The sequence below is a fragment of the Populus trichocarpa genome, chromosome 10 (assembly GCF_000002775.5).
Source record: "Populus trichocarpa isolate Nisqually-1 chromosome 10, P.trichocarpa_v4.1, whole genome shotgun sequence".
NCBI classification, from domain to species: domain Eukaryota; kingdom Viridiplantae; phylum Streptophyta; class Magnoliopsida; order Malpighiales; family Salicaceae; genus Populus; species Populus trichocarpa.
Window position 1 is genome coordinate 2,188,622 of NC_037294.2, and position 60,948 is coordinate 2,249,569.

Consider the following 60,948-nt stretch of genomic DNA (forward strand, 5'->3'; position numbering starts at 1 on the left):
AAAACATAACAATCCCTTCAATCACCTCCCTCTTATTAAACCCTTTTGATGTTAAAACCAGTAATTGATAAACAAGCGAAGGCAAGTCCTGTAAATCCACTCTTCTCATTCCCTTAAACACCTTCTCCAAAAACTCCCTCCCTCTCACTTTATCAATAAAACCTATGAATTCCCTAACTAGAGAAACCATTTTCACCAACAACCCCTTTGACCATTCACTCTCAATAACCCTGTCCAAAATCAAGCCTACAAATTCCCTCCCATTCTCATTAATCATCAAATTGAAACAAGCAGGAAGAATATCAAGCATCTGGGTGTCCTCAAAACTCACTAGTTTTGACAAATTAAGCACGATTGACTCGGAAACGGCCTCTAAATCTTTGATTGGGACATTATTCAAGACAGTACTGAAAAAATGGATGGTTTTGAGGGAGTTCGAATCGCGGGGGATTTGAAAGGAGAGAAAGAGATTGGTGTAATCAGCGAGGAGAGAAGAGAGAAGAGACGAGAGAGAAGGAGTGTGAGGAGAGAGGGAAATGAGAGAGAGAAGAGAGAGTGTGTATTGACAGATTGGAAGAGAAGGTGAAGGGGAGAGAGTGCGATTATGGAGGTAAGAGAGGAGTGTAGGGTGAGATGATGTGGAGAGGAGGTAGGGGTGGAGCTGGTTTTGATTTGCTAGGTCTATGATTTCGGCGTCTGTTAATTGTGGTGGCTGGTGTTTTGAGGAGGCGGTGGCGGTGGCGGTGGTGGTCATGGTGGCTGTGTTCTGTACACGGTTGTGGAGGTGAAGTTTCGTGGGAGTTTTTGATTTTGTTTCTCTGGAGATTGGGTTTTGGAGGGTTTGAATTTTGTTTTCTTTTTTTCTTTTTTTTGCTTTGCGCGGGAAAACTTTGACAGGCAATTTCCAGGTTAATTATAACCTGACTCTTCTATTTTTATAAAGTAAATAATTCAGTCCCTTTAGTTTCAAAAATAACTATTTAAATCTTTGCCTATTTTTACCATAGTTATAAAACTCGGCGCAATCCAAGACTTAGGTCACGAGTTAGATAAATCAACCTAAATCAATCTGGAACAACATCACATTGCAAGATTTAAAAAAAAAAAAGTCAAAGCAATATTGTTGTGAAAAAAAAATAAAAGATAATTAAAATAGATTCCATTTAGGTTGTGATGAGTTCCAAGTCGATCATATTTGACCGAGTTAACTTTCATTTAATTTAATGTAAAACTTGGCCTGAAATCTAGCGGCACTAAGTTGATCTGTAAATTCAATTAAGTTTAATAACATTGATTTTGACTATTAAATGAAGGGTGAAAATTTTAAAAAAAATGACATATATAGCATAAGCTATAATTTACTCTACTAAAATGATTAATCACCTGAAAATAACCTTGGCATGCATGTGCTTGTGTGTGTAGCATTATATATATTTTTGTAAAAGAACAGTGACAACTTTGAGTATTTTTCACCTTTTGTATGTGATTTTTTTATGTGGTTGAAAAATTAATTTATTATCTGAAAGAAAAAAAATAAGAAAATTATGGCATTAGACTCTATCTATTTAGTTTTTCTGTAAGTGAGTTGATGGCTACAAGAATATAAATTAATGAGTATTATACTATGTTATGATTAGGAAAAAAAAAATTGTACATTTTATTACATGTTGTTTTATTTCATATATTGAGGTATAGGCAATTTATCAAGGGTAAAATAGTAAAATAACAATGTAAAGGTATTCAAGTATATTAATAATCAAACATGTATTTAAAAGGTAAATAAATTATTTATTTTTTTATTTGAGAATAGTTTATTATTTATTTATCAAACAAAAAGTAATTTAATAAAAAATAGAAAAATAATTATTTTGTCTATGAAACAAATAATACTAAATTATGTGAAATTAACTCGGTTATTTTTATTTATTACTTGCATTAAGATGATATTATATGACTTGAATACAATCTACAAAAAAAATATATTTAATTTTAATCCAATATAATAAATATATGTCCCCTTATTAATATAATACATATTTGCATTGGGTTCTAAATATAGTAAAAGTTATATCCATGTATAACTTTTGTCACACTAATTGAAACTAATAAGCTTTTAAAAAAAAATATAATTCACAACACTATCTTTTTTGTCTATATTTTTATCTACAAAAGCCCCAAAAATATTCATTTACTCTTTAATGTAACGTGAGAAAATAATGATTCTTGTATAGCTAATCTTTTTCATGATACATTGCCGTCGAATTGACTAGTCATTTATAGCTCTTGACGTTTCTAGAGCCAACTTCAAAGATGTGAGGGATGATTAAGCTTTTAAAATGTATAATTTGAGTTTCCCTTCGATTTCAAGAGGTACATTCACAAATAAAGTTAGAATAAATTGTTACTATATAACATCTTAAGTTTTAGTCCTAACTTAGGAACTTCAATTCCTATTATTAAGAATTTCAAGCCCTGACATTAAAAAGTGTCAGCCCTACAATTAAGACGTCCAAACTCTATAATCAAGAAGTCCAAGTATGCAATTAGGAAGTTCAATCCCTTCCATCATGAACTTTCAGCCTTGTGATCATAAATTTCAAGCCCTATCACCAGGAAGTATAAACCTTGTAATTAAGAAATTCAATCCTTGTCATCCAGAAAATGTCAACCCTGCCACTAGAAAGTTGAAGCCTGCCACCAGGAAATTTGAACCCTATAATTAAAAAGCGTCAACCCTGTCATCAGGAAGTTCAATCCCTACAATTAAGACTGCTTCATTATGTTTCTTGCCATTTCCCATTACAATTGTAACCATTGATCTAGGCATGCTCTTTATTGAACTATTTTTTCCACTACTACTTTTGATGTTATGATCTGCAAATCCATTTTCCAGACTGCATGGGGATAACCAAACAATGCCTGAAATAGTGTTATTTTAATGGTTGAATAGTAACTGTAATTGTACCACCATTAATCTTGAGACAACCAATCATAACACCTGCTAAGATTATACATTGTAATGCATCTTAGATAAGTCTTTAAGCATTGGTTGACCCTTTTAGTTTATCCATCCATCTAAAAATGATGAGATGAACTTAATAGTAGCTTGACATTTAATAATTTGAATAGATGCCTCCATAACAAACTAGTAAAAATTATGTCTCTGGTAGTCATAATTGTTGCATGAAGTCCATGGAATTTGTAAATGTGATCCAATAATATCTTAGCAATTTGTTGAGCCGTAAATGGATGTGTTATTGCCAAAAATACCCATACTTATTGAATTTGTCTATTATGACCAGGATAATATTTTTCCCTTTGATTTTGGTAGCCCTTCAATAAAGTCAATCATGATATTCTTTCAAATACCTTATGAGATTGACAATGGGTGAAGTAATCCATGATAAGGACACTTTTCATTTTTACATGTTTACATATATCACATTCTTGTACATATCTTTTTACCCAAGATTTTTCCCCCTAATAAGTATCGCTAACCTGGTCAAACCATATTGGATTGATTATAGTTGTTAAACAACCAATGAAAGTTCTTTCGGTCTTATCGGTTTTATCTTCACCCTTTCTAAACAACATATTTATTGTTGTATTCTTTTTACCTTTTATGTATTGGCTCATATATCTCAATTATAGAAGTTTGGTTAAACCTTTCTTTTGAATTGAAGTGTGTATTCTTTGTTCTAGCAAGAATTTCAAACTTTCATGATTAGTTTTAATAATAAACTAATCATGTTCAATGTAGTGCCTCCATCTATCCACTGCCATTAGGATTGCCATATACTTTTTCATAAATGGACAATCCTAGATGTTTTGGACTCAAAGCTTTGCTAAAATAAGTTGAGGGTCTTCTTTTTTTACACAAAACAACTCACAATCTATGAACACGAGCATCGATTTCTAACTCAAAAGTTACATTGAAATCAATAAAAGCTAGAACTAGAGCTTCACCAAGGGTAGTCTTCAATTCTTCGAAACCCTTCTATGCATTCTCATTCCATCTGAACTTGTTTTTTCTTCAATAGCTCAATTAATGTTTTGTTAATTACTCTAAAACTTCTTATAAACTTCTTGTAATAACCAGCAACCCCAAAAACCCTTTTGATTCGTTGATTGAACTTGATGTTGGCCAACTCTTGACTGCTTTAATTTTTTTTATGATCAATTAAAACTCCATTTAAGGAAATGATGTATCCCAAATACTCAACCTTTTATTCATAAAATTAACACATTGTTCTTTTAATAAATAATTGGTTTCTCCTTGAGGCCTTCAATATTGCCCCTAAGAGTTGCAGGTGTAGGTCTAATAAAGAGTTATAAACTAGTATATCATCAAAAAATACTAGCACAAATCTCATTAGAAAAGGTTTCAACACTGTATTTATTAATGCCTGAAATGTAGCAGGGATATTTGTTAAGCCGAATGACATTACTTTAAACTCATAATAATCATGGTGTGTCTTGAAGGAAGTCTTCTCTATATCCTTAATTTCATACTTACTTGATGGTATCCTAATTTAAGGTTGAATTTTGAGAAAAACTATAAACTTTGTAATTCAACCAACAAATCATCAATTAGAGGAACAAGAAATTTATTTTTGATGATCATATTGTTAAGCTGTTTGTAATCTATATAGAATCTCCAGGTGTTATCTTTCTTGTCACACCCGGACATTGCAGCGACCTTTTAAAAATTAATTTAATCTCAATGGAAAAAGAACATATATATGGCATCTTATTATTTTAGGGGAAAATGTCTAGTTCAAGGAGTCGCCACCTAGTATTATGGTCATTAGAAACCCTAACTGGTCAACATAGATTCTTTGGTAAGAGACTAGTTACACGAAAAGGAAGATACTATCACCCCTTAAGCGTCCTACCTAAGGTAGGCTGCATTGCTGGTTTTGTCTTAAACTGCTAAAGATTTGTTTTTTGTTATGTTCTTATGGTCTTCCTATAATATTCCTGACTCTGGCGTTAGTGAATGAATGCCCATGAATATTTCCAACTCTAGCGTTGGTAAATATAGCGCAACCCAAAAAGTACGGTATTCTTGACTCTGGCGCCAGTAAATAAATCTGTAAAATTCTGTATTAAAAGAAACAAAAACTATTTATTTTATTCTTTTTTTATTTATGTAGCCCTATCTCGAAACTTAAAAAAAGGGGTCGGGTCACTGGTCCAAACCAGTGACCCGGTATGGCCACTGTTGCATGCATACTACAGTAGCAAGGTAATTAATTTGGCAAAACAGGGAAGGAAGCTTACCTGGTGTGGGACTTTAGTTGCTGGAAACGAGGTCACGAGGCGATGATGAAGAACTCTTGTTGTTAAATGAAATTTATAGGGTGCTGCTATTGTCGGCTCGAGGCTGGCGTTCGACCAAGAGAAAAAGAGATGTTTATGGCTGAGATGGAGGAAAATCCTCTGTTGCTACTATTGTTTACGATTCTGGACTTGTTGAAGACACAGTGCTGGCATGAAGACATCAATACTGGTGGTGTTGAAGGCTGGCGGTCAGGCAACCTTTGAACAAACCACCTCTGTCTTTCCTCCTCTCTTTTTCTCTGTTCTGTCTTTCCCTTTAGTCTTTTGTTCTCTCTCTCTCTCTCTCTCTCTCTCTCTCTCTCTCTCTCTTCTGGTTTTGTTCTTGCTAGTGTTGAGGAGGGATGTCTGCAACCATGATTAAGGAGAAACAATTGTTGTTGCTCACGGTGGTTGCCGCTCAAGTCACTGAAGTTCGTGCTGCCACCACTAAGAAGAGAAAGTTGTTGTTGGAAGTGCAGAGGTATAGCTAACGCCGGTGGTTGTTGCTTTAGGCGAGGAGGAAAGGAAATAAGGGTTCCCTCTGTTGCTGTTGTTGTTACTAATCTTGGCTGCAAACAATGTTGAGGATGGAGCTCTCAGTTGGAGATAACACTATTAATGGCTGATGATGGAGTCTTGTTGTTGTCAACGTGAATTAACTTTGTTGTCGTATTTCTCATGAATAGGGAGCCAGCCGTGAGGGGCAGGGATGATGTTATGCAGAGAGGATGGTTTGCTAGAGATGTTGCCGGTGTAGGATGGGCAACTGATGCAAGGGAGGAGACGTACGGTTGCAGCTGCACTGCTGCTAGAGGTGTAGGAGGTACACAGTGCTGCGGCAACGGGCTGTTTTTTGGCAGTTTTTTTTTGTTTAGTTTCTTGCTTCCTCTCATGAATTTGGGGAAGAAGATGACAGGGAAAGGTTTCAACCGTGAGGAAAGAGCTTTTTGCTTTCGAAGGGGGCGACCTCAAGCCCCCCCTCTTCCAGGGTTTTTTTTCCTCTCTTTTTGTAATCTCCTCAAAGTTTGTTATACCTCTTTCTCCAGTCCCCCTTTTGCATACACTGAGATCGATATTTATAGTGCAAGAGTCTAATCGCATGTAGAAACAAAGTTTCAATCAAACTCATTCTCTTCTTTGAAGATTGAATTTGATTAAGAATCAAATTTGAAAGCGGATACCTATCATTATCTTGAAGATAATGATAGAATGACAAAAGCACATTGTAGTCCCTAGTTTTCACGCAAGATGACAAATCATGCTTTTCATCAAAATAATCTCTGATCTTTTAATTTTTCATTTTAAACCCCGTAAAATTAAATTAAAAACTAATGAGCCAAAATTGGGTTACAACATTTCTTATTGACTAACAGAACTGAAGAGGCACAAGGGCTGCAACTTTGTTGTACGATTCCATTTTATAATATTTCCTTAACCAATTTTTATATTTCTCCCTTGTGTATATAAGAGATCTTATAAAGTTTGATGTTTATGGGTTTAAATCCAGGAATTAATGGAATTATATGATCTAAAGTTCTAACTAGTGGTGACTGTGTAGATTTTGCAAAAGTTTCCTCAAATTCTTCTAAAAAAGTTTTGACTTCTTCATCTTATTTAGCTATTATTGGTTCATTAACCTTTTTTATTAAAAAGAATTGACCTATAAACCCACAAACTGCCTCTTTTAAACATTTTGTGTAGCTTGGTAGCTCCAATCATTTATAACTTAGTAGCTTCAATCATTCCTTTTAATTCTATCATTCTTTTTTTTTTTTCTAAATGATAATTTCATCTTGATAAAATTAAACAAGATAAGAGAGTACACTTTTAACCAATTCATATCAAGAACAATATTACACCTACCTATTTTCAATACCCTTAAATCAGCTTGGAATTCATGACCCTGCATAAACCAAGTTAGCTTTGGATAATGAGAATCACATCTCATAACACTTCCATTTGCTATTGTTACTGCCAACACAGTAGTCTTAACTACAGTAGCTTTAATCTCCTTAACCACTATAACATCCATGAAATTATAAGTGCTTCCACTATCTATGAGAATAATTAAACTATTTTCCTAACAACAACTTTTTATCCTAATGGTATTATGGGTATAATTACTAACTAATGCATTCAATAATAACCTGTGTTCATTTATTTTCTCATCTAACCTCATAATCTCATAGCTCTCTCATTTTGTTATTTTCAAGAATTCATTTCTTTTCATCTTTTAACCCATCCATTATATGAGTTCCCTTCATATTATATTGATGCCTAGGTACAAACTTATCTCAACATTTAAAACAATGGCCCAAACACCTTTTTTATCATATAAAGTCTCAATGTGTCTTGGTCCTACTTTGGAATTTACCTTAGAAGGAATAAAAGGTTTTTTTGACATATTATATGATGTTCTTCTTGTTCCGAAAGAAAAATTTGTTCTTGGTAGCACTAGTTTGGCCCTTTTTACTACTGTATAATTTCATTCATCTTGTTATTTTGCCTGCTCAAAAACTTACATCAGTGTAGCAAGTTTTATAATTTTTAGCATAGGTCTTACGTCATCCTTCAATCCACTAAAAAAACTTGAAATGTAATAAGCTTCAGGTAATGTTAGATTCAAAGCATTCATGAGGGACTTCAATTCTAAAAATTTCTCCACATATTTCTCCATATTTTTATCTTGCATTAGTTTGTTGAGTTCCTTCACCACATCCTCTCTGCTACCAAATCTCATACAAAGTTATTTACTGAATTCTTCTTAACCAACTAGATCCTCTTATCCAAATAAAAAATCCTTCATACCACACCTCTGCATTGTCTTCCAAGTATAAGAAAGCTATTTACATCCATTATTGATCTAGAATGAAATTCAGCTTAAAGAATTTCCTATATTTCTTGAGTCAACCTTTTGGATTCTCTCCATTATGGCTTGACAATTCTACATTAGGCAAGGTTACGTTGTAACCTCCTATTTGGATTTCCTAACATCATATACCTCTTCTCCTTTGATTGTTTATATGATGAGGAAGTGTTCCATCAATACATGTGTTAACTCTTCCCTTTCTGTCAAACCTCTATTATTCTTGACGATACCTTAAATAAAGTTATGATAGAATTCAATTTTGAGTTTAATTGATCATTTTTTCCCTCTATCATTGTATATAATTTCTCATATAAGTGTTGTATTTGCTAATACACATTTATATTGTGTTCCTCCAAATTCTTGATCCTATTATTCTCCATCATTTTAGCCATGAATTGATTATATGATACCAAATTATTAAGCTTACTCCTTAACATTAATGATTTAAAAAGAAGATTGAGGATGAGAAAAGAAGAAAATTGAGATAAAAGAGGTATATCAGAATTAACTATCAAAATAGTGATTTTTTCCTTACTGCTCACATTTCCTAAACCAATATTTATATACAACTTATAACCTTTAACTGCCTAACCAACTATGACAATTATTAACAAACATCTAATACAACCAATTATGCACGTGGCTTTATTCTTTACTAGTTGTTTAATTGCTCCCCTGCTGTTTATTTCTCACGTGGAAAATTCTACTTCAATTATTACTTCTTCTTGAGTTCAATGCTTGCTTAATGGTTGGACGTAATAGGTTATTGACACTATCATACTTCAGTGCCCGTCATCTCTCGCCAAGCCAAACCTTAGTCACCAACAACCTCCATTTCCGTCATAGATAACTTTATTGCTACCTAGTTCTCTACCTCCATCTTCGTTCAAACTAGCAGCAACCTTATAGTTCCATCTCTTTCATAATAGTTGAAACCACAACAACCTTTTTACCTTGACACATAATAACACTGCCAAGCATACATGGCTAGAACCCAACGACCATCAATTAGTCGAAATCACAGTTTCCTTCCCCTCTCAAAAAACCTAAAACCATAACCTTTTTTAACTCAAAACCTATTAAAATCAATAAGTCCACAAGCTACGGAATCTACCTAGAAATAGCATAAATCGTACTTAAAACACCTTAGTAGCGATCACTATTGTTTTCACCTAAAAACCAAGTCGATCATACCCTTTTATAGATTTTAGTAATGGAGTGTGAAGTGCACGCGCCACTAGTATAACACCTTCAATGCGCCAGTTTTAGTAGCTTCTAGACATCTCTAACGACTCTCAAAGGTCGATTTCAAACTCAACACATTGATGTATTTGTTTTAAATGATTCATTGGATGTTCTGTTGATTTATGTATTTGCCCACATGCGATTAATTTTCTATGTGTGAATTTATATTTTCTCGTATATGATCAATTATCTATGTGTGAATTTGTTCTTATTGCTTTTGATTTGGATATGTCGATAAATTTTTCTTTCTTTAACTCAAAGTTTGCCCAAGAGTTGTAAATTCTACTTAGGTTTACCGAGAAACTTGAATGTCGCACTAAGGGTAATCAAATTTGTATTGTAAATATTGATGTAACATGTATTTGTATATTTATTGCCTTGTGTATTTGTATTTTTCTCCTAACTTAAATCATTTTAAGAATCATAAATCCTAATTAGTTTTTTTTAGATGTTATATTAAAGGTAAACGAGTTGACTTTGTATTTGAATACCAATTTTTCATGTACTTTTATTTTCCTTAATCTTATATAGTTGAAACATTTCTCGTAACTTAAAATTGGTTAAGTTATTGTAAATCCTAATAAGGTTTTTCCTCGGATGTTGCCTTGAGAGTAATTAAATTGATCCTACATTTATGGTTCTATTTTATGTTTTTACTTTTGACATGATAAATAATTTTAGGTTGGACCAACATGATCTTACATAAGCCCATTAAAAGTAGGAGGTGGCCTCCCGGTCCAATTTGAATATAACAAGAACGATGGATCAAAGCCAATTAATAATAACCATCCTTCTGGGTCCAATGCCTTTATTCAAAAAGTAAGGAGTGTGTCTTGTTACCAAGCTCGTGTCTTAAATCACTGCCCTAGATCTTAGTAGTATCATACCTTAAATAACCAAAACATATATACCAGTTTAGGCAAATCTTATCATGCATGCACAATAGATACTTTTTATCATTAAAAACAAACACGAAACAACTTACCTTAGATAAAATGTGGTAGGATGTTTTGGGGTTTAACCTTTCATTTAACATAAGCAACCCCTTTTGCAGAACCTTTAAAGACTAGTTAAGGTTTCTAATTACCATAAAATTATATGACGACTATGTTTTCTATTTTTACCCGTTTTAAATATAGTTTGTCGTGATGTCCCATGCGACAACTTGTTACATATTATGCGTATATGGCATAATCAGATAATTCTTTAAATAACATTATAATTATTAATTTAAAGAGGAAATTATTTTAAATAAAAAAGTGTTTCTATGCCAAGGAAGCTAGCCCCGCTCACCTAGCCTCTAAAAAGGAAAACCTACGCGTTTTAGAAAGCCAGGCTCGCATGCTTGACATTTTTATTTAAAAAAAAAAAACAATTAAGCGCACAATTCATCATCCTTTCAGCATGAAAAATTATAATTGATGACCGATCATCTCCTACAACAACGACCATCTTTAGTGGCTTGAAAATTAGGGTCGAGTTTTCGGAGCCCTAACACCAATTTTTTAACTTATTTTGACATGAAAATACAAAAAAAAAATCCTTAAAACTTTAACATCCCATTTTCCAACCTAAGAACACCCTCCTCCAATCACTCTAAAAATTGAAAATAAAATCAAACTTAAAAAACTTTACGAGCTCCAATCTATATATGTTTTTTGCATGATTAAAGAGCAAAACCACCTTTATTGAACACAATTTTGTAAAAAAAAAACCAAGATCGTCTATTGGAAGGTGGTTGACCAAATTCTTTTTCTCTCCTCTTTTTTTTTTGATGACTTTCTCATAATTTATGAACTAAAACGTGATGAAAATAAAGATTGAGAACTGAAATATAAACACCAAAACTACATGAACTAAATACATGAAAGTAAAAAAAATAATATAGGGATTAAAAGGAAATTTCAGGTATTAAAAATTCATTGTTTTTACAATGCAATCCACTTTGTTTTATGTCTTAATGAATAATACAAAACACCATGAATTTACCCCAAATCTTTTAGTTTTGTTCATAATATATGTATATGATATAAATGTGCATATCTCGAGTAATGTTTAGATCAAGTTTTAGGTTAACTTTGAGAATATCCATATCTTATTTATCATCCATCGAATTGATATTCATCGAGTTGAGAATCATTAATTTCAATACCAGAAAATTGGTCCAAAAATTAAAAATAAAAATCAAATTAAGTAGAAAATTATAGGGCATGAGTTTTTCACTATAGTCATAGACACATTATATTGTGGATTGCTATAGTGAAATTACTCTTTTGCCCTTTAGTTGAAAAAAATAAAAGCTTTAGTTATGGAGGTATTTTGGTCGTTTTCATATGCATATGGGTTATTAAAAGATTAAACGGGGGTATGATAGTTTTTTCAATTTTTTTATACAATAAAAATACTCTTCTACCCCAAAGGTCAACAAAATTTAGAATTGTTAACCAAGGGTTTTTTTTTTTCTTTTCATAAACTTTAAAACAGTAAAAATACTTATTTACGCCCAAGGTTAAAAACAATACTTGAGCTATTGACTAAGAGATTTTTTTGTTTTTCCCTTCTTAGGCTACAATTAAAATATATTTTTACCCTTAGAAAAGACAAAAGATAAGTTAAGCATGTAGGGATGTTTTGGTCCTTTCACATTGGTTTATTTTTTATTTCCAGGGTAATGAGGGTATTTTAGTAATTTTACATCGGCCTTTTAATTCGTCAAAGTTATTGGTGTGTGGGTGGTGTCCACGCCCTTTGGTCAGCACATGCAACGCCACCCGGTATCAAAACCCTACCTTCCGCCATGTCCTTAAAAGCACCTCTACGTCCTTTTCCTCCTGGTGTGGCGCCTGACGACGATTGATGGATCGTTTGTTGTCAGTAGTCATTTTTTTTCCTTTTTCTCTCTCTCTCTCTCTTCCAAAGAAAGCACATATATGTCCTCTTTATTTTATTTTTTCATTTTAGTCCTTATGCTTTTTATTGCTTATTATTGTCCTTGGCCCTTTTAGAAAAGTTTTTTTATGTTTTCAATTAGTCCTTAAATTACAATTTGTCATATATTTTTTTCCAATCTATTCCTTATTCTTTTGATTCCTCATTTTCACCTTTGGTTTTTTTGTTAAAGTTTTATTGGTTTTCAATTTAATCATTCAATCAAAGTCTATGTTGTCTTATTTTTTTTCCATTTAGCCCTCATTCTTTTGATTTCCTTTTCTTTTTGTTAAAGTTTTATTCTTTTCAATTTAACCCTTCAATTTAAATTTTTTTGATGCCCTCAAATTTATTTTTTATTTCAGTTTTCACCCTCATTCTTTTAATCACAATTTTTTATGTGGTTGGTTTTTTTCCTATTACATCCTTCAGTGTTTGATTTGTTCAGGATTGAGCTTCATGGTTTTTTCACTTGTCATGCTTCCGATCTAATGACACGAGTCACAAGTTTTAAGAGTTAATAGGCTAGAAATCCTTTTTTCCTCATTTTCTTTTATGATTTTATTATTCTATATTATTATTTTTTTTTAAATCTGGTTTTGTAGTTACTTTCAATTTCTTTTCTATCGATTTGTCTTGGTCTTATTACTTAGACCATATGTTTTGCAAGCCTTTTTTTTATAAAAGTTTTTTTAAAAAAAAAATTGTTTCGTTTTGTATTTAATTTTTATAGGTTTTGTATTTTATTTTGTATTTTACTTTATATAGATAAGTTTTGTTTTGGAAGAAAAATAATTATTTTGAAATAATATTTCTAATATATTTGGCCATGCATTTTTTTTCCTTCTATTTTATTCATTTGGTTTCACATGTGTTTTTATTATATTTTATTGATTTTAATAAACAAGTTTGGTAGACACAAAATGATAAATGTATCATTTTGTGAGATTAAATATCTTGATGTATATCTATTTTTTAATTTTTTCAGTTTCTCTTTTAATTATTGTTAATAATTTTTTTTATCTAATACATAAACAATTATTAGATGTTTAGATAAAATTTTTAATTTATAGTTATAATTTTTTTATGTAAAATTATATATCAAAATAATTTTTATATATAAGTTTTTTATTTTAAAAAAAATTTATGAATCGCTATAGAATACGGGTCAAAGGGACAAGTAAAATAAATAAAATATGTAGGTGTAAATCGAAGTAGTTGTAAAGGACAACAAAAGAAAGGTCGATATTAAGGCCGGGTCAAGTGCCTGCACAAATCAAAGCAAATGGCATAGAAATGCGTGAGCTTCGGAATCATCGACGAACTCCAAACTTGGGCGTCTAGAATATCCAATCTGGCTGCATTCGTGGCATGACACGATCGTTAGGATATTTAGAACTTCGAGAATGAAAATAACATTAAAGAAATAGTAGCAAGCCCCCCATGTCCATGACGCGCAAGTAAAGCGCGTGGAAGCACGTTCCGCAGTGGATTCCACTGGTGTTTTTTTAATGGTATTACCACACGTGGCTGGACTAATTTATACAAGGATGACAAAAATAAAAAATAATAATAACTGGCAGGTACGTTCACTGCCTAAAGAAACGCAAGTGAAGCTAAGGGATTGGAGTTTGGATAGACGCAACCAAAAACAAGATTGCCCGCTTGCTATAAGTTTCTTTCTAACTTGAAACCGCTGCAACGTGCCAACGTCGCTCTCTCTGTTTTAAGACACGACACCGAACCTCGTTAAGACTCACAGGAAAAGAGAAAACAAGATTGAGAAGATCTCAGAAGGAGAGAATGGAAGGAAGCAGGACTAAGGGAAGAACCACAATTGAAGTTGGAGCTGATGGGGTGGCTTTAATCACCATCATCAATCCTCCTGTTAATTCGCTCTCTTTTGACGGTATCACTCGCTCTTCTTCTTTTTTTTTCTTTATTTGGTTCGAATTAAGTTAGATCTTGTATATTTAGTTCGTTTTATGTGGACCCTTTTGATTTTCAATCTTGATTTCTTGTTTTATGATTGGGTGGTGGGCTAATTTTTATGTGTAGGATTAAGATTTTCTTTTTTTATGAATTGGTGGTTGTTTTTGTTTCAGGAAACTGGATTCTGTTTACTACTTGGTCCATTTGATTTATCATTTCGCATTTTAACTTCTGTTTACCAGTATAAATAAAAGATAATTTTAACAAGTTGGTGTGTAATTTGACAATTTAGGATGGCATGCTGCATCTTTTATGGGGTAAAGGGCCTCTATCATCATAATCTTGGTGTTATGATTGTTTTTTCAAAGAATTAGGAGACTATCCTCGAGGTTTATTATCTCGCTTTGAAAAATATTTACGTGATTTGTGTAATGCTACAAGTCTGTTAACTTGGTTCTGGTTTAAGCTAATGATTGGAAGCATTTGAAAATTCCTTTCGGGTTCCAGGTGTATTCTTATTCTACTCAAATTTGTGATACAATTCGCATAATCTAGACTTGCTTGATGCTGCAGTTACTTATTTTTCAATTAAACGATGTTCTTCAATGATAGTGATCAAATATGGAACTTATCCCTATTGCTTTCTGTCCAGTGTTGTACAGCTTGAAGGACAGTTTCGAGCAAGCTTTAAGAAGAGATGATGTGAAGGCGATTGTTATTACAGGTAGCTATTTAAATATTTAGAGATTATTCATAAAAATTTCAAGGAGTTTGCATGACATTTCCAAGCATCAGAACTGAATGAGAATGTGAGATGCCAAGCTAACATCTCATGTTAATGATGCAGGTGCAAAGGGCAAGTTCTCTGGTGGCTTTGATATTTCTTCATTTGGAGGAGTTCAAGGGGGAAAATGTATGTTCAGTATTTTATATTTCTCATGCTCTAAGATATTCTTACCTGTAACTCCAATAAAGTCCCCGTTATGTTTTCTCAGCGAATGAACCGAAGCCTGGTTTTATATCCGTGGAGATTCTCAGTGATACTGTAGAAGGTACTCTTTTGTTTATCCTTCTTCATTCCTGATGGCTTAAATGTCCTCAACAGAAGTTTCATCGACATATTTCAGCTATTTGAATAGTTGCTTTGCTTTCCAGCTGCGAAAAAGCCTTCGGTTGCTGCAATTGATGGCCTTGCCTTAGGTGGGGGACTAGAGGTTGCAATGGTATGTCTTGCTATATATTCTTAATTGTATCACTTTATAATTGATTTCTTCAGATTATCTGATATACTTGCTATGTCAGGCATGCCATGCACGTATCTCAACCTCTACTGCTCAATTAGGCCTACCTGAACTTCAACTTGGCTTAATTCCTGGTTTTGGAGGTATGTCAGCGAGATGTTTACATTTCTTGTTTTTTGAAGGTCCCCAGATTGACAGCCTTTTTCTGTTTCTGACATCTCAATGTGCTCTTTGTAATTTCAATAAAATTAAAATTTCTGCATTGTCGTTTGCACTTTCCTGTAATGGTCGGTGGTTTGCAATTTGGTTATTTTGATCAAGATGGTAACTGGTAAGGAAAATCTATAGATGACCTTTTTTTTTCTTGCATTGGTAATGTATCAGGTGGAAGGGATAGTAAAGCATAGTGCTCACTAAATTAGAATTGATGAGTATATAGAGTGAGTAATTGCTTTTGAAAGTTGTAAAATCTGCATGACATGACACCTTGGCAAATTTCAAAAGTTAAATGACAAATTTCAGCATAAGGATGTTCATTCTTGTAAAATCTAACAGCAGGTGTTTAAAGACAACATGTAGTAGGGAAATAAGAATGTTGAAATCATTTACTTTCTAGACAAATAGTGATAAATCAGTGATGATTTCGAGAGTGAGAAGTAGTTTTGATGGAGGACAAGGTGAAAGTCAGTTAAGATGATATGGTGTGTGAAGACATGGTAGCCATGAAATTGAGATAATGTGGCTCGTGATATGATATTCTCATTGGAAGGGACAGTGTTTGGTTTCCATCTTGTTGAGGCAAATGACCCAAAAAATGATTTCCATGGTCATGATATGAGAGCCTAATGACTATTCACAAAAACTAAATCAGAAATTTTGTCTCTTACATCATAGACTTGTCATTTATTTTTGTCGTTAAATATGCAAAAAAAAAAAGAAGAGGAGGGTTTGTGTACAAGTAGCTCATTTAGCTCATCTTTTATCATTCTAAGTGAGTAAAACCTGTTAAAGAACTTGTTGATTAACAGTTGTAAACGCAAAATTGAAGGAAGAAACTCCTCATATCCTTTAATTAAGATTATAGGAATAATGGTTGCATTCTTTGGTGTTTATTGTAATTGTTTTAATTAAAAGAAAAGCTAAAATGTGTTCATTGTAGATATGCCTTTGTTTATTGTGGATTGTAATAATAAAATGATGATCTTGCCCTTGAAAAAACTCTCAGAATGTTGCCTTTTTAGGGGTAAAATGGTTTGTAAATTTGTCATTTGATAATTGTTCAGGGGTTTTATTATCTTTTTATCATGTTTATGCACGGTAAAATGACTTTGCTACTCTTAAAAGCAAAAAATCATTTAACTCTGGTCAAAGGTCTTTTCAGGCATTTCACATTTTGATATACAGTAAAATTACAAATTTAACCTTGAAGTTAAAAATTTTAAGCCATTGTCATAGAGGGTATATTTGTATTTTCATATTGTTTTTTTTTTTGTAATTGTTGGGTTTGTTAGGGGTGATAAAGTAATTTAGCATTTAATTATTATTTTTTTGTTGAAAAAGCTATTGTTGGTTTATCGTCGGTGGCCCTTTCTCTCTGTTTTTTTTAATTATTATTTCTCTCTCCTACCCCCATAAAACTAAATTCGTCCCTGATTTTTGTTGGTGTTTCAGAATCCATCCTTTTAGTTTTGATTTTTTTTATTTCAGTCATTTCTTTTTTGTTAAAGTTTTATTTGTTTTCAATTTAGTCCTTCACTTCAATTCTAATTTGTGTATATGATATTTTTTTATTCGGTTCTTTTACTTTTGATTTTTGATTTTTTTCCTTGACTCTTTTTTTATAGTTTTTAATTTTATCATTCAAATCAAATTTATTATTTTTTTTCAATAGTAATAATATTTATTTCAGTTTGTTTGGTCCTTCTTCTTTTGATTTCTTATTTGTTTTCTTTGCCCTTTTATCAAAGTTTTTATGGTTTTTAATTTTATCCTTCAAATCAAGTTTATGGTTTTTGTTATTCCAATAACAACAATAATAATGGTAATTGTAGTAGTTGTAATAATAACAACAGTGATAGTAATAATGATAATGATACTAACAATATTATTAATAATGCTGCTAATAGTGATGATAATGTTAATAATGGTGGTAATAATAATAGTTTATTATTATTATTATTATGGTGATAGTATTAATAGTAATAGCAATGACGAAACCAATAATAATGTTGATAATAATTATAGTAATAGTAGTAGTTTTTTATGACAATAATAGTTGCAATGATAATAATAATTGTGATAATAATAATAATAATAATAATAATAATAATAACAACAACAGTAATAATTGTGATAGTAATAGTAATAACACTATTAATAGTAATGGCAATGGTAATAATAATAGTGGTGGTAATAATAATAACAAATGATAATATTAGTAGGATTGTAATAATGATAATGATAGTAATAATACTACTAATTGTGATAATAATAGTGATAATAGTGGTGATAATAATAGTTTATAATAATAATAATAATAATAATAATAATAATAATATTTTATTATGATGGTTGTAGTGGTTATGATATCAATAATGATAACGATTGTAACAATAATAACGATACTAATAATAATACGATTAACAATAATAACGATACTAATAATAATAGTCGTGGTAATAATAATAATAATAGTGGTGGTGCTAATAATAGTGCTAATAATTGTAACAATAATAACGATACTAATAATAATACGATTAACAATAATAATAACAGTAGTAATTGTTTGTTATAATAATAGTACTGGTGGTTATAACTGTAATAATAATAATGATTATAGTGATAAGAAAAAAAATAATGGTAATATTAGTGGTGGTAGTAATGATAATAGTTATAACAATATTATTAACAATAATAATGATAATGATAATAATAATGGTAATAATGATAGTGATAGTGATAGTGATCACGATAATAATACTACTAATAATGATGATGAAAATATTACTTATTGATAATAATAGTAATAGTGATGGATGTAATGATAGTGATAGTAGTAGTAATGATAATAATAACAATAACAATAATTATAATAGTAATGATTCATCATTCAAGATTAGATTTGCTAGGAATTGAGTTTCACTGCTTTTCCATGTGTGGTATTTCCGATCTAATAACCCGGATTACGGGTTTGAAAAGTTTACTTGGCTTGACATCCTTTTTTATTTTTTACCTTATTGTTTTTTTTCCTGATTTTATTGTTTAACATTATTTTTTAAAAATAAAAAAGGGTCATCCAAGTTTCCTTTAAACCTATTAAATAAACCAATTTACATTAAATTTGTTCTTATATAGTTTAATTGGAAGCTTGCTATAGGCAAAGATCCAAGTTAAGGGCTTTAAAAGATTGATCTTCTTGCATGGGTTTAATAGCATTGCAAAAAAAAAAGCCTTGCGCTCTTAATGTTTTTTATTTATTTTATATTTTTAAAAAAGTGGTTTGGCCTGCGGCGGAGTAGAGCAAATGAACTAGTGTTTGCCTATTTGCTGTCAATTCTTCCTTTAAGAAAGATACAGTATACTTCTTGGATTTCACACATGGTTATTGATTGGACTCATTTTCCTCAAAAAAGGGATTTCTTTTCTTACTTCCAATCTCATGTATCTGATTGGCTCAGGAACACAGAGACTTCCACGTCTTGTAGGTATCTCAAAGGCCCTTGAAATGATGCTGGTATGTTGTAGCTAGGTCTTCTAGTTGCTTGATCCATGTGATTTCTATAGTTTCACAACTGTATAATATCTAACTAATCCTCCCCTCCCCTCCCTGCTCATAGACATCAAAACCAGTTAAAGGTGAGGAAGCTCATGCTCTGGGTCTTGTGGATGCTGTTGTTTCACCAAATGAGTTGGTAAGCACTGCACGTCAGTGGGCCCTGGATATCTTGGAGCGTAGGAGACCATGGATTGCTAGTCTTTACAAGACCGAAAAATTAGATTCCCTTGGTGAGGCAAGGGAAATATTCAAGTTTGCAAGAGAACAAGTCCGGAAACGAGCCCCCAATCTAACACATCCTATAGTTTGCATTGATGTTATTGAACACGGCATAGTTTCTGGTCCGCGTGATGGACTCTACAAGGTCCCTTACTGGTCCTCATTTTTTTTTCTTGTGCCTCTAATTATAGCCAGTTAAACCACGTGATAAGTTGTCTGATGTTGGCAGGAGCTTGAAAGTTTCCATGAACTTGTGCGTTCTGACACCTGCAAGAGCTTGATCCACATCTTCTTTGCTCAGCGAGGAACAACCAAGGTGCTAGTGCAATTTTACTCGTGGAATTGTTGGTTATTCATCTGCAATTTTCAGTAGATATAATATGGCTTCTACCAGCTATATTAATATGGTTTTGCCACCATTGATATTCTAGCAAGATATACATGGTCAAGTTTGCTAAGTCATCTTGTTGTAAAGTGTTTTGTGGATGCTCTTTTTAATCCTTGAAGTAAACAAGTAGGTTCATTCATTCTGATTGAAGCCATGAGTTTCAATAGATAGGTTTGGTTTCTTGTTAATAAGTTCTTTCTTTGAGTGTGCACCAAAGTTAGTTTTCTCAAGAATTGATGTGAAAAGAAATTGGTGCAATTGAATTTTTAAAGCTCTCAATACAAGTAATGTGACTCTCTGGAATCTGAATTTGTGGAAGATATTTGTCTGTTGTTCAAGTTTGGTCTGGGCACTTTAACACTCCACATGCTTTCACTTCAAAATCTTGAGCAGCTCTTGATTTTGAACAGGTTCCAGGAATTACTGATCTGGGCTTGGTACCTAGACGAGTGAAGAAGGTTGCTGTGCTTGGTGGAGGATTGATGGGTTCAGGGATAGCAACAGCATTAGTTCTCAGTAATTATCCAGTGATCCTGAAAGAAGTAAATAACCAATTCTTGCAGGCTGGAATTGGTAGAGTCAGAGGTGGGGCTTGAGATCCACTTTTAATTTTGTCATCTTGTAACCTAGCTCTCCTTTGGTTTTACTTAATGAAGTTTTATGGTTGTGACAAGCTATTCTTTTTTCATGCAGCCAATCTCCAAAGTCGTGTCAAGAAAGGAAGAATGACACAAGAAAAGTTTGAAAAAACCATGTCTCTTCTCAAGGGCGCCCTTGATTATGAAAGCTTTAAAGACGTGGACATGGTCATAGAGGTATACTTGTTCATTTGATTTAACTCTCTTTTGGTGCCATTGAATTTTATATCCTGAAATTAAACAACTTCATTTTGATTATTTGTTCTTGATGCTTGACACAGGCTGTGATTGAAAATGTTTCTTTGAAGCAACAAATTTTTTCTGATCTAGAAAAATATTGCCCACCTCATTGTATACTTGCCAGTAACACCTCCACTATTGACTTGAACTTGATTGGAAAGCAGACCAAGTCACAAGATAGGATTATTGGAGCCCATTTCTTTAGGTAATATCTGGTGTAGAGCTATCTTCTATGATTTGTTAATGAACTGTGTTCTGACCTTTTGTTTTTGGCTTAACCAATCCTTTGTGCTTCTGATTCAGTCCGGCTCATGTTATGCCACTTTTGGAAATTGTTCGTACCAAGCAGACATCTCCTCAGGTAATTGTGGATTTGCTAGATGTTGGGAAGAAAATCAGGAAGACTCCAGTTGTGGTTGGAAATTGCACAGGCTTTGCTGTCAACAGGATGTTCTTTCCATACACCCAAGCTGCTCTTTTACTTGTTGAACATGGAGCAGATCTTTATCAGATCGATAAGGTGATCACCAAATTTGGAATGCCAATGGGCCCTTTCAGGTAACTAATTTGTTGGGAAAACGTAACCATTTTTCCCTTGTTGCTGGAGAAAATATATTTCAGTTCATCTTGGTATTGCTTCATAAAATGTATAATTTATAATTTTTCACATTTTGACCTCTAATTCTTTCACTTGTTCATGCAGGTTGGTTGACCTGGTTGGGTTTGGTGTTGCAATTGCAACTGGCACGCAATTTGTTGTGAATTTCCCTGAGAGAACCTATAAATCAATGCTTATCCCACTAATGCAAGAGGATAAGAGAGCTGGTATGTTTCCTACCTGGTTAATCAATTAGTTTCCTCCAGATGAAACATGAATAGAATGTAAAACTTTAGCTGCAGAAGTTTAGAAGCATGTATTGACTTTTTAATAGGATTTTCTAAATGACTGTTTGTCTCTGAAGCAATTCCATAATTACCTTGTAAATTACAGGTGAAACTACTCGTAAAGGATTCTATTTGTATGATGATAGGCGTAAAGCTAAGCCAGATCCTGAATTAAGGAAATACATTGAGAAAGCAAGAAACATTTCTGGTGTTGCCAATGACCCCAAGGTATTATCTCTCCTTTTCTCACTTACTGCTTGTAGTTTTAGTTGTCTTTCTCGTTCTACCTTTATGGATCCTAACCTCAAATAACAAAAAGCATATGCTCGTGGATCTATCTATTGTTCATTCTGGGTCATTAATCTTTTTGTTACAGCTTGCAAAATTGCCAGAGAAGGACATTGTAGAGATGATATTTTTCCCAGTGGTGAATGAAGCCTGCCGAGTCTTTGCCGAAGGAATTGCAGTCAAAGCTGCAGACCTTGACATTTCGTCTCTAATGGGAATGGGTTTTCCACCTTACAGGTTTGGTTTTTTACAGAGTGAAAGGGTTTCTTTCCATATTCTAGGCTCTTGCTTTAATCAATTTGTTTTATTTGGATCAGGGGGGGGATTATGTTCTGGGCTGATTCTCTTGGATCCAAGTACATTTATTCAAGATTGGAGGAATGGTCAAAGACATATGGAGAATTCTTTAAGCCCTGTGCCTTCTTGGCTGAACGAGCTGCAAAGGGTGCTCCTCTGGTAAGAGACCTGAATTTGTGAAAAATGCCATATTACATGATTAGAAAGTACGACGAGTACATGAATTATAACATATCATGCATTGGTTTATCATCTGTTTTGCCCTTAAGATTGCCTAGGACTCGTTGCTGAGAACTTATGCTGTAGAAACACCTTCATGCCAGATGAATTATACCTGAATTATAACATATTTCTCTCCCAACATTTCTGAAACCATACCCGCCAGTTCAGAAGCAGGCTTATTTTTAATAACTGAAACAAATAAAAACCAAGCAACAAGTTTGTACTCTCGATGGATCTTTTACACGACTATAAATTGCTCTCGACAAGTCAGCTGTGTCGTGGCTCAATGAAAGCAAGTGCCCATTTGCTAACCAACTACAACATTTTTAGCTGATTGCATGGCTGTACTTGCGAATCAATACTGGATCTCAAATGATGTTTGCTCTGTTTTGTTGCAGAGTTCTCCGGTGGACCAAGCAAAGTCTCGGCTGTAAGATCTTACTTGCCAGATGCATTGCCAACTATTGGAAATTCTTCTGGATGCTTTCCTTTCCTCCGTCGTGCTAGTCAGAGCGCTCAGTATATGAGCCAAATAATATACGTGTGATGAAATGACTATGCTAAGTTGACAAAATGTGAGAGCATAGACAATAATATTTATAATCAGGCGAATAAATACAAATTAAATTCTTAAAGCAAAGATTATTTTACTAACGTGGGAATGATGACCATAATTGATCTTGAGAGATGTTAATATATAAACAGTAAGCAGTGTGGTGAATCTGAACGTTGATTTGCCTCTATGCAGTTGATGGGGCTAATGGAAATTGAATAGTTTCGAGCATTGGTTAGTGATTCTTATTTTTTCCCTCACCTGTGTGCATGTGATCTCTGAGGTTCTGGTAATGAACCTTGATTTGCCACATTTTTTGCTGTTCAGAGCATAAAATATGGATGGTTATGTGTGTAGAAAATAATATTTTATGTGTTTTGGTAATATTATTTATGGAGGCAAGCATGATAGATATAAAGCCTATTTGGGAGTGTCTAAAATATATTAAAATAATATTTTTTATTTTTTAAAAATTATTTTTAAAATTAATGCATCAAAATGATTCAAAATATATAAAAAAAGTTCATTTTTTTTAAAAAAAATATTTTTTAAATTTTTTTAAAAATACAGGTTGGCTCGTATTTTTAAACACTCTTATAGAATGATTACTTCAATTTATTTGATAGATTATAGAATTAGACTTATTTGATAGATTATATAAGTTTGTGGAGAACCTCATGTTAATGATTGATTTTCTCAAATCAGAAAAAAAACAGATAAGAGATTTTAATAATAAATAAATAAAAATTAAGAAAAAAAGGTGGTGCCCAAGTCAGGCGGCTTTGAAATATATATTAACATCAACACCAGTACCCAGAGTTATTAAACCTGACCCGGCTTGGCGAGTTAATCATGGACCCGGTGGCTAGACCGGTTTGGGTTTAATAAAAGACTGGCTGTGGCAATAGCCCAGCCAAACCCGGGCGACCCGGCGGGTCGACCCATGACCCGAGCGAACCCGGACGAGACCCGGTTTTTTTCTTCCAAATGTGGGATATGAAACCTATTAATATATATATTCTATGTTCCCAAGAAAGACATTATATTTTTTTAATGTTGGATAAAAAACCTTTTGGTTTAAATATTTCAACTTAAAAAGAATAACATAGTATCTTTTCAATGTGAGATTTGAAACCCTTTTGTATATATACTCTATGTTCCCATGAAAAAAGTTATGTTTTTTCAATGTGGGATTTGAAACCCATTAGTATATATACTCCATGTTTCCAAGAAAAAAATCATGTTTTTTCAATGTGGGATAAAAAACCTTTTGGTTTAAATATTTCAACTTAAAAGGATAACATAGTATCTTCTCGATGTGGGATTTGAAACCCTTTCGTATATATACTCTATGTTCCCATTAAAGAAGTTATGTTTTTTCAATGTGGGATTTGAAACCTATTATTATATATATTCTATGTTTTCAAGAAAAAAAGTTATGTGTTTTCAATGTGGGATAAAAAACTTTTTTGATTTAAATACTTCAACTTAAAAGCTTAACATTATATCTTTTCAATGTGGGATAAATTTTTTTTTTAAATATTCTTTTAAACTTTATTTTTTACAATATGTATAACATATATTTACACTAATTTTTTCATATAAAATATTAAAACTTTAATATTTTTTAATTTTTTCGGGTTGACCCATGAAATCCAGAACCCAGCCCCTTAGCCGGGTCAACCCCGGATCAGGTTTAATAACTATGCTATGAACTAAAATAATCTCATACTTTCAAATTATATTCTCATGGTTTCATGTGTTAATATCATGGAGATTTACTGTAGCCTTGTTTATTCTCTTCATAGCTAGTTTTTTCCTTCTTGGTCCCAAAATCCTTAGTTCTTTACAAATTGGTCATTATACTTAATTCCCTTTTAATTTCATCCTTTTTGTGTGTTAATATCTGTTTTTATTTATATTCACTCGCTCATATATGATGTAGAGTGTTTTAACTATAAACTAATTTTGTATATATATAAAATACAATTTAAATTTATTATAAAATAAAAAAGTAAGGATCACGATACAAATACAGTTGTTTTTACAAAAAATGCGGGAAAAATCAATCATGTTCCTCAAGTTTTGAATTATACACTTGTTATTTTTAATTTTTATGTTTCCTTTCAAAACATTCTTTTTATCATGTTTTAGTCCTTGAATGTTGAGGAAAAAGAGAAAGAAAATTGTCAAAAAAAACAGTGAAAAAAAAAAAGTGATTGGTTAGTTATGTTCTAGCCCTTAAAATAACAAACTTGATGTAAATGAATTTGTTTCAAGAAGATGAATTTAGTGAATGAAGAAGATTTCATCCTTAAAATGAGCTAAAAAAATTGATCAGACATATTAATTTATTTTTTTATTTATAATATGTTTGTTTATGTGATAGTTTCTGTTTTTAAAGCAAACCATAAAAACATGTTTGGTTAATATCAAAACACGGCTTTGTGAACGTAGAACTTATTGAAAGTGCTTTACAAAAAGCACTTGTTTGATGTTTTTTACTGAGTTGCAATCTTCTTTAACAACTCCTCTCCAGATCAAAAAATAAAAATAAAAAAAAAAACCTTTGTTTTTTATAGTTATAAAAATACCTCCTCATTTTTCCCATCCTCTCTGTGTCACCTTCTCCAGGCTCTTGTTCTCCCTACCCCGTCGTTTTGTTGGTGTCATCCTCTTTTGTTCCTTCCTCAAATATTAGGTTACCCCTTCTCCATCCCTTTCCTCTGTGTTCTCGTAAATTGGTTAATTATTTAAGTTAAAATATATTATTCTAATGTATTAAAATTGCTATGCAAAATAAGAAAATACTATATCTTTTTTTTGTCATTTAATTTATAATATTAATTTCAACAACATTAAAAGTGATTTTTTTTTTAAAATCTTAACCCTAAAATCTACCGCAGAAACAAAAACATAATATGGTTTTTGTTTTTTAAACAGATTAGAGAATGGAAAGCAACGTTTGCTACTCAGTCGAGAGCTCTTGAGTTATAGATAGAAGTTGCTTATGTGGGAATGGAAAGCATGACACCCACCAAAATTCTCATACCGATCCCAGCTGCCAATCCTAGCTTGGTAGCCGAGAACGGAAGTCAACCCTAAATCATCTTTTCATCCCTAGTACCTGCTGGATTGTAGTCTAGTTCGGGCGGGCTAGTGATTTTTTATTTTTTAAAAAAATAATAATATAACAAAAAAAATTTGAAAGATTAGCCTGAATTAACTAAAATTTACTTTTCGATCTACAACCTTAGTTTTTAGTGGAAAATTAAAAATTAAGTTTGATAAAACTTAATTTAATCTAGGCTAAAAAATTAACTTGTCCGTACAAAGAAAAATTGTTTTTCTATAGATAAACAAAAAAAAAACTCGTGTTTATTTTTTAACTTATTGCTCAAGTTTACAGCTAAAAAAAAAACATGTTATGGTCTCATTTAACTTAATATAATGGACCTTTCTTGGATTGCAAGCTAATGGACTTAAATTAATAATCAACTAACATAGTCCAATAATAAAAGAAACTACTAAACAATGTCTAATGAGCCAGAACAAACAAAAATTAAAAATAATTATTCAAAAATAAATAAATAAATAAAATAGAATACTAAAAACAAAGTCTTCATGATAAAATTCATTTATGTTTTTCAACAAAAATAAAACACTCAAAACTCTTTTAAATGTGTTTAATATTGTGGTGTACGATACTTTTTAAAAGTATTCTTTTCATATTGTTTTTAAAATCATTGACATTAGAAAATTAAATTCATAAAAAAAATACCTAGAAAAGCATGAAAAAACACTTTAAAAATCAGGTTATAACTAGGGATGAAAATTCAATCTGAATCCGATGGATACTGACCCGACCCAAATGAGTACGAATTTTTTGAACTTGGTGAATAATGAGTAAGGTATAAATATTATCAAACTCGTTCTAAAACTCATCTCAACCTAACTCGAAATATATATTTATATTATATAAATAAATTTGTAGAATATTTAGATTTTTTTAATACAATATGACATGAATAATGTTTATCATTTAATCTATATATTCACACTTCAAATATATATTAATTATTTTAATTTTTTTATTTAGATTTTTTTAATACAATATGACATGAATAATGTTTATCATTTAATCTATATATTCACACTTCAAATATATATTAATTATTTTAATTTTTTTATTAATTAACAAATTTTTTATTTAATAAATTAAAAATATCAAAAAATAAAATCAATGAATATCTACTATCACCTTAAAAAAAAAAAAAAAAAACCTGTCCAAAGCACATTGTTATCAGTGTGATCGAACGTAGCCGAACCAGAAGAGCAGGAATTAATTGGGGGTTGGGATGGTTTCTGGACTCCACGGAACCCATCTCCCACCTCTCATTTTTTGGAAGTCGAGCTTTTAATTAAGTTAAGGCTGCACAGCGCCTCGCACAAGTAACCTCACGCATGCTTATCAATAATTAAAAAGAAAAAAAAATATAAACTTTATATATATATATATATATATATATATATAAAACAGAGGTTTTTACTTGAGATTTTTAAATAAAAAGAACATTTAATATCAGTCGAATTGCAACTCATTAAAGAATGATCATAACTATTAAGATTTTGTCGCTGCTTTCTGCTGGATTGTCATCCTAATTAATATTGTTCTAATTAAATACAGTAAGTAGCAGCAATTGTGCATCGGTCATGCATATATATCATCAATTTGCAACTATGCCCTGACCCAAATATGTTGAATCAATGGATATGTGGTCACAATTATATTTCTTATCTCCACAGGAGTTTGGATTTTTTTAGTATGTGTTTGATATTAGGGTTGTTTTTGTAGTTAAAATGTATATAAAAAAAATCTTAAATTATATTTTTTTTTAATAGGGAGAGTTTGGAATAAAAGTACGATGTGTACTGATTAATCAAACACTTTTAAATCTATAATTGAAGCAAAACACAGATTGCACAACAAAAATAAACAAATCCTTAATCTCAAAAACCAAAGAATTTTACTTCATGTTTTATCCATTGCTTCTCGTTAAGATGATAAAGAACTCGAAAGTGTTTTTCGCTTGATATTATGGTAGCAGTTGTTTTTAAAAGTGTTTTTCACTTATAAATGCATCAAAATAAAATTTTTATTTTTCAAAATTTATTTTTTATATCAACACATTAAAACAATATGAAAACACACACAAAGAAAATCAATTTAAAACAAAAAAAATAAAATAAAAACATTTTTTTTTCAAACAACATGCTCGAACCGGGACACCAAAACACGGTTTATGGGTCCAAGGCCGTGTAGGGAACACATCGAGCCCATTTTGAACGGAAGTTATCTCTTATACCTCTTGTATCAATCAGCATTGTATTGTTATTTTCCAGAGTGATCAAGTAGAGCTAAAAAAACCCATCATGTCTACTCCATTCTGGTTGTCAATTGCCACAGATACTGATGGCACTTTGTGGACCTGTAATTGCGTCGTTCACGCCCATAATTAATCCTTATCTTTATCTAGGAAACAACACGAGTGGTGGTGGTGGCGGTGGGAGGTGGTGGAGGAGACTAGAGAGCTGCCTTGTCATGCTCCTTCCTGTTCATGCAAATAAACAAATCACCTCTCTACATCCATTAGCATGACCGTGCGTCTGCTCCCTGAAAGCATAAACGGTCCCCTGAAAGTCTAAAAAATAACACCGAAAATCCTCCTGTCCTCTTGTAGTAGTCAAGGATCACAGCCTCCACCTAGCACAAGGCATCACTCTGGCAGGACAAACACCCCGAAGTGAACAGATCCATGAAACTGTATATTAATGTCTGGTTGGACACTTTAGAATTGACAATTCACACTTATTTGAGACCAAATCGATTAATTTAATTGGACCTTGCATGGACTCTCTCTTTAAAGACAATAATTGAGGTTGATAAACAGGGTAACATGGACAAGTCATGTGTTAGAATTGAGAACATGATGATGATTATTATTATTATTATTATTAGATTTATTTCTGAGTTAATGTAAGCCTTTAATTAAGTGGCTGAAGGCTAATTTGGTGGTACGGTTGAGTGGTCATGTCCACTGCAAGAAGACAATCTACAGGCAGCCCTTTTGTTTTTAAATCTACATGAAGATGTTCAGGTAACTTAGGTGAACTCCAACTAATTTTATAAAATTTAAAATTAATAATTAAGTAAATTTTTAGTAGTGTTTAGAGAACTCAAACTTATAACTATTAAAAAATAAATTTAAGATCTGACTAGTTGATTTATCTCTTAGGGTTATCTACAAGCAATTCTTGGATGAATTGACAGTGGTAGAATGATTTTTGAGAATGTACGATAGTATAATAGCGGTTATTTTTTAAAATATTTTTTTATTTAGAAATATATTAAAATAATATATTTTTTATTTTTTAAAAATTATTTTTGATATTAATATATTAAAATATTTAAAACATTAAAATAATTAATTTTAAATTTTTTAAAAAAATAACATAAAAACCATTGAATTGACTAACGGTACCTCTCTAATCATGTGGCATCAGAAATTTTCAGGGGCAGACCACCGAGGCATCAAAACCTAGTTTTCTACTTTTAGGGTTAAATTACGAAAGAAGTCCAACCAATTTGCTCTTGCTATCATCGGCTACCTTCACGAGGTCAAGGTCGGAAGCGACAGAAGGAGTGAAGATCCCAACGAGCAATCCTTTTATCCAACGGTTCATATCAGAAAATCAAGAATATGCTCGAGGAATTCTAATAACAGTGATACAAAACACAAGCAACAAATTTACCTTGCACCATTATCAACTTACATGGAGTACATCGAGTAAGGAGAAATAATACTTTAGAAGGATCCACGTGAATATAAACTATAGTTTTCAGACCCGGCCTGGTTTAAAGTCCGGGTTCTGAGTTTTGATCAGGTTACCAAGTCGCACGGGTTAATTTTTTTTTTTAATCAAAACAACGTCGTTTTAGTAATAAAAAAAACAAAAGTCAACGGGTTGCAACCAGGTCACACTGGGTTTTTCCTTCCCCTATTTTTTTTCAACCCGGCCCGGTTCCATCCCCGGGTTTCGGGTCGACCCGCCGGGCCGGGTTTCAAAACTATAATATAAATAATATATAAAAAAAGATAGTAGATATAAATAATATAGAATTATGGCAAATAAAATCAATGTGTATAAGATTTTAATTCAAGATTTTATTATTATATATATATATATATATATATATATATATATATATATATATATATATATAAATAGTTTGCCCCTTTAAAAAATCTATAAATAATCCAACAAACATAAAAACTGACATAAACAAAATAGAAAACCCAAAAATAAAAATAAAAATAACAAAACTAGCATGAATAAACTATAAATATATAATCCCCTTGTAAAACTAGGTCTTTAGGACTTCCTCATAAAATCTAATGATGATTTAATGATTATAACAAAAGTTATAAGCTTTTTCATTAAGTCGGTCATTCTGCATAACCCGAGTCTCCTATTGGGTTTATCTTTATCCCATCGATTCATAAATATCTGTGCAAGGTTATTCATGTAGCCTGGTTATGGAATACCTGTAATTGACTAATCATAACCACGTGTATTAGTCTACAGAGACTGAAAACAACTCATCTTCAAGTTTTGACCTTCTATTTGCCTACACTACCATTATCGTCGACCATTAAAAAATGATGTTAGTGCATTTGTATTCCATTAAACTCTGGCATGCTAGCACCGTACAATAATCATGCTCTAATAAAGTAAGCCTGGAATACCTTCCAGAACATTCCTAATCTTTATAGAATCATCACTAATCATTAATGGCTTATTCCATACCTTATCATTTCTCATATCATCATGATTCTTCATACTCCTCTTCTTCTTTTTCTTCTCTATAAACTATGATAAAAATAAATATTTTTACTCTTACTCTCAATAACTACCCATCTCTTTTAGATGCCAACATTATATACTTTTTCTTTATATTAAGACTATACATGTTAAATCGCTTGTCATATATGATATTTCTATCGTATTGATATGGCCTACCTAATAATAGATAACGCATATCCATAAATATCACATCATATCAAACACTATAAAAAAAATTCTCTTACCTATAAAAAATAAAACAAGATAGTGTTTGTCCATGATTACCTTGTTGTCTCAATTCAGTCAATTCAGACTAAAGGGTTTAGGGTGTTTTTCTGTGTTGAGATGCAACTTCTCTAATGTCTTGTCCGACACCATATTCTCACAACTACTATTATTGATGATTATATTATATACTTTGTCCTTGATAATACAAGTTGAGTTGAATAGACTAGTGCGTAGCCAATCCTCGTATAAATCACCCTTAGAAGCAAGCAATCTTTTTTGAATGACTAGAATAACATTGTTATCTCTTTATAAAACCTCTTCACTACCATTTGAATCATCGTAAACAAGATCACTTGTCTCTTCATCAAGTTTTTCTACTAACATATTTTTACTTGAACAACTCTCTAACTTATGACACTTAAAATTTGATACCAGTTCATAATATATGAAGCACCAAGATATAAAACTAGATCCAAAACAAGAACTCTAACCTATGGTTTGTTTAGTTATTGATTCAGGTTGAACATATGATTTCTCTTTGTTAGTGCGCATCCTTTATAATTTTGACCAGAGCAAAAGTTATCTTTGTTAGTTACTCTGGTAACTTACTATTCTCATAGTCAAAGCCCTTTAATAGGCTTATGAAGTTGTCCATAAACACTCCAAACAAAACACGTTCTTGATGGATTATCGTAATCCATTTAGGTAACTGGAAACCAATTGTTCTTCCACTTCTAATAGATCATTCCTAACCACTAGTTAGTGAAAATCATTAGTGTACTCGTCGACGTTCATCCCACTTTATCTCAATGTATAGAGTCGTTCATGTAAAGCCCAAGTGCACCTAAAAGAAAACATGTTTCTTCATCTTCCTTTTTATTTTTTCACAATCATTAATCTTTTGTTTACCTTGTCTTTTCTGAGACTTTTTCAATTGCTCCTACCAAACACAAGCTCCCCCCTTTAAAATGATGGCAATTAGCTTCCCCCTTATCTACTCCGGAACTTCTACAATCAATCTTTTAATCTTTTCCATCATCTTTCTGAAAAAGAACCTTCTCATCCTTTTTTACATAGGAATGTCATGTTATGTAACATTTCCAGCCATAATTATTCAACAACACACAATAACTAATCACAAAAAATCACGGAGCTTTGATACCAACTAATATAAATGAAAATAACACAAGAAAGACAATAAGCATAAGTAACATAAAATTGCATCTAATAGGATCACCATATAAAAACCCTAATGCAAAATTGTATTATTAAACAAATTTCTTTTTAAATAGTTTATCTCTCTAAAAAGCTTAAACCTTTTTATATAAATAAACTAGGAGATTCAAAAAATAAAGATTAAAAAGTAACAAAAATAGCCCCAACTATGCTTTTTGTGCCTAATCCGGAGGTCTTTTGGACCTCTACTAGTTACAAAAAACAATTTTCTTTATAGAATTGAGCTTTTAAAACTTCTTAGTAAAATTTAAATACGATTCAATAACCAAATTAGAAGTTATAAGTCATTTTATCATCTTGATCTTTCTATGCAATTAAAACCTTTTCTTGGCCTTAGCCTTATCCTACTTATCCATAAATATCCCCATAAAACTATTCATATAGGTCTATATAACTGACTTATTAAAACCACATGCATAAAAAATATAGATTCAACTTTGGTGATTTTCTTTCTCCTTTAAAATGAAAAAAATCAAATGGTAAAACAATTTAATTAAATTAATGGTTAGCTAACACAAAAGGGAAATAAGATGAAAAATCATTTCATCATCTGCTATATAAAAAATTTCATGCACAAATGTGACTGTTTAGGTATAATTAGTTGTGTACTTGTACAACACTGCATGACAATGTTTTCATGTTAAAAATAATGTCCAAGTAACGTAAATACATTTTAAAGAAAGAAAGAAAAAGTATGTGACTCGAGTTATAGACTAGACCAGGTCAAATAAGTTAGTTTTATTTTAATCAGATGATAAAAAAATAGATAATAATAGCATTTGGAACACATTAAAAAAAGTGATAATGATAACCTAAAACAACCATGCTAATTTAAAAAAATTTAAAAAAATAACTTTAACTATAAACTAAAAGAGGAGGGGGTTTTAATGTACCCCTCACCATAAAACACTCTTCATTGTAATAGTGTTTTGCTTTGCTTTTTATTTTTTATTTTTTTCTTCTTTGATTTTTTTTCAATCAATATTTTTTTTATTTAATGTCATCCTTTAATATTAGATTTTTTTTCTATTTAGTCATCACACTCTCATGACACGGATCCCAAGTTTGACGGGTAACCCGATTTACTTAGATTTTTTTCCTTTTCTTATTTTTTTTCAATTTTATTATTTAATATTACTTTAATTGAAAAATTAAAGTTTATAATTTATTTTGTTTACTTTTTATTAGGTTATCCTGGTCTCATGACCTGAGAATAATGCTTAACGTGTTAACCCGGGTTGACTCAGGTTGTTTTTGTGTTTTTTATTTAATTGTTTTTTTTCAATTTTATCATTTAACATTGGGTCGGTTGGAAATTGAGCTTCATAATCTGTTTTAATTTGCTTTTTATGAGAATATCTTGGTCTTAAGATCAAGGTCATGGATTTTGGCATTTTAACTCTGATTAAATCGGATCATTTTTTTTTCTTTCTAAGAGGTTATATTGGTCTCATGACCAGGTCACAGGTCCTTCAACATTGAACTTGTTTTTTTATTGGGTTGTCCCCGTCTCATGACTCGGGTCATGAGTTTGACGGGTTAACCCAACTGACTTATTTTTTGTCTTTTTTTTAATTGACTTTTTTCTCTAATTTCATCAATTAATATTGTGTTTGATTGGGAATTACGCTTCATGATTTGTTTTGGTTTGTTTTTCACTAGGTTATGCTAGTCTTATGACCCAGTAATAGTGCTTAACGGTTAACTCGGGTTGACTTGGCTTATTTTTTATGTTATTTTTTTTTTAATTTAGATCTTTACAAATTTATCTCTATGGGGGTTATCTCATTCTCAAGATCAAAATTATGGATTTGATAGGTTAACCCGAGTTAAATTAGGTTATTTTTTTATATAAGGTTATCTCGGTTTGATGACTCAGGTCATAAGTTTGGTGGATTGACTCGGGTTGTTTTTTATGTTTTTATTTATTAATTTATTTTTTTACTCTCATCCTTCAATATTGGATTGGTTAGGGATTGAAATTCATAACTTGTTTCGATTTGTTTTTCATGGGGTTATCTCGGTCTTGTGACCTGAGTTGCAAGTTTGACATGTTAACTCGGGTCGTTTTTTAGGTTTCTTTTTAATTATCTTTTTCAATTTCATCATTTAATATTGGGTTGATTGAGAATTATGCTTCATAATTTATTTTGATTTACTTTCTATAGGGTTATCATAATCACATAATCTAGGTCATGAATTTAACACGTTAACCCAAGATGATCAAAGTCAATCCAATATATTGTTATTTTAATATTAAAAAAAATATCATCTTAAAATTTCGCCTAGTCAAATATTGTTTTCACGGCTTGTAACAACTAAAACAAATAAGGTCGGTTTCACTATTCATATAAATAGTAAAACAACCAATTTTTTTTCCAATTTTAAATTTTGTTTTCTCCCTTCAATAAAACTCTTCTATAGCCTAATTAGAAGAAATTGGCTTGGAATTATGATAAAAATACAAAATTGAAAGATAGGGAATCAAAATATAAAAAACAAGGAAAATATATGGCTAACCCCACATTGACGATAATTTTTATTTTGGTTCAAATATTTATTTTCTCTTTTTTCCGGTGCCCAAGTTAAAGAGGAGAGAAAGAAACTCACCTAAAAATGATAAGGAGAGAGAAATCAATTGGTCTGATCACTTTTCAATAAAGAAACTCGTTGTTCTTGATGTCAAATGGTCCCGATGAAAGGAGTTTAATTATTATAGGTTTTGTCTATAAATATGCCTAAAAAAGAAGATCGGGTTTTATTTTAATTTTTTTTATTTAATTAATGTTTTTTAAATATTTGGTTGATATTGAATGGTTTTATATATTTTTTATCATATAATAACATAAAATAAAAATTTAATTGAATATAGTGAAGTTTATAATCTAAGTTACTAGTTTGATAATTTATCCTGAATCTTTTTAACCCATGAAATTAATAATATTATATCACGACAACTCTTTTATAATGTAATTTAAAACACAGACAAGATAAAAAAAAATAATGTCAAGTTTTATTTATTATACCGGACTTAATGATAAATTGCTAACTGCTAAAAAATTTCTGTGACCTAGATATTATTATTTTGCCTTCAGATTTGTTTGTATCCACGTGAAGTAACCTAGTTACTACTGTTAATGATAAGAAATGGTTAGTAAGTGTAAGAGCTAAGAGGCCTATGATCAGTCTCAGAAGGACAGGACAGGCTTTTATAGATTCTTTTGTGTTTGGAAGTGGCAAAGAGAGATGAGATATTATAGTATATTTTATTAGGGTTTTGCTTGTCTTGCTTAGCACTCATTAAAATATATTGGCTAAGTCAGTATTCCACGTGCTCCTGGGGACTCTCCCCTCCTCTAAACTCTTGAATGCACTCGGTATTTTTATCACAAATTAGAATTTACACTGCCTGAATCTGACCGTATGTTCCCTTCCTCCTGTTTCTATCTCTCTTCACATCTCTCTCAAAAACACCAAAAGCTTAGTCAAGAGCTCCTCGACCAAGAAAGACCACCAAGACATCAAGAAAAAGATTTATATTCTATCCAGGAATCATAAAGATTTTGGCTGTGTTGCTGCAGTATTATCGTAGATTTCCATGATGGATATGAAAGGAGGAGTTGGTGTTGGAGGAGGTAGAGTTGGTGTAGGTGAAGAAGACTTGGGGGATGGTATGCAATGCAGTGACCATCCTTACAGAAACAACCCAGGTGGTATCTGTGCCTTTTGTCTTCAAGAAAAGCTTGGCAAGCTTGTTTCTTCTTCGTTTCCTTTACCTATACGTGGCTCTTCCTCTTCCTCCTCTTCCCCTTCTTTTAGATCTGTTATTGGTGTTGGTGGCTCTAGCAATGTTGGTGCAGGTACTTCACTATCACTTGCGGCGCGTCCCACAACAACAAAATGTAGAAATGATGGTGGCAGTAATAGTCACTATCAAGAATATTACACAAGGAGGGCCAGGATCCCTTTTCTTTTGGCTAAAAAGAAGAAGAAAATCATGGTAGCATCATCAACATCAGATCGTGATATTGTTTTCAAGAGAAGCAAATCTACTACAACTCCTAGGAGAAGCCATTTCTTGGATGCTGCTACTGATGATGGTGAGGATTTTAGCCCAAGAAGGAGAGGGTTTTGGTCATTTCTTTATCTCTCGTCTTCGAAGCCCGGTACTTCAACTAAGAAAATAGAAAAGGTGTCTTCCTTGGCTTCAAGTACAAGAGCAATAACCACCACCTCCACAAATGGGTCCACGGTGAGGCCAAAAGAGAAGTGCTTGGGGTCTTCTTTGTCAAGGAAAGGTGACAGTATTGTGGTTGTGGAGGATGACGATGATAGTCCTAACAGCCAAGCAACTGCCTCTGCCTCCACTTTTGAGAGAAAGGTGTCAAGATCTAGATCTGTTGGGTGTGGGAGCAGGAGCTTCTCTGGTGATTTCTTTGAGAGAATCTCTACTGGGTTTGGTGATTGCACTCTAAGAAGAGTGGAGTCCCAAAGGGAAGGCAAGCCAAAGGTCACTTCTGGGGCTTCTCACATGAAAGAGAGGGTCAGGTGTGGCGGTATCTTCGGTGGGTTCAACATAACCTCCTCGTCGTCTTCCTCTTCATCATCATCTTACTGGGTCTCATCATCAGCTGAAGACATGAATGGGAAATCATCAGGAGCTGGGCCTCTTGCTCATGGAAGAAGCAGGAGCTGGGGTTGGGCTTTTGCTAGCCCAATGAGAGCTTTTGGCAGCAAACCCTCTTCAAAAGATGGAAAAAGAAACATCAAGCATACCACTCCAAACTTGTCTGCTATTCCTTCTTTGTTAGCTGTGAGAGGCTAAAGTAGAAGAGTTTGAGACTGCCGGTGCTACAATACACATAGTACATTCTATTATCATCTTGTTCGTTTAATCTGTGCTGTGCTGTTCACCATCTATCCTGGTCTGATCAGTCCTGTCACTAGTGTCATTACACTTTTTTTTTTTTTTAAATTTATGGTTACATTTGGAAATGAATTTCCCAGTAGACAGTTGCTTGTTAAGTGTTATATAATACTCTATCATCACAACCTAGGTGATTCAGTAGACTGCTTGGAGTTGGAGAAGGAGAAGGAGAAGGAGAAGAAATGTTTATGTGCAATATTCTTAGTTATCTTCGTGTGTTCTCTTCCTGTGATTTGCCAGGTTTTTTGTGCTTTATTTTGTCTTCATGTTTAATTATCCTGTATTGTTTAAGCTGTAAGATCTGATGCAATGCCAAAGAAATATGTTTTTCTATGAAGCTAAAGAGCCGAAGACTTGTCGATTGTCACATGTGCACGCACGTTTGGTGTTGCTGGACACATTGCTAGCTAGCTAGCTAGCTAGGGCTATAAAGCCTAAGATGTTGTCCTCCCTCTTAGCCGTTTGAGATTTGGTCAAGTTTTATCTTTGTTTTGGACAAAACTCCATTGATCATTGGAGATAGCTGTCATAACGGTTATAATGATTTTTGAAGTGTTTTTTTATTTATAAATGTATTAAAATAATATTATTTTTATTTTTAAAAAATTATTTTTAAAAAGTAAAAATAAATATAGGCTATCTGTCTCACCACTAAAGTAGGCAATAAATTTTTGCCAGTCTTGGATGGCATCGCTGTACAATTGTATTTTCACACATTTTTTTATTTTTTTTATCTTCAATTTTTTTTTGATTTATTTTTAAGGAAAAAAATGCTTCTACTGAACTCTAACCAGGACATGAACAACTGTAAAAACAAAAGATACTGTTGTGCAGTTATTCGTTCACGGGGAATTGTCATTATAGTTTTTCACTGTCAGGTTCAAAATTAATTATTTTTTTACCTCTGGTATCTTTCCTGCCATATTGCAGGCATTGCATTTCTTGTTCAGAAATTGTCAACTTACGTTGAAATTGACGGTAGTTTTTCTCAGAACGCTTAGGAAGTGAGCTGAGGAAGATGGTCTGTGTTAGCGTGTTTAGCAGTCTCGTAGAAAGTAGATTTTAAGAGAGAAATTATAATCTGAGCTAGACATTCCCAGTTTTTTAAAAAATAATCTGAAAAGAGATGTATAAGATGGTGCATGATGAAGAACACGATTGCAAAAAGACGGAGAAAAGGCTGCCTGGGGAGGGGGAACACAGTTATTGGCTCAGAACATTAATAAAAGTGGACCCTCGATACATGTACTTTTTTTTAATCCCAGAAGCCTTGGATTTTGCCCGTTTGCTAGGTGCCCACAAGCCCTTTAGAGGTGAAAAAAACTTGCGGAGCACTCGATTGGACTTTGGAGCATTGGGAAAGTGCAAAACTTCTCGAGATCCTGGAAGGGAAAACGAAGTTGTGCTTAACAGTGAAATTCAGTTCCTGCAATTTTGGGCTCACTCACTCACGTTCTGTGTGATTTTGCTTTCAGGATATGGAGCCAAGAGAAAGGAAGAACAGGAAAAGGTTCATCCCTAGCCGTATTTCTATGTATGATGGTCAATATTGATTCAGTGCTGCTGCTGGCCCATGTCTCATAGTTCGAGACTTAGGCCTCACGATACAAAGATGTGAAGCAATGATTAGACATGGAGCTCCCCCGGAAATCCCAAGGCTCAAATGAGCCCACTCATTTTCGGGCCTAGTTGTACGATTGGGCTCCATACTCTATGGGAATTGAGATCATGTTTGGACCTCTTGGTGGCTTGAAGGCCCATCAAGCATGTAATGTCTGTCTCCAAACTGGGCCTGGGTTATCCATAAAACCCAACACGACAGCATCCTCGGGTAGAAGACTTGCAAGTATCACATCCACACTGAACCTCGGATGAGCAAACATGCCTCGAACCAAGCGTTACAGTTGGGTGTATGACCCTAAGGTCAAATCTGGTTTACCTGCCACCAACCATGCACATAGAATGTAAATGCATTAAATGAAGACACATCTCTTGACCATGCGCTCTTTGGAGATTAGTTCTATTATCGTCATTAACAATACATAACCTATAAAATCCAAAACTTAGGTAGCTTCTACTGATTAATTATCACTATAAGCCAGTGTCTCTTAGTCCAAAAATATATGTGACAAGCACATTGACCACTACTCCTTTCATGGACACATTTATCCGGGTTTGAAGTTATATAAACAACCTTGAACCCTAAGGCAAGCCATCTTCATATTCTCCTAAGCAATCATCTCCTCTACAATCTTTTTTGAAATAGAGCTATGTTTTTTTTTTTAAGTTCTATAACATACACAATATAGTCTTTTAAGACTTATTTTCTCTATCACTGGTGTTAACTTAAACATCAGAGTTGCCCTAAAACTGATATGAGACTTGTTTTACAAGTATTTTGTTATCCAAATCCATCATTTTTAGAGAGAATCTGATTTTTGCGAGGTTTTATATGAACCTCATTAGGATCAAACTTGAGATCCATCATTTTCCTTTTTTTTTCTTCAATGATTTTGGCTAAAAAACGTTATGGTAGCATATTTCTTACTTTGAAAAACATTATTTCGCTAATATAAAATTTGAAGAAGATTTATGTATAAAAGCTTTGAGAATTCACAAATTATAATTGGAAGATCAAATTAAAACAAAGAGGACCATAATGTAAAACTCGGGGAAAATGAGTGGCTAATTTAAAAGTTGGTGAATATTTTTTTTTCAATTTAATCATTTTGTTACTTAATCTCACGAGATAAAGTTTTATATTGTAGTTGAAAGATCAAATTAAAAAAGAGAGGACCACAATGTAAAACATGGAAAAAGCACGTGCCCGACTTCAAAGTCAGTAAAAAGTGCTTTCCGACCCACATATTTTTCTTTATACTCCAATTTAACCCTTTTAGTTTTTGGAGTTTTAATTTTATACTAAAAGTTCATTATGTTTATTTTTTAGTCACTAGATTTGGGAGAGGAGGGTGAAACACGCTAGAAAACTGCAAATGAGAGATAAAGTTGTTGTTTGGTCACATTACAACAATAAAAAAAATAATGATCTTGGTGTCAATGAGTTTTATTCGACGAGAAGAAGTCCAATGAGGTGTTTTGAGGCCTTCATCTTTTTTTAAAAAAATAGATCGTGGTTGAAAGTGATTTTTTTTCCAATTTAATTGTGTTTTTTTTTATCGATTTAAGGGTGTTTTAAGATGAGAGATTAGTTTATTTACATGATAATGATATTTATTATGTGTTTTTAAGTGAAAATAGGTTGAAAAATAAAATTTTGAACCCCCGGTTGTATTTTCCAACCACCTCTCTGGTGATCGAAAACTAGATAGGAAGACAACATATCATTTGCTTTTAAAAAAAATAAATGACATGTCATCTACTCTTTTTGCCAAAGCCAAAAAGACCAAGCACAAGGAACCCACCAGTGTACCCTTTTCTTTAATCAGACTAGACATGCTAGGCAACCAGGCTCAGACGCGTGACTTCTATATATTGGGGCCATTACGCATTTTATTTATTTATAATTATTTTTTTATAAAAATAAATAACTCTAAAATATATTAAAAATATCATTTTGAATATATCTTATTTATAAAATTGTTAAGTGTTTTTTTGGGTGTGCAGCTCTTAGTGATTTATATATTTTTTCTTATTTTTTTAATTTTCTAGGCAAAATTTTTTTATCAACTTAATCAATTTGTTTGATTAAATACACGTCAACGTTTATAGTCCCCTTAAGCTATATAACACATCGACAATGCTTATAATTTCTTTTTTACATTAAAAAAATTAACGTTTAATCCTTCACGCAATGGAGTGCGGGGAAAGAGGGCTAGTTATAGCATACTAAAAAACGCGTGGGATTTTCATTGTGCTTTAGTCACTATGCAAAATTTTGTATTTTTTTAATTTGGTCCTCAAAGTTTGTTTTTGGACAATTCAGTCTTATTTATGAAGCAATTGATTTAAAATTCTTATGAAATGGTGGAATTGAAAGAGTGGGGACCAAAATGAAAAACACGAAAAACATAGGTGACGTACCATAAGTTTAAAAAAATGCACTTTGATCCTCCAACTTAAACAATCACTCAAATTATACAGTTTTGGTCCCTTGAAATTGTTCTAATTCCTTTTAATATAGAGGTTTATTTTTGTTATTTTTTGATCCCTGGTTGAGAGAGGGGAGAGAGGGGGGTTGCTGGATTCTGGCGGTAGAGAGAAAAACTTCTTGTTGACATTGATTTAGGCCACCAAAATAGAGAATTTTGTGTCAAATTGTTCCATTTGGACATGAGAGTTCATATTAGGTGTTTTTGCACCTTAAAAGTTTGTGAAAAAACAAATCTGAACTCGAGTTGATTTTTGGTTTCGGGTTTGGTTTTTTGAGGCCATGGATATGTTTATCATGGTTTCTAAGGTGTTTTATAGGTGTTTTTGGTCAAAAACAGGTTGATTTTTTTTTTTTTATCAAAAGAGTATACACTCTGATTTTAATATGGGTAGAACAGGCAATGCGTTGACTGTTTTTTTTTAAGGGGCGGACTAGCCTAGCTTCCCAAGCCTAGCAGCACCTGATCCTTTTTTCCCCTATTTTTTTTATTTCTGCTTTTTTGTTTTTTAAAAAACCTTAATTATATTTACATTAATACCCATTCTCTCTTTTATTTTGTTTAGAAGGTCTCTTTTAAATAATATTGAATTTTTTGTTATGTGTTTAATTTTCAGAGAGGTTTTTGTGATTCATCTATGGTTTTGTTTTTATCTTTTGTATAGATAAACTATGTTTTTAAAAATAACAAATATTTATTTTCAAATGATATTTTTAATATGTATAGCCTTACATGTTATTAATTTTTTTTATTCAATCAATTTAATATTTTATTTTTCAAGATTAAATATCTTAATCTACTTCTGTCTTTTAGTTTTTCAAGTTTTGTTTTTAGTTGTCATTAATGATTTTTTATTTATTTATTTGTACATATAATTCTTAATTTATTTAATTACATGTGTGCATAAACCTTTTAATTTCTTATATTTTTAAACTAAAAAAAATATTAAAAAAACTTGTATATATAATTTTTTATAAAAACTAAAAATATTTAATAGCGCGAGTCTAAATAACTAAGCAAGGATGGTTTTTTATGGGAATATCGGAGATTTTCACAATTGGGCTCCAATGTCCACTCAAGATGCCTTAAAAATTGTCCTGTGCCCGAAATGAATAAACTCGACGGACTTATTAACAAATGGTCTCTTGATCTGATTTCTCAGGGAGATGATAAAATTGCCCACTTAAATTGTTCTTTCAATTCGATTTTTAGCCCACTTTATAGTAGAGAGTTGGCCCCAATGGTCTATTCCAGCTGCCGGAGATCATCATGAATTTTATAGTTTCCATATTGATGCCGAGCTCTCTCTCTCTCTCTCTCTCTCTCTCTCTCTCTCTCTCTCTCTCTCTCTCTCTCTCTCTCTCTCTCTCTCTCTCCTATTCCAGCTGCCGGAGATCATCATGAATTTTATAGTTTCCATATTGATGCCGAGCACTTTCTTTGTTCACGAGGTGTAATTATAACTTGACAAAAATTTTATTTAGGGTTTATGGTTCTTTGCATTGCGAAAATTGAATATCATGGACTAGTGGCATTAATTGATGGCAGAATCCTATAACATAATTGCAAATGTCAAGCTCATCAATACATTATTGAGATTTACTATTTTCTTTTTTCAAGTTACTACTATAAAAATAAATCTTTATTAACAAAAAAACATTAAAATATTTAAAATAAAAGTACTATTCATATAAATATAAATAATGAACCACCTCAATTTATTTTTCATTCACGTTCTTTTTTTTAATTGTGTCATTTTGCTTCATATCTTACAATTGTAGTTTGATTTTACAAAATTAATGCTCTGTAAACCATGAAATAATATTTAGATTATGAACAATGAAACACCTCAAACTTTTTTTTTCATTGGGTGCTTTTTTTTATTTTCAGTTTAATCCTTTTATATTAAGTTGATTTCTGATTGGTTATGGTGTGTTTGTTTTGGTTGATTTTATATGTAGCTTTCACGATTTTAAAATTAAGTTTTGATGTTGAATTAATGTTCAATTTAGAAAAATAAAATTCAATTTTATTGATTAAAACTAATTAAAACTTTAGGGATCTAATTTCAAACTGAAATAAATATTCAACCTTTTTTTCTCATGAAATAACATTTTTATCTCAGCTTCTCGACTTTATCTTTGTTTGGGGTCAACATATTTATTGTTATTTATTGACACATATAATTTTTAATTTATTTTATTAAACGCACATCTACATTTTTTAATTTGTGGTTAAATTTTTTTGTAATGGTAAAAAAAAATGGTTAACAACACTTGCACTCTTTTTCACATTGAAAAAAAAAAAAGTTTCATCTTGTAACATAGCATGAAAAATCAAACTAGTGCTTGCTTACTCTGAGAGAACTAAAGGAAAAACTAGTGATTGATCAATTTATTTTTGATATGTTTGCTTAGAAGTCCATAATTAAAAGGTACAAAGACGGGGTAATAACCCAACATATCTAGGCCTGATCGAAGGCCAAGCCTAGAAGACATGGGTCTGGTTTCCTTCCAAACCTAACATTTTTTGGTTTAGCTAAATACTGAGTCTAAGTATATATGGGTCCAACAAGTTGTCAAACCTAACATTATTGGATTTAGCAACACATTGAGCCCAAGTGCTTATGAATTTGAAAAGGTATCAAACCTATTACCCATGAGTTTAGAATCATTTCAAACCAAATACATATGAGTTGATAATCTTTTTAGGCCCCATGTTGGATTACATGGATTTGTTTGTTTATTCTTATTTCTTTTAACATAAAATATTAAAAGTTAATAATGATCATCTTTCTACATTCTTGAGTGCATAAATGTCTCTGAAGTGTCTTTCATATTTTTATCAATATTAATTTTGTGTAAGAGATATTTATCCCTTATTAATATTGTGTAAGAAATATATATTCCTTATTAATGTTGTGTAAGAGATGTTTATCTTTTATTAAAACTATCAGGAAAAAATAACATTTTAACCCCTACATTCAATTAACATAACAAAGTTCAGAGACTATATATACCATATGAATCACACTTTTCCTATTTTCTATTTATAATGTTATTTTACAGAGCATTTATCATACATAACTAAGAACAAACACTCTTGTTTTTAATAATTAAAGTTCATTCTTTTATTTATTGCAATCTCTTATTAAAAGTCATTAACTTTATAATTGGACGGTTCATAAATCTCACAAAGAAGGATTGTTTTGCAAGTATTGAATCTTTTATCACCAATCATCAACTTCTTGAACTGTGAAGAGAGAAATATTAATGTGAACATATGATTACCCTCTATCAAAACACTCCAAAAACCCTTATTTCCGAGCATATTGGATTTTAGAATATTATTAACTAATATTCTTCCAATCTCTATATTAATTATAAGGGATGCTTTTCTTTCACAAAAGCTTTAAATCTTCAATAACTACAAACACTGGATTGAATAAATGCTATAAAATATATTTTCAATTTAGGAAAATATTGCATAATTGCCCCGAGTCTCGATCAATCCAATTTGATTAGTTTGTCAATTGATATTGTAATTATTGGTTCAAATTTTAAATGATGTTTTATGGTAGTAAAAATCAATTCACTAGAAATATCTAATCATATATTAGGTAAACCTTAACCCACGCCAACAATTTACACTCTTAAGTTATTTCTTTTTATCAATTTTATTCTCAAATGAAATTTTATTATAATTATTTGATGAAAATGTTATTTCATATAAATGATATAATTTGAAAAAGATTATTAATATATTGATGAAGAATCTCTAAAATGATTGAAAATTCTTAATGATTTTTTTTAAATTAGAAAAAAAGTGTAGAAAAAATTACTTGGATGTAAAATTGAAATTGTATTTGTTATTTTGTTTTGGATGACATATGCCACGAATATCTATTGTATCACAAATATATAATATGTAGATTATATAAATAACTTAGCAGATATTTTTATGGATTAATCATGCTATAGACTAATCATGTCAAACTAGTATAACTAAAAAAAATAATTTTTAAATTGATCGTTAAATCAAGCTTAATTTTTCCAATTTTTTTACATGACTTGCTTTGTCTATTCATCCATTTCATGGATTTTTTGCCCAACAAACTAGGTCGTGGCATGTTTAAAAGCATTTTTGAGCATATATTTTTAGATAATAAGATTAAATTTAGAGTTTGTATGATTGTTTATTGTAAAAAAAAAATACTTATTGTAAAAAAAAAATACTTTTGCATACATCATATCCACTAGGATTTAACTTCAAAGCTAGAACATAAGAACATAATCTCTCATAAATTATATGGAAGTTTGATATAAATAAGAAAGCATTAATCATCATTAAAGACATGTGAAAGTATTATAATAATTACTTTTTAAAGTGTTTTTTACTTGAAAATATATTAAAATAATATTTTTAAATAATATTTTTTATTTTTTTAAAATTATTTTTATATCAAAAAAATTCAAAAAAACAAAAAATATTAATTTTAAAAAAATATTTTTTTTAATTTTTTTCAAAATAACTAAAACAAATACAACCAAAAACATACCATCAAATAAAGGCACACTACTATTCATTATTGATGTCTGTGATCAAATAACAAAGAGCGTGACGCGACCAAACCCATAGCCACCACCATCTAGTAACAGAACCATATCCTGCAGCCTCTACTGTGGCCTAACCCTATGGCTCAACACCATTTCCCTAAGTTCAGCTGGATCAATCTCTGCTACATAATTAGCAGGCCTGTAATACCCAGTAACTGGATCAGGAGCCCATGCAGAGTAGGCCTCAGAATCTTCTTTGGCCACCGCCCCATCTTCCATTTTCCCTGTCATAGCACTGGTCCTTGACCCACCCCTACCGAAGCTCGCTGTTACAGCAGCACTGATCGGTGCAGCAGCCGCGTAACCTCTCCTGTACACAGAAAGAGACATTTATCCATTCAAATCGCAGTCCCTTTTTAAAAATAGTGATCATATAGATGTTCATCAAATTAACTGAATCTTCGAAATCTAATTCCGTTTATGGAAACAAAAACAAAGCGAATTAAGGTTATAACAACAAGAGAACTGACCGGAAAACAGAGAGGGAAAGACCATCAGCAAGAGAAGCGACAAGAAGCTTAGCGTTTGGGAGAGAGCGAGCCATTTTATTTATGGTTTTCGTGTATATATATATATATGTATATATATAGCTGCAGATGATACCGCAAATTCTTCTTGGAGTGGATTCTCAAGAAGAACAGCGTCCTGCAGAGCAGCTAGCGGCTCGCTCTCTATACAAAGGTGGTGGTGTGTATGTGAGATTAGGGTTAGAGGTGTTTATAAAGGAAGTGAAAAGAAAGAGAAGCGTCAGGTCATTTGCTGAAGGGAGTTTCTGAGGGGTTTCTTGGAATTTAAGAATGTTTTTTTTTTTTCTTATTAAATAATAACTTTTTGGTGTTAGGAAATTCTTTTGTTATTATTATGCAAACTTGACCACCCAACCATTGAGATAATTTCAATTATACATTCAAATTATTTTCCGTATCGATTAATTATACCATTAAATAATTTTTATTTCTTAATAGGATAATTCATCAAATATAGTTATTGAGATTGTTAACAACTCTTTTATCTAAAAAAAACTACAAAACCTTGTTAATACTAAATAGAAAAATAAAAATTGAAAAACTATTCCTTTCAAATAGAAAAACCTAATAATATTAAATAGAAAAACAAAAAAATATATAAAAAATCTAGTTTGAAAAAAAAAAAGAATAATTGAAGAAAATATTTATTTTTTAAAAAATCTCTTGCATCAATTTTTACGAATTAAAAAGAACTCATTCTTGAGTTTAAATTATCTATAGGATAGGATCTCCTCGGTAAAAAACCATTTTCCACTATAAAAACATTAATCATTTATAATATTCTTCAAGCATGACTCTCTAAGTTGAAAAACCAATAATTCTTTTATAAATGGGTCACTCCATCGCAAGTTTTAGCATCAAGATTCCAATAACACACGACAACTAGCCAGCATGAATTATTGAGTTTCGATACCAACTCGTATAACAGGGTCAAAAGGATAACAAAATTTATTACTAGTCAAAATATTCAAAGACTAAAACTACCATAACTATATGAAACACATAAAACATTTAATTTCATTCATCCTTACTCATTTGTCAAAAGGTCATCACAATATTTTATATAAAAAATAAAAAAAATCATATTAATACTGAATAGTAATAGGTTAGAAATAAAATGTTAATAATAGAAAATAGAAAAAAAAATGAAAAATATTTAGTTTATAAAAACACTTCAACCTCAAATTCCCTTCTATTTTTTTTTTTTGGAGATAATGTGACGAACATAGAATGATTTAATTGAGAATTTTCTGTAATGATACAATTGATATTTTAGATGTATAATCGAGACTATCATAATAATTGGGTAATAAATTTAAGATTTGTCCTTTATTATTTAATAAATATAATGAAAATCCAGCTAGTACGTAGATCCAAAAAATAATTAATAAAAAAATATTAATTATTCTCTAATCACCATGAAGATATAATATACCCTCAAATCATTTGAGAAAAGTGGTTTTAATTGACATGCATCCGAGAATATCTTTATAATTTAATTAGAAAAAGAGCTTCCCGAGTCGTGACACGTAGTATCGTGCGCGTAAATGGTCCCCGTCCCGACAAAAACTGAGATGATAACGTTGCCGGATTTTATGGGCCAAAGGACACGTATACAGAAGGTTGTCAGGTTAGGCGTCAATATATACCGGGGATCAGTCTCCATAAATCTATTTCAGAGTGAAATCAGTCCTCGAAGTCTACCTTTACAGATACAATGTATCAAAATCAAAACCTTTTGGGTTCGCAAAACGGATCACAATTACAAGTACATTGAATCCATAGCATGCTCTTTTCATGTTAGGGATATTTTATCTTCACGGGTTAGATATATTTTATCCTGTAAAGTTAGACATATTTTATTAATATTTTAACTTTTTCTCATCAATAAAAAACGTGAGGGCTATAAAAGACTGAGAATATCCTTTAAAAGGAGGTTAAATTTTTCTCCACAAAAAAAAGATGTATCTATTTTAAGGTATTTTTTTAAATTATTACTGTTTTTTTTCTTAAACGATACTCATTTAATCGTTGGAGAGTCTCGAAATACATAAGAAAAGACCTTTTGCAAATATTAAGCATGATCCACTAGCCACCTCGTCAAGAATTGATGAATCAGATTGTTGTAATCAGAAGATTAACCAATTATCGCAAGTATCATCTTGGCCCACAAGCACATGGGATAAACTCGGACTTCATCAGATATCTAGTTAACTCATCGCTTAACACGAGCTAAGTGTAAAATCCAGCCTGGAGTTGATTTGATTTAACCCAATCAAAACTTGATTTGAATTTTTTTGTCTCAAAATAACATCATTTTGATTATTCTTAAAAAAAAATATTAATCTGAGTTAACTCGGAAGAACCCGTTCAATCTATGATCTGAGCCTTGGACTTAGTCAATCCCTGAATCTGATTTAATAATTATGATTAAAGCGTACTAATTTCTAGTGATACAATTATAGATTTTTAATTTCTAATTTGATCACGAAATAATTTTGTTTATATGTATATATATTATTTATTGAGTTGTTAATAATACACTTGGATAAATGAAACTTTTGATGCAATGAATATTATAATTCAGGAGATTTTCTTTAACGAAATTTAAGTGAAAAAATATGTAAAAAGTTAATGTATTAATTATTTTTATTATTAAATAAAACTGATTTTCCTTTTTGCTACTAGTGGTTCTATTAAATCGAGAAATGCAAGCGAAGCCTTTTTTTTTTCCTTCAATTTTTACTAGCAAATTACAATTCTCACTTTAAATAATACCATCGTTTAAATGAAAAATAACTTTTCCCCCCCATAGAAATTAATAGGTTATGCTATATTCACAATTTAATTTATTGTGAAAAAAATAAATAAAAGTCATCTTACAAATGTTATGGGTCTGTTTTTACTCTTTAAAGACCAGTTTAATAAATTCATACAACTTAGGGATTAACACTGATTATGAGTCATTGCCTCCTCAGGCTAGCCTATCTTTTAATTAATTAAAGATAGATACGAAATTAAAGATGCAATTAACTATTATATGTTACTACTATTTACAAATAGCGAATACACCAGCACACCCGAATTAGGATAATATTTTGAATTACATAAGGCTTAACTCGGTTTGAGGTTGATGAAGTTACAAAAATCATAATGAATATTTTGAGATGAATTATTTTTAGAAATTTTTATACATCATTTAGAGTGAATTCTATGACTTCTATTTCAAGACCACGCTGGCTTCTCCTTTGACCAATCTTCTCTGGGGTATGAAACCCTTCTGGAATAAATGCCTGCATAAAGTTCCCTGGGGTGTTAGTGGGGGACCCTCCGAAGATTAAGTCAGTACTAGGAATATTTGTGTAAAAAACTGATGCAATTCAGGAAGCAGAGGAAGAGGAAGCTTAAACCGCAAGTCTACCAGACATAGAAGACTTGCAGAATAAGGAAAACCTGATTATGTTATAAACTTATTAGCTGTAGAGTTTATCCTAGTTAGCTGTAATGTTAGTTCCTAGACAAATTAGGATTAGATTAAGTTTATGTATTGAATTATAATTCTTAGAGAGTATTTGAAAAGGGGAGAACAGAACAAAGGGGACATCATTGTTTTCTTTTGAAACCATTCATTCTATATAATAGAACTCGGAGCGATTCCTTTTACAGAGAGATTCTGTACTGTTAATTATTTCCTGCTAAGTTCAACGAGAGGTTGAACCAGGTGGCTTTTTGCACCAATTTGGTATCAGAGCTGTTCATGACCCTAACCCGAAGTGGTAAGTCATATACCATGTCGGACAACCATGCTATCAGCAACCCCCCACGTGAGCATGCAGAATTTCAGCAACAAAACTATCAGCAGCAACTCACCCAAATCACCCATATGCTAGAACAACTTTCTAATCGCATGGATGTCATGGATGAACGACGGGCACGAGAAGGAGTAAGATCTCCCAATAGGAGGGGACGTGGCCAGCCCCGTGAAGACTCACTGGAAGGTGATCAGAGGATTGAAAGGGAGAACTTGGAAGCTGAAATTTTCAGGGATCTTGAACCCCGTCACCTTCGTGTTCAACAACACAGGGAGGAATTCCCACGTATCCGTGACAGGCAGATAATGGACAATCAACCCATTGACGAACTCACCAAGAGAATGAAAATAGATGTACCTGACTTCCATGGCAAATTAAACCCGCATGCTTTTGAAGATTGGTTGACAGCCATTGAGGATTATTTCGACTGGTTTGCCGTCTCTGAAAACCGCAAAACCCGATGTGTCAGGCTGAAGCTGAAGGGGCATGCACGAGCCTGGTGGGGAAACGTGGAAGAGCAACTAAGGCGTACCCAGCGCCCTGCAGTTTCAGACTGGGAAGAGATGAAAGAAGGACTAAAAGAAAAATACTTGCCCATTGATTATGAATAGATGATGTTTGAAGAAATGTTGCAACTGAGGCAAGGCTCCTTAACAGTGGACCAATACACAGACCGTTTCCATGAATTAACTATCCGCAGTCGAATTGTGGAGACGGACCAACAAACACTAGCGCGATATCGCAATGGATTACGTGGTGAACTATACAAGGAGATGTTGGTCGCAAGACTAATCAATGTGAATGAGGCATACCAGCTGGCATTACGTATGGAGAGGCAGCTGCAGAACATGAGTGGGAAGAAATCTATGCCAATGGACTTAAAAACAGGGCGCACACCAAACGTTTCCATACCGAAACCACAAACACCAGTAGATAAACCAAGAAGCTCATGGTTAGGAGAACAAACAGGAAGAGCAAACAGCCACAGTGTTATAAAAGCTACAACTGACAGCCCACAATGTTATAAATGCAAGGGGTTTGGACACTATGCTGTGGTGTGTCCCACAAGAGATAAGAAACTGGCTTTTATATGCGAAAGAGAATTAACAATAATGGATGAAGCAGAGGAGGAAGAAACAACAGAGTTTACACAGGAGGAAGATGAGGAACAATTGGGTGCCTCGGAGCTGCCAAGCTGTGTTATTCGTCGAGTATTAACCGGAAATAAAAAAAGAACCCCATACAAATCAGAAGTGGCTGCGAACCAATATATTCCACACCCGGTTAGAACATGGGGACAGGGCACTGAACGTAATCATTGATAATGGTAGCGGCATGAATGTCATCTTTGAAATAGCGGTGGAACGGCTGAAACTGAAGAGTGAAAAACACCCATCTCCTTATCGAATAAGTTGGGTCAATGAAAAAAACTTAGTTTCAGTAAAGCATCGATGTCTAGTACAATTCTCGTTGGGACAGGAGTATGTGGATGAAGCATGGTGCGACATCATCCCTATGACTGTTTGCCATATGTTATTGGGACGACCATGACTTTATGACCGGAAGGTCTCCTATAACGGTTACACCAATACCTACTCTTTTCAATATAATGGCAAGAAGTTGGTGTTGTTACCACTACCAATTTCAGACTTTGAGACGACCATTCCAAAAATTCCAACAGCCACCGCCCCTAAAGATGAGATTGCCGCCATCATTGATCACCAATTCGTCTCCACACGTCGTGGGGGATACTACAAATTCCTAGTCCACTGGAAGCACAGATCCATCTCTGATTCAACTTGGATCAAAGGCACTGCACTCCAGCAACTACATCCTGAATTATTTATCGCATATATTAATCATAACTTGCCAGAGTCAAGTTCTTCAAGAGAGCCAGCAAATGATGCAATTCAGGAAGCAGAGGAAGAGGAAGCTTAAATCGCAAGTCTACCAGACATAGAAGTCTTGCGGAATAAGGAAAACCTGATTATGTTATAAACTTATTAGCTGTAGAGTTTATCCTAGTTAGCTGTAATGTTAGTTCCTAGACAAATTAGGATTAGATTAAGTTTACGTATTGAATTATAATTCTTAAAGAGTATTTAAAAAGGGAAGAACAAAACAAAGGGGACATCATTGTTTTCTTTTGAAACCATTCATTCTATATAATAGAACTCGGAGCGATTCCTTTTACAGAGAGATTCTGTACTGTTAATTATTTCCTGCTAAGTTCAACGAGAGGTTGAACCAGGTGGCTTTTTGCACCAAAAACGACATTAATAAAGATGTTAATGAGCTTTTATGAAGATAGGAAGAAGATAGGGGAAGAAGATGTAGATGTAAGGGGAAAGAAGCAGAGAATGTGTTTACGTCCTTTTGTGTGTAAGGTTTTTTTCCAACCACCCTTCTGTATATTACCTGACTTGACATGTTTCATGCAACGTAGAAATGGTAGAAATGTAATCTCGTATGAGTAAGATAATATTATCTTGTTGCTCGTACCATCATATCTAATTAATGTAAGCATGGACTACTTGTTCGTATTTAACAAGATTATGATGAGTATCATAATTACTAAACCAGACTCAAGGTATGGGAGGCTCAGCGTGGAGTGACCTTTCAATTGCGTACTCAACCTAAAGGATATTGAATTCAACTCACACCTTGAGCCGAATATGGGGTTAGGCACAGGCAAGCCTTTGCATAACATGGGGTTGGGTGCGGACGCGTCTAGGCCCAACATGGGGTCGGGCGCGGGTGCGTCCCTGACCCAATGTGGGGTCGGGTGCGAGTGCGCCTTTGACTAACGTGGGGTTGGGCGTGGACAACATGAAGTTGAGCGCAGACGTGCCTGTGCCCAACAGGGAGTTGGGCATAGTCATGCCCCTGCCCAACTTAGAGTTGGGCGCCGAGAAAGACATAATCTCATTCTAGGTGTGACTTTCGTGTGTTGGCTTTTAAATGGAGTTAGCTTATAAAAATCACGACCCATCAGTAGGCCTCCATGTCTGTTCATTTTTAGGGAAATGGGGAGACTTAAGGCTAAAGAGATTTTTTACTAACCTTAGTTGAGTCGTAATACTGATCAAGATGTCCTTTATACTCTCCCCTTTCACGGCCTTACTGGCAGGGATGATGTTTTCAGAGAGTTCGCTGTTTGAATCTTCAAGATGTATTCCCAATCCTTTTTCTGGAAAGCATTGGATAATCACTACTGTCTTGAAAAAGTGGGTCTTAGATGTCACAGGGGTGTGTAACCCCGTTGGACCAATAGGAGGTGCTCTTGTAGGAGGGCTGGTTTCAACACTTCTTGATGTTGTAAAGGTTGGTACCTGTGCTATCCAGGAGAGATATGGGTCTCAAACCATACACAGGGTGTGTAACCCAGGTTGGATAGACGGGGTGAGCTTGATAAGGCCGCCCCAACACTTTTGAATGCCATAGAGACTGGTCCTATGCTGTCCAGGAGAGATGTGGGTCCCAGACCGCACACATGGGTATGTAGCCTGTTTGGACAAACAAGATGGACCTGATAAGGTCATTCCAGTGCTCTTACTTCCAACTGAAAAGGCTAGACAAAATTAAAGAAAGGGGCGTTGAAAGCCGCCATGAAAAGTGAAGTATTAATCCTCTACTACTGCCTAGAGAGGTGGGTCTCAGACGCCACAGGGGTGTGCAACCCCGATTGATGACAGTAGAGGTTGAAGCTCACTTTGGATTTCGCTACTGTCTTGGAGAAGTGGTCTCCGGATGCCATAGGGGGGTGTAACCCCGTTTGGATCGGTAGGAAGTATTCCTGAGAAAAGAATGTAAATCAAATAAGAACACAAGTGATAAAAATATGCATTCTTTATTTATGTATTCAATAATGATACAACTTAAGGTTGTCTGAATGCTACGCATGAGGAAGGTCAGAGCCTTGTAGATCTTTATTTATGTATCCTCTACTACTGCGTTCCATTATCAGTGATCAATATCCTCGGTACTCCAAATCGGCAGATCACATTCTTCCATAAAAAAGAGATCACTTTGTTAGCCGTGATGTCTGCCAATGCTTCAGCTTCCACCCACTTAGTGAAATAGTCCACGGCCACTAGAACGAGCTGTCTTTTTCCTTTTGCTTTGGGGAAGGGTCCCGAAATATCTGTTCTCCATTGATATAAGGGCCACGAAGGAGTGATTATTGTCATCTCAGCTGAGGGCTGCCTTGACACTAGGGCAAATATTTGACACTCATCACACTTCTTTACTAGGTCTTTGGAATCTTGGAGTATGGAAGGCCAATAAAAGCCTACCCTTGTGATCTGAGCAGCCAAGACACCTGTAAACCCAATCACCATTTAATTATACTAGAAACCCATAACAGGTCAAAATTGGATGAACCATATAGTTAAACCACCAACCACTTCATCTATGGTTAATTGTAAGAAATTATAAGCAAAGGGTTGTGGGATAAACTATACCATGATTCAAATATTGCACATATCATACCTTGTAGGTTAATGCACCTTATAATTGGGCTATTTGTTTAGCCTAGACTTTGCTTAACACAAAATAAATGAAGGATGCTATATTATTTATAATGAAGACAATTTCTTTTGCTTCTTTTTTTAGCGATGTGGAATACCAACTCCTTGCTTTTAGTAATGAGTTATGATTTTGTGTCCCTATTTTGCAGTAACTTTCTTCTTATAATAGAAGCAGGGACTTATTGTTACAAAGCAATGCCACTCGGATTGAAGAATGAAAGGCAAACATATCAACGAAACATAGCTAACTTTAAGTGGACTGTAGATTGTTAGAAGGTTATTGAAGAGCTCAAGATTCATTTGTCATCCCCTAAGATTCTGTCTCAACCAAGGGAAAATAAAGACATATTCCTCTATCTAGGGGTGGCAGACTCAACAGTAAGTTCTGTTCTGGTAAGGGAAGATGAAGGCATACAGTTCCCAGTGTATTACTCCAGTTAAACGCTTTATAATGCTAAAACAAGATACCTAAAAGTGAAAAAAATGGCTCTAGCTCTAGAAAGTTGAAATCATATTTTCAAGCTCATCAAGTTATAGTATTGACTGATCAACCACTAAGACAGATCCTTCACAAGCCAAAGTTGTTTAGATGCTTAGTGAAATGGGCTATAGAATTGAGAGAATTTAGGCTTCAATACAAACCTCATCCAACTATAAAAGGTCAGGCTTTGATAGATTTCATTATTGAATGTTGTTTTAAAGGACACATAAATACACCTAATTCTTGATTTTCAACGATAGAATTTTCAGCTAGATTAGAGGCTCTAGTATAACCATCCATGATGTTTCCCACTTGAAAATTATATGTAGATTGTTCTTCCAACATCAATGGAAGTGGAGTTGGGATAATGCTTGTCAAGCCTAAAGAAAAAAAATATTGGAATATGGAGCCCATTTTAATTCCCTAGCACAAACAATGTAGTAGAACATGAAGCTCTTTTAGCTAGACTACGCCTTGTACAAGCCTTGAATGCGTACCCACTTAAAGCTCATAGTGATTCCTAATTGGTAGTTAGTTAGTCAATGCTAGGGAACAAGTGAAACAAGAGAACCGATCATGCAGCTTTATCTTTATGAGGTTTTGTTCTATTTGAAAGCATTTCAATCACCCATGTTCCAAGGGGAAACAACTATTGGCCCAATCTCTTGTCTAAGTTAACAAGTTCAAATCCTGCTAAGTTCCCTGTCAATGTCTGGGTAGAAGTTCTGGAGAAACCAAGTGTCAGTAAAAAAAAGCTAGTGGTCATTCCCATCAATATTGAAAACTATTAGAGAACCCTAATTAAAAACTATATGCTAACATTAGAGCTACCTTCAAACAAAAATGAAGCCATCCATCTAACTAGGTAAGCATCAGGGTATTGTATAATTGACAACATCTTGTATAAAAGATTAGCTTCAACTTTACTATTGAAATGTTTATCCTTAGAAGAAAGCACTTATGTCTTGAAAGAAATACATGAAGGCATATGTGGCTTATATACAAGATCTAGAGCGTTTGTTGCTTAGGCCACACGATTAGGTTTTTATTGGCCAACTGTACTCCATAACGCCACATAATTAGTGAAGAAATATGATCAGTGTCAAAGGTTTGCCTCAGTCCCCCGACAACCATTTGCAAAAGTGATAACCAAAACCTTCCTTTGGCCTTTTCACAATGGGGATAGACATTATAAGTCAATTCCTTAAGACCATGAGCAAAAGACAGTTTGTCCTAGTAGCTGTTGATTACTTTACCAAGTAGGTTGAAGTACCCTAGCAGAGATAACCACCAATAAAGTATTTTAATTTTTCTAGAAAAATATCATATGTCGTTTTGGAAATTCTAAATTCTTGATTATATATAATAGGACGCAGTTTAACAACTATAAGATAAGAGAGTATTATCAAAGGCTTCATATTGATCATTGTTTCTCCTCAATATCACATCCTCAAGCTAATGATCAAGCTAAATTAACTAATAGAATTCTTCTTAAAGGACTGAAAAAGGATAAAAGAAGCCAAGTCAGAATGGGTAAAGATGCTAAATGAAATCCTATGGGCTTATAAAACCATTTAGAAGATGTTTACGGGTGAAACCCATTTTCTCCTCGCATACATAACGGAAGCCATGATACCAACTAAGATTGGATGTCCTAGTCATCGGGTGATCTACTATACCTTAGAAGGCAATAAGCATGGTCTCAGAACCAACCTTGACTTCATAAAACAATCACGACCGACTGCTGAAATTAGAAATGAAGCCTATAGTCACAACCTAATTTTTGAATTTTCAAATAATAATAATAACATATAATAATTTGAAAATTGGGTCAAGACCACACAAATTGAAGGTTCAGGGACTAATATGGAGGAAATTATAAATTTGGAAGACAGTTTGGCCAAAAATCAGAAGAATTGATAAATTTGGAGACTTAATTAAACTTTGATTTAATTAATTAATGCAATCAGGGGCTTAATTGAAGAAATATCAAAATTCGGGTTAATTTGGGTCAAAATTGCAAGAAATTAAATTTGAGGGACCGAAATGAATAGGCGTTGATACTACATGGGAATTAATTGATTTTTCCAAAGGTAATTTTAAAAGAATTAAAAGTTGAGGAGTTAATTAAGGATTGAATTGATTAAACTTGAAACCAAGGACTATTTTGTAAATAATGTTGAAATTCAGGGGTCCAATTGTAATTAATCCAGGGGTGAAATAAAAAAAAGGAAAATTTCCATGAATAAGGGCATGATTGCTAAATGGCAGAACTTCAGGGGGCAAATTAAAGATCATTTCAGTAAAAAAAAAATGTCGTTGTTTCTAAACCAATTGTTCATCCTCATCCCAAGAGAAACTGACTCAACCAAAACTGCACCAAATCTAATCCAAATGGAGGATCAGATTTATCTTCTAACCTTCTAGTGGCCTCAGTTTCTTTCACCCACATGTTACTCCTCCGATGTAAGGATTATTCGTCTCCGACAGTCATGTAATGGCATGATTGTTGGTGCTCTATTTTCCTCAAAAACAGAGGAATGAGCCATGCTCACCCTCATCCCTAGGATCATTATCCTAGGATAGATTAGACAAATTGCCAAGGTAGAAAAGGAAGAAACCCAAAAAGCAAAACAAAAAAAAAACAAAGGCAAAGAGAAGGAAGAATAAAGAAGAAACAAATGAAAAACAAAAACAGAGGGGGCGAAATGCATCATCATCAGCTTCGTCTCCAGCGAACCAGGTAAGTTCTTCTCTTCCCTCGTTCTACAATTTTAATTACCACTTTATTATGCAAAGCGTGCATGATTTGATGCACGTATGCTCGCAGTTGTGGGTCACTGGCTTGGGCCACTGACCAAGCTAGGCCGGCTAGATCAAGCCCAACTCGTGCAACTGGGCTAGATCCAGCCCCCCTCAAAAAAGACAAAAACTATCGAGACCGGAGGCCCAGCCGACCCAAATTTCTTTGGGCTGAGGTTGTGTTTGACAAAACATATCCTAATGCCCCTTTTCTTTTAATTTCACTCTTAATTATTTTGATATCTAGTCAAATAGACCTTTTAGGATATCAGAAAATTCTAAACAAATTTGAGGACCTTTTTAGATTTATTTGTGGGTCGCTCACATTTTTTTTTATGACTTCATTGAGTATTTGGATTGTAAACTTTTACTATGAAATATGAATCTCGTATGAGATATATATTATTCCTTTTCTTTTTCTCTAAAAAAAATAATAATTAGATATGTTTTGTTCTCAATCCAAATTTTTTTGATTTATTCACTAGCGTCAGAGTCATGAATTCCATATTTTTCTGGTTATGTAATATTTATCAATGCCAGAGTTGGAAGTATTCATAGTCGAATATTAACTAGGACCAGAGTCATGAATATTATAAGTAAACCATCAAAAACAAAATAAAACAAACCCTTAGTAATTTAAAACAAAACCAACAATGCAACCTACCTTAGGTAGGACGCTTAAGGGGTGATAATATCTTTTCTTTTGTGTAACTAGTCTTATACCATAGAATTTTTATTGACCAGTAAGGGTTCCTAGTGATTGTAATACTAGGTGGCGAATCATTAAACTAGACCTTTTTTCCCTCTAAGAACAAGATACTAGATATTTGTTCTTTCACCATGAAATTTTAAAAGGTTGCTGCAATGTAAGATACAAGCAATATAGAAAGTATTGAGGATTCATAAGGATTTGGTCCTAAGAAAGCTGGAAGATACAAGCAATAAAGAAAGTAATGGTAAACTGACCCCATAATGGAATGGTCCTTTCAGAGTTGTTAGAATAATCAAGGTGAATACTTATCATTTACAAGATATGGAAGGGAAGAGTATTCCTCACGCCTGACCTTTAGATAACTTAAAACTATATTATAATGAGTAAAAAGATGAATGTATATTTAATTTATGAATGTTTATATATGAATGTATTAGTCATTTTTTTTGTATATTTCTAATCAACTCTCTAAGGGATTGTTATGTGGTCTCTTTAGTGCTATTTGCACAACTCTCTAGAGTATTGATACGTGGTCTCCCTATGGGAAGTAATCCCTAAGGAATTGGTATATTATCTTTTTAATGTTATTCGCATAACTCTCCAAGGTATTGGTATATGGTGTCCCTAGTGCTATTGCACAACTCTTCAAAGGATTGGTATGTGGTCTCCTTAAAGGCAATAGTCCCTCAACTCTCTAAGAGATAGGTATGAGATCTCTCTAGGGGCAATAGTCCCCACTACCTCCAACGCTACATTTGCCCAACACAACCTCCAATGATGTCCAACGTCTTGGGTTCCATTCTATATTAGTTAGCCCTTAAAACCTACCGGTATACTTGTAACCGAGAGCCAGTTCTCCACCCCAGGCAAGGGGGCAACAACCACATGAACAATACCACACAACAAAGGTTTATGCTACCAAACATGGGTGTTGGACCCATGTTGGCTACTTAACCAAACATAGGTGTTGGACCTATATTGGTTACTTAAGAAAACCTATCAAAATACTTAGGAACAATGATGTTCAAAAGACTTAAAACATAGAACAAAACCAAATCCAAACTTAAATTAAGAAACACGAGCCTTATGGCCAAATTCAAGGCTCTAAAAACCTAAATATTCAATAACATTAAAACAAGTAAAATAAAATAATAGAGGCAACTACATCTCTATGTCAGGCTCATGGGTGAGATAAGATATATGTCTATGCTCCCAACTCCCCTTGCATCCAGGTGTAGGCAATTCTGAGAGTGGTTATCTCAGCATCTTGAGTAGCTTTTTCCTTGAGCCTGCGCACTTGTAACCTGTCAGCACGATACTGCTCAATGGCCTACTCTGTGGCCCTTCTCTCATCAACCCGCTGACTTTTTGAATGGGCACACATCATTAAGGTCTAAATAAGATAAAACAATAACATAGATGAAAAAAAAGTAACGATCCAAATTATTAATACTAATCAATGCATTAGAAAAGGAAAGTGAATTAAATACTTGTTCATACTTGGAAGGCCATTTCCCTAATGATGGCCATATGACATTGGTAGCTAGGGTTAGGTAACGTGCCAACATCAAAGAGGAGTGTGAGCAGCCTGTCCAGGGCATCCATCACCTCCACTCCTCTAACCCTAATTATTGACCTTCCCTGGAGAATAGACCTCATCATGATCTTTTCCTCCTTGCTCAAGTTAGGAAAGCAAGGAGGAGCGCAGTCCAGGTTCAACCTAGAAAAGAAGTCTCCTATCCCCGCAAGGTGAGACCCTTGACTAAAAGACCCAATGAGCCTAAGGATTGGATGAGGGATCGCTTCCACATTAAAATATGAAGCCATGAAAACTTTCCTCATTTTCCATTATAAGGCTGCTTCTGAGATCATTTAATTTGGGGTTGGCTCCCTATCACCCCCCCCCCAATATAGGGGTATATGTGCTCTTTGTTGCCCTTGCGAACCTTTTAAACAGGAGAGACAGCTTCAGGGACCTCTTCAGCAGGAGAGACAACTAGAAAAGTCTATTTAATGCTC

General features: G+C 32.9%; 4 protein-coding genes across 5 annotated transcripts in view; 2 read left to right on the forward strand and 2 right to left on the reverse strand.

Annotated features, from left to right (window-relative positions):
* The window catches only part of LOC7496685 (uncharacterized), a 7,384-nt gene extending 6,577 nt beyond the window's left edge, over window positions 1–807 (reverse strand). For both annotated transcript variants that reach the window (XM_002315475.4, XM_024609940.2), the window contains exon 1: window positions 1–807. This exon is cut by the window's left edge and continues 271 nt beyond it. In XM_002315475.4, coding sequence (XP_002315511.4) covers window positions 1–754 — 754 coding nt within the window. In that variant the 5' untranslated portion in view covers window positions 755–807.
* A 13,215-nt stretch (window positions 808–14,022) lies between these two features.
* Window positions 14,023–23,273, forward strand: LOC7475903 (glyoxysomal fatty acid beta-oxidation multifunctional protein MFP-a). The gene is made up of 18 exons (XM_002314341.4): window positions 14,023–14,273; window positions 14,949–15,020; window positions 15,144–15,209; window positions 15,292–15,348; window positions 15,452–15,519; window positions 15,599–15,680; window positions 19,215–19,270; window positions 19,374–19,676; window positions 19,761–19,847; window positions 20,330–20,504; window positions 20,613–20,734; window positions 20,839–21,002; window positions 21,101–21,355; window positions 21,501–21,622; window positions 21,789–21,910; window positions 22,059–22,207; window positions 22,288–22,426; window positions 22,888–23,273. The coding sequence occupies exons 1-18, from the start codon at window positions 14,168–14,170 to the stop codon at window positions 22,921–22,923; spliced, it is 2,181 nt and encodes a 726-aa protein (XP_002314377.1). The 5' UTR covers window positions 14,023–14,167; the 3' UTR covers window positions 22,924–23,273.
* Window positions 23,274–35,668: 12,395 nt separating this feature from the next.
* On the forward strand, window positions 35,669–37,675 carry LOC7496686 (uncharacterized). Its single transcript, XM_052456159.1, has 2 exons — window positions 35,669–37,276; window positions 37,469–37,675. Exon 1 carries the CDS (start codon window positions 36,010–36,012, stop codon window positions 37,234–37,236), a length of 1,227 nt encoding a protein of 408 aa, XP_052312119.1. The 5' UTR covers window positions 35,669–36,009; the 3' UTR covers window positions 37,237–37,276; window positions 37,469–37,675.
* An 8,330-nt stretch (window positions 37,676–46,005) lies between these two features.
* Window positions 46,006–46,824, reverse strand: LOC7496687 (late embryogenesis abundant protein Lea5). The gene is made up of 2 exons (XM_002315476.3): window positions 46,537–46,824; window positions 46,006–46,376 (listed from the first exon to the last, which is right to left on the reverse strand). Exons 1-2 carry the CDS (start codon window positions 46,608–46,610, stop codon window positions 46,127–46,129), a joined length of 324 nt encoding a protein of 107 aa, XP_002315512.1. The 5' UTR covers window positions 46,611–46,824; the 3' UTR covers window positions 46,006–46,126.
* Between the last annotated feature and the right edge of the window lie 14,124 nt (window positions 46,825–60,948).

Bases quoted from the DNA above. Each gene is read 5' to 3' on its own strand.
- LOC7475903 (XM_002314341.4), top strand. From the start codon at position 14,168: ATGGAAGGAAGCAGGACTAAGGGAAGAACCACAATTGAAGTTGGAGCT. The intron at 15,210-15,291 runs GTATGTTCAGTA...ATGTTTTCTCAG, and splicing joins AGGAGTTCAAGGGGGAAAAT to CGAATGAACCGAAGCCTGGT. The intron at 20,735-20,838 runs GTATACTTGTTC...TGCTTGACACAG, and splicing joins ACGTGGACATGGTCATAGAG to GCTGTGATTGAAAATGTTTC.
- LOC7496687 (XM_002315476.3), bottom strand. From the start codon at position 46,610: ATGGCTCGCTCTCTCCCAAACGCTAAGCTTCTTGTCGCTTCTCTTGCT. The intron at 46,377-46,536 runs GTCAGTTCTCTT...TTCTGTGTACAG, and splicing joins CTTTCCCTCTCTGTTTTCCG to GAGAGGTTACGCGGCTGCTG.
- LOC7496686 (XM_052456159.1), top strand. From the start codon at position 36,010: ATGATGGATATGAAAGGAGGAGTTGGTGTTGGAGGAGGTAGAGTTGGT.